A 72,089-nucleotide genomic window follows, 5' to 3' on the forward strand; every position below is an offset into this window, starting at 1 on the left:
TACGTTGATATGGCCATAAAGAATTGACGGCTGACCTACTTTTGTAAGTGTATTTCGGCTATCATCCCGAAAACGCACAACGACTTTTTTTTTTTTTTTTTATGAACTATTTGTTTCATATCTAGCTTAGGCAATTATTGTGAACATTTGGTCCCTATAAGAGCATTTATTTTTTAGACTTTTAGTTGATTTGTACTTGTCACAATTAGGGATAGCACCCGCGGGTCGTGGATGCGGATCCATTGGATCCATCACCCGTACCCGCGGATTTTTTTTAAGAGACATCCAATTGAACCCTTGTTCGTTGAAACAATTTGACTATATTTTTACTCCCCATTATTAAACGGGCCATTTTGATGCACACTCTTAAAAAATAATTTGTTTTTTAAGTTTTATTATTCAACCTCCTTTTTTCAACGGTCACGTTTTTAACAAAACATTTGACAAGTTTGGAAAAAAGTTTTTTATTGATTATCATCAAAAGTTTTCTATTGTCACTCTACTGGATGGAATTATGGCATACAACCAAAATTGCAACCCAACACTACATAAGAACAAAAAGGTTGTTTTTAATTAACATATGTATATGTGTTAAACTCGGAATAATAATAACTTATTTTAGAAAATTAACATAAGACCAAGGCCGGCTAAGGCTATGGGCGAAGCGGGCGACGGCCCTGGGCATCATGCGGTTAGGGGCATCATTTCGAAAAAATTTATTAATACTCATAGTTTAAATCTCCTAAAGATATATGTTTGTATAACTGTTGGGGGCATTTTATAATCATTTCGCCCGGGGCATGCAAAAATTTTGACCAAAGTTTGACCGGCCCTGCATAAGACATGTTGAAACATTTTTGTCTCATTTAGCTCATCAAGTCTAATACTTATCATTGATAGATTTTATCACGTCTAGGAGTTGTTTACTTTTTTCTTGTATTAAGTCCTACTTTCATTTACCTTTGTTTGGAAAAAAGTTTTTTTTTTTACTTTGCTTTCCCCCTTTCTGTAAAACTCATTTAAACACTTTCTTTGTTTTTTTTTTTTTAAAAAAAAACTTCCTTTTTTTTACGTTACCCGTAAATTATAAATATATAAAAAAAACTTTTTGTTTAAATTTTTTTTCTAGTTTTTAAAAAGGCCACTTGACCAATTTTTTAATTCTTTCACAACACCTGATATCGTGATCGTGACCTTTCACCAAAGCAAGAGATATTCTTGATAAACTAAACACGGACTCGTGTTTGAAATTGTCGGCCACAAAAAAATTCATTTGATAAAAGTATATATATATTTTTTTTAGTTATAGAAGGAGACCACTTCATTTTCAATACTTCATTTTTTGACAAAAAACTATTCCATTTTACCATCCCCTTTTTTTTTTCTTACTTTAACTTTTAAGATATACTTTTAATAAAAATACAAACTACTTTTTCTTATTTTAATTTTTAAGATTTACTTTTAATAAAAATACAAACTACTTTTTGTATTTTAACTTTTAAGATTTACTTTTAATAAAAGTACAAACTACTTTTTCTTATTTTAACTTTTAAGATTTACTTTTAATAAAAATACAAACTATTTTTTTATTTTAACTTTTAAAATTATAAATTTAAGAATAAACATTAGTATGCATGAAATAAATAATGATTAATTGCATAAGTAATCATAAATGTTAGATAACATATAAAGACCCCGTCGTATTCGTATTGATCGGAATTAATCTCGACCCATGGTACCGTGTTGTCAAATGACGTGTTGCGTACATAAAGTACCGTGTTGTCAAATGACGTGTTGCGTACAATCATGAGGTCTTATTAACATAAATATAAATGTTAGTGAAGTTAATAAGAGTTAGATTACAGAAAATATAATTCAGGTGGTATAACCGACCATATATAACTTAAATAACATAAATATAAATGTTAGTGAAGTTAGTAAAAGTTAGATTACAGAAATATAATTCAGGTGGTATAACCGACCATATATAACTTAAATAACATAAATATAAATGTTAGTGAAGTTAGTAAAAGTTAGATTACAGAAATATAATTCAGGTGGTATAACCGACCATATATAACTTAAATAACATAAATATAAATGTTAGTGAAGTTAGTAAAAGTTAGATTACAGAAATATAATTCAGGTGGTATAACCGACCATATATAACTTAAATAACATAAATATAAATGTTAGTAGTCCAAAATTTGATATATTCGAGTCTGAAAATTATTAATAATTTCATACCTTGATTAGTGATTCGTGATCGTTTGAGATATCTTTTAATTACACTAAGCTTTTCGTGCTGATAACGTGTTATAATTCAGTAGGCTTATAACTACCTTTAATGGTTATAAGAACAAAGAGAGAAGAAGAGAGAAGAAGGAGAGAAGAAATATTGATATTGATATTTCAAGAGAAATGGTGCACCTTAAATGGCTACCATACATGTCTATTTATAGTATAAAATATTACTATGCAAGAAATATACTAATAATAAAATTAACATCCAATCTAAATATTTTATAACAATATATATATATATATATATATATATATATATATATATATATATATATATATATATATATATATATATATATATATGAGTCATTTGGTTAATTATTCTGTCCTTTCAAGACTTTTTGTGTTTGACTAATAACTCGGTCACTTGTTTGTTTGTAGAAATTTGAGCAACAATGCCATTAGGGGTAGCTTTCCAGCGTATCTCCCTGTTACTATCATAAATATGTAAGTTTTTTTACTCCGTATATTATTGTTAAGCTGGTTTAAATTTAAATCAATCAATTTTAATATCACTGGAAGGAATTACTGATAATCATCTTTCCATAAAAGTAGTATTAGTAAAAGTTAGAATTGTTGTTGTAGCGATTCTTCTATTTGTAATCCAATAACCAACTTAAATGAGTTCTGTTATCTCTTTATGATTTCATTTCTATGATCGATGATCATAGACGACCCTTTTATCAAAAAAAAAAAAAAAAAAAAAAAAAAAGGCCCAATTACATAATGATTAATATTGGTGTTACGAATCCCATTCTAATTCTAATTCTAATTCTAATTCTAAAGACAAAATTGCTGAAATGGTCCCTGTGGTTTGTACCAAAATGCTGGTTTCATCCCTATACTTTTTTTTGATGGATATGGTCCCAGTGGTTTGTCAATGTTGCTGATTTAGTCCCTATTTCTGACGGCCGTCAAAAAAAGTCGTTAACTCCGGTCATGTGCCAGACATGTGAGGGTATTTTCGTCTGTTTCTTTCCTTCATTGACAAATTGCTGAAATCGTCCCTGTGGTTTGTAACAAAATTGCTAAAATCATCCCCGTGGTTTGTAAAAAAATTGCTGAAATCTTTGTCCCCAAAATTATTGTCTGCTCACCTTCATCTTTATCTCTAAAAATATGAACAAACCCTAATTTTTTCATTTTCTTCAAACACTATAATTAATATGATAAAATCAAACTCACCAAAATTTAAACACAATCCACTATGCTTAACAAGTAAAATCCATATCATTGAACATAAAATGTCTAGATCCTGTACCAAAATGTCCAAATCCAGATTCATCACCACGTTAAAATATCTAAAATATCAAAAATGACAAAATTACAAACCCCTTTATTAAACAAATCATCAACACACCATCACTTCGTCGTGTCGGATCTATTTCTTCCGATATCCTCCTCCGGTACTACGACCACCGCAATTAATTTCGATCTTCCATGTTACGAAATCGTATTGAAGAATCACTTAATCGATTTGAGAACTTGAATCGATTGGAGAACTTGAATTGATTGAAGAACCACTGAAGAACCACTTAATTTAATATACACCTATTTGATGGAGTTCGTGAGTATCTGTACATAAACATGATTTTAAATTGACAAACACATATTTGAATTTATTCTGTATACATCTTAAACTTGTTCTTATTTCTTTATTCTAATGTTAGAGTTTATTGAAGTAATCGCTAGACTTTATTACTTTTGAGATTATGTCTAGTTTGAGGTTGATTTGGTTTATGATATTGATTTTAATAGTTTTGAAGAAAATGAAAAGACTATGATTTGTTCACCTTTAATCAACGATTTCTGATGAAATTATGGCGGTTACAACCACCATTTCTGTCGTCACTTTCAACTCCACAAGAAGTAACCAGATCCGAGTACCATAATTCGAGATTTTGTTTCGAAGAACCAGATTCGAGGGTTCGATTTCAAGATATAGCGTTTGATTTCAGGATTTTGGTTCGATTTCAAGATATAGGGTTTAATTTCAGGATCTGGGTTCGATTTAGAGATATCTAGATGGGTTTGATTCATATGTATTTAATCGATATATGTATATGTATTGGTAGTATTTGTGTTTGAATCAAGTTTATATGTTGTTAAGCATAGTAGGTTTGGTTTTAATTTTAGTGGGTTTGATTTTACCATGTTAATTAAAGTGTTTGAAGAAAATGAAAAAAATTAGGGTTTGTTCATATTTTTTGGGGATAAAGATGAAGGTGAGGAAGACAATAATTTTGGGGACAAAGATTTCAGCAATTTTTTTACAAACCACGGGGACCATTTCAGCAATTTTGTTACAAACCACAGGGACGATTTCAGCAATTTGTCAATGAAGGAAAGAAACAGACGAAAATACCCTCACATGTCTGGCACATGACCGGAGTTAACGGCTTTTTTTGACGGCCGTCAGAAATAGGGACTAAATCAGCAACATTGACAAACCACTGGGACCATATCCATCAAAAAAAAGTATAGGGACGAAACCAGCATTTTGGTACAAATCACAGGGACCATTTCAGCAATTTTGTCAATTCTAAATATAATAATTAATATGGGTGTTGATACTATTTGTTAATACTATGTTCAATTAAGCTTATTTTATAATACTTTTTCATTTTGCCTATGCAGAGATTTGTCCTTCAACTTCTTAAGTGGACAACTACCTTCATCCTTAGCAAGTTTGTCTTTTTTAAGGACCTTGTGAGTAATCGTATTATTAACGAAAAACAAACATTCATGTCAAGGTGGAAGGATCAAACGGGTATGGTAACATGCTGAAAAAAGGTTTAGGCTGGAAAAGGTCAAACTTTTCTTTGGTCAAAATGGGTCAGGTCTGGTTGATTGAGTTGAACCTGCTAACAGTTAAATGTCTATTTTCCTATGTGTGCGCGCATAATTAATATAATGTGTTAGCTAAATTTCCTAAACAAATTAATAATAATAATAATAATAATAATAATAATAATAATAATAATAATAATAATAATAATAATAATAAACCCTCTAGGAGGTTATACGCATAAAATGTACTATTGGTGATTTCAAATCCATTTGATCATTCAGTGATTTCAAATCCATTTCAAATCCATTTGAGGTAAAAAGCATGACCCATATCCATCCAGTGATAAGTGAATGGGCAGTAAATTTGTCACAATTACCTTTTCTTTTCATTATATATATATATATATATATATATATATATATATATATATATATATATATCTTGTTAATATAACATGTCTATGGCCCAGTCATTTACAGAACAATCAACTCTCGGGGACTCTTTATGTTCTACAAGATCTTCGGTTACAGGACCTGTAAGTTTTATAATAACCGTGGCTATGAACTTAAGATGCTAATTAATTTAGAGTAAATAGAAATTTACTAACCTTATTTTGGGATGTCTGTGTATTTCATCTTTTTGGCAAAATCATGTAAAACCTTTAAAAAAAAATCAAACGTTTATCTAGTTTATTCACTTGTACATTGATTATAACAATTGGCACCTATTGCATTATTGAAGGATATCTTTTTACGCGTGTAATTATATAAACGTAGCGTAACTTTACCTTTGACCCTCTTATTTATTTATTTACTCAATCCTTGTAGGAATGTTGCGAATAACCAGTTCATTGCACCTATACCTAACAAGTTACTAGCAATTCCCAATTTCAGGTGCATAATTCTTCACCTAGCTTGTAGATTTTAGCTCACCTGAATAAACTAGCTAGTATCAATTGATTCCGAGACTCATTCATATAAATGAGTTGATTCTGGTTGTGCTTTATCTGTAACTATTTAATATGTTTATCTTTAAAGGAAACATGTCATACGCGTCGAAATTTGCCCGAATGTATATTCATGTATAAAACCTCAAATTGGTTGTTTTCTTTTCGTTATTAGTAATTAGTTTTGGATTATTAATTAATGAAATTAGACTTACTTGAAAAATCAAGGATTTTCGGTGGACTCGTAGCCAAGCCCGCCCTTTCTAGCTACCACTTACAACTACACTTATGTCTGCTAACTCTTTTTATAGTATTTTAATTATTCTATTGTTTTATTTATTTCTTAGATATGAGGGAAATTCCATTCCGGTTTCATTCGCTCCTCCACCACGTGAAGCATTTCCAAAGAAATTTCGGACAAATAACACGATGTTTTGGTTGATTATGGTAGCCGTAGTTATTATCTTAGTTATGTTATGTGTTCTTCAATTTCATTGTAGAAAGGTGGCAGGGTGAATTGAGATTCCGAGACAAACACTTTTGATTTGGTATATTTGATTTATGTGGTGTCACCTGAACCTAAGTTTCTTTCCCTATCCACTTTGTATTCTTGTTGAAGTGATCTGTAATATGTTATTAATTTGGTCGTTAATGGTCTATGGTGAAAAACAATTTTGTAATACTATATAATTAATGTTGACTTGTAGTTTGATCATGAATGTCCGCTGTAACTATGAATCCACCGATTCAAATTCAGAAAAAGTTGACATATATATGGTATAAAAAGAGAACGATTAAGAATTTGGATAACTTGCAGTTTGGATGCGTAATGCATTTGTAGTTGGTATTATAGTTGCGGCATTAGTGGGTCCACTATTTACCAAAAATGATGTTGATTAAGCGTGGATTGGTAACTTAGAACAAAATAAATAAATAAATAAAACGAACAATATGTGGTTAACAATGGTTTATTGCTTTTTCTCCCTAGAATTACCATCACAGTAATAAAACTAGAGGCATACCTCTACATAAATTTATACCGAAATGTATTAACGTGTTGTCAGTGATCTTCTTCAACCTCTATAAGATCATCAATAATTAACTAGGTAGTGTCCATGTCAATTCAGCGATGGAGCTTGAACACTAATAATGAGGGGGCCAAAAAATCCAATCAAAACATGTTGTTTCAATATGAATAAAGGGATACATTCGATTTGTTTAACTAATTATTTTAGCTCACTAAAATACTCCTAAACTACTAAATTTTGAATCAAATATGCAGGTAGTGTTTAACAAATAATATATAATGTATATAGTAGTATATACAAATAATACAAAAGTGTAAGAATTGATGAAATAATATTAAATTCAATGAATAAACTGTATGTTAGACGTTTAAACTTCAGTTTGGTGGGGTCAAGATTTGAGCTTAACAAAATTAGTCCTTAAAATCGTAGAAATTGCTAGTAACGACAAAGCTTTTTGGGGGGACCATGGCACCCTCCTGCCCTTATTATCCTCCGTCACTGCATGTCATGCACATGCTCTTTAAACCAACAATACCGTTTCCGTGTAGCTTTTGGACTCAAATACCGAAAGCTATGAGAGAGCAACGACGAATAGCATACTAGAAAACTCAGAAACCCTAACACAGTTATAAACCTCAACATTATTTTCTTCGGTGTACATTGTTGGAAAATAAATATAGTCGAACGGAGATTGATGATGAAAGGGTTACAAAGTTTCAAGTTAATGACATTTCTTGGAACTCTGACCTTTCAATTTACATAACTTATAAAATTAGATGTTAAATTATTATGATTGATTTCACATTTCCTCCTCCATGACACTATATAATAGACAAGGTTTTCTGTTAGTTGAGGGTCAAATAGATGCCCCTCAAGCACAAAAGAAACACACGTACTAAGAGTTATGGGTAAGATATTAGAATATGCCTTTATTATTTGTACATTGTTATTTATAAGAAAACGGGTATGAAAAAAAAAAAAAAAAAAGAAAACGGGTATGAAAACAAATAATCTGGAATGGTTCCTGAATCGTGAAACACTTTTCTAATTAAGTATTTTGCTCCCCACAAGTCTTGAGTTTACACGAAATTCTAATTGTGATAAGACAAAAGCGATTTTGTTTCCAGACAAACAGAGATCAAAATCACGTATGAGAGAATCTGCCTGTTTCAGTGTGTTTGAATGAATGCAGGAAAAACTGTAAAAACTGAATAAGTAATCAGTATGACAGTTCTATTGAAGAGACACAACTCTTCAATTTAAGTGGAAAAAACTGTTGGAAGGGGCGCATCACCCTTGACTCCTGCAATTTTCACAACAGTTAGTAGTCAACTCTTACGGGTGTGTACTTCACACTCTTCGAACCCGTTGTTAAGTTTAACTAGCCAACTCTCGCATTCACTTCCAATACAGTAAAATCACCAACAAGTCCCCCCAGTGTAATCCCTGATTTACTAAAATAATTAAACAAACATGACAAACTAATGCATAAATAAAAATGTTTCAAAAATTGAATTTTCACTTACTATATTATTCAAAAGAATTCGAGAATTTTGGTGTTTCGGAAATTGAACCTTTCAACCCATTTGAAAACGAACAAATAATATACACATCAATTTCTTACATATCCCTATTACAAACTTGACACTATTACAAGCCATGTGTCCCAATCCTTTGGTGAACACATCGGCAGCCTAAGTCCAAAGCTCCTTGAAGCGTCAAAACTTCATGCTCACATAGGTAGTTCTTTTACATTTTGCACCTGCATATGCAATTTTTTAAAAGAACTATTAAGAAGAATAACTTCAACCTAACTCCACTTGCAAGTCTAAACACATACCTTGGGATCAGAAGATTTATGTGTTTCAAACTTCAAAAAGTACGTTTTCCTCATTGAATCCAGCTCATAGCGTTGTACTAGAGAGGAATTGAGTGTCTCATTTTGGAAGATTTATTCGGACTTCAATCCCACTCCAAAATTCGTTCAAGAGTATTAAAGATTGTTTTGCATTCAACCAACCAAATCCATACACCAAAATGCATGATTCACTGGATTCCACTAAATACACCAACAATTTCTTCTAGCTACGATATAGGGCAGCCGTATCAATATGCTAAAGTGTGTTTGCTATATGGACCCATGTTGTGTAACTTTTTTTTTTTTTTTTTTTTTTTTTAACTATGAGACTATTGTTTTATTCACTCAAAGTGTTCATCTTCTAGGATATACAACTAATGCAGAAACTTTTTTTTTTTTTTTTTTTTTTTTTTTTTTTTTTGGTGAAATAGTATTTTTAGGAATTAATTTACAATACTAGAAATTTCGAAATTGGTTTTACAAAATTAGTATAACCGGAGTTTCAAACGCCGGTTTGCTACGTATCACTCCAAGCCGGCTTTTCAAACATTGGCTTGTGTCACTCAAAGTCATCTGGACAAAGTAGACACAAACTATCCGGACAAAGTGGACACAAGCCGCGTTCGAAAAGTCGGCTTGGAGTGATAATACTTCGAGTGATAATTATGTAGCAAATCGGCATTTGAAACTCCGGTTATACTAGTTTTGTAAAACCAATTTCGAACGTAAAACCAATTTCGAGCTAAAGTGATACGTCGGTAAACATGAAGAAATATATAAACATTATTTAATTGGTTCTTTCTAACGAGGCCACGAGGGTGTCGTTAACATGCTTAATAGTGTTATATATAGCAGTTATGTATTAACATTTAGATCATTTAAATAATAGTTATCAAATTGTACAATACTTAATTCATGTAAGAAATAGCTTTTTTGCTTTTCATTGAATTTTTTATTATTATTAATTGTACTTATTATTATTGTTGTTGGTGTAGTATGTGTGTCATTAATGTGATTCTTGTTCATTTTATCCACAAAGTCATTAACTAAACCACATATAATGTAACAGAGTTTAGAAAACAGCCTTACACTATTAAATTAGAAGAAGCATCATATTATTACTCTCAGCTATATATAGTTAGAAACCAAAAACATAGTAGAGCGGATACAAAATTGGTACCTAGTTAGCTACTAGTAGCCTCATGCCCTCATGGATCTTATATATAATCTTGATCAAATGATCATGTCTCAATGTTTGCACCTACGTTACATACTAAAATTATGTTGTTTCAGGTATTATAATCAATCAAACCCATAAAGCTCCAGCCTTGATGAGCATGGGCTTCAAGCCCATTTTGAGTTGAAGACTCATAATCTCATTAGCTCCGCCAACCAATTCACCACCAACGAAGACAGCAGGAACCGTACTACACCCGAGCCCACACAACGCCAGCTCTATTTCTCGACCTCTCGATATCTCATCGAGCTCGTAAACCGTAGGGTTGACACCAAAGTCATTAAAAAGAGACTTAATTGTGTGAGACAAAATGCAAGAACTCTTACTGAAGATGACCACAGGCCTCTCAGAAACCATTCTCTTCACTCTATCCATAATTTGCACACTAAAATATGAAAATAGATATGTTTTAAAGATTGTAGTGAATGTATTAGTTTGTTTTATGAAATGTGGATGAGGATGGGGAGTTATATATATGGTTTGAGAAGATAATATGTGGAGAAAATAGAATGTTTTTTTTTTGTGAGATTTGCATGCATAATTGATAATAATACATAGGCAAAAGTAGAGAATATGTTCATGACAAAAGCATATATACATATTGGATATGTAGGGCTTCATATTCTATACTTCAAGTATCTTATTCCAAATTTTAAATTGACTTTTCATTAAATAAAGGGTTATAGTATTGTACGTAGTATATTTTTTTCAAACTATCCAAACTATATTTTCCATATAGTTATTTATAACTTACTATGTTAGTTGCTCAATTATTAAAGAAACTCATTGAATATATACTAGTTCACTTTTCAAAAGAAATATATACTAGTTCACTGAAGTACTATCTAATACTACCTCCGTCTCATTCCAATAGGGCAGTATTCCATTTTGGGCTGTCCCATTCTGATAGTCCACTTCCATAAATAGAAAGGAAAGAAAATATTTCATTGGTGGATCTGGAGAGAGAAGAAATTTCATTGGTGGAGAAATGAAGTTAGTGGAATTTTCTAAAACTGCGTGTTTTTTGTCTGTGGACTATTGGAATGAGATGGAGGGAGTAAGATTTAAATGTTTACATTGGTAATCATATTCATGTTGGAAAAACTGATGAAAAAGTGTGATTTTCACCAACTTTAAACAAAAATAATTATATAGTCGAGTGACATATAAGAGAACACTTTGTTCACTACAACATGCGCAACCCTCAATTTTTGTAGAAAGTCAACTCACACACACGTACAACACAAATTTTTTCACGTGTATATACACATACTATTCAACCCTGAACTTGAACCCATAACCATGATACCGCTACACCAATAACACTTTGATGTGCAACGCTCAATAATGTTTTGGTAGTTTTAATGGAATTGTGAGTTAAATACCAACTGTTTTAACTGCCTTAACGAATCTAGATATAATATCATATTTTGGCATCATTTTGACACAAGAAAGCATAAAGTTAATCTTGGTATTACTAAAAAAATTGCCAATAAAGATTATGTAATACCATGTAGTCAATGGTTCATATATATTGTTGTGAAAGTGATTTCACACAATTCAAGAAGATTATCCTCAATCCAATTTTCATTAACATTCGGGGGATATCGCAAATCGTATGTAGTCCCTACAATTTAAAAAATACTCCGTATATCTATATCTATACTATATATAATAATAAAAATAAAAATAGGTCACCTACAATTCTAACTTTTAATCCTAGCCCTCCATTCATAATATCCCACTAAATCTACACCTTCAAAAAGGTTATGTCACATGTACGACTTTATAATCTTCAAGTTTAGTAGTAATGAGACTGACGGACGAAAAATAAAAAATAGAGGTTCTTTAAAATTCAATTCATTCACGTTCAACAACGGAAAAAACCCTAATTTTCTCTTTAAAAAAACAAATGACTAAAATCAAAAATCAAGGTTACATGTTCCTTTACCTTAAACGAATATTCATACCGTAATAGCTTCTAAACCGGAAGCAATTTGTGTTTATTAAGTCGAAATTTCAAATACAATTTTGTGGGTCAACAAATTGAATTTGGGTTAATCAATATATCCCTCGACCATTTTGGAGAAGATGATGCATACGCATTGTAGTATTCATGCTTCACAACCAGAAAAAGCTGCAATCGACGATTGAAGTCGTCTAATTTAAGATCTGAACACTAACTATTCAACAAGCGGGTTTGATTTTTAGCCATTTTTTCACTTATTATAAGGTTTTGAAATTTTAATAATGTTTTAGGGTTTCGATTATTGGTGTTTATGTACACTGGGTAAAAGTGGGTTTCGTATTGATAGATTATCAGTGTTTATTGTATAAAACGAGTGTCATATTGATTAATTGTTGGTGTTCATATAAACTGGGCAAGTGATCCTCAACTTCTCTGATTTAAATATTGATCGATGAAATCGAGGAACACTGTTAAAAAATCAAAAAACACAACTGAACGCAAGTATATTAATTTAATTTCTTATTACTATGTTATTTTTTATTTTTTATTATTATATTATATACATAAATACATAATATTGATTGATTTATAAAATAATAATAAGTGATGTATAACATTATCTTTGGTGTATATGTAAGAGTTGATTTATGCAGCACTAAGAAGTCATTTAATAGAATGTTAAATTTATATCCAGCTGTACTAACTATTGGCTATTTGAGTGTTTATACAGTTCAAATAATCAAGCCCATTGATAGAGTTGTGATGACAATGAAGAAAGTGAAATTTGCTACTCTGACAATGCAAAATCCAAGCAAGAATTAGTAGTAGTGCCTAAATCCTCGACTTAAAACTTCTTAATTGAGCTTGTATCTTTTCGTTTGAGGTTAGAAGAAGCTAAGTTAACTGATGACCATAGATACAGTTATAAAGTTATGAGTAACTTAACGTCACCTCTTTGCAGGTAAACATGCCTAGCGTACAGGGAAACATTAATTTGCTAGCGTAGAGGTAACATTAATTTGCTAGCGTACAAATTAATGAAGAACATGTTTGTAGTTTATCTAAATTGGATGAAAAAATGAAGAACTTTGTTGGGGAGGGTGATTTAGAGCATATTTAAAAATCTTTTGAGGAGAAAGTTGGACATCTTACTTGGAATGCAATAATGGATAGGTCCACCTGAGGTAAGTTCAATTTGTGTATTTATTTGTATATCTATATATCTATATTATGGCATCTGAAATCAGCAATGTATGATAGGTCTGATAGGTCAGAGATTGTATGGTATGTTATGAGAAGTGGTATGTGATTAATGAATATTGGACTTCCGCAATATAGGTCTCGGACTGTTTATGAAGATATGACTCCTGAAATTATGAGGGATTTCTTTTGGGTTGATGAATTTAGGTCGAAATGGGATGATATGCTCTGAGAATCCGAAATGCTAAATGGGTTAATTAGATTAGTTTTGTTGTTTCTTTGAGTTCACTAATGATGACGTGGATGGAAATATCGTTATGGTTACTGTAAAACGGATGCATTAAATGCTCTATCGTCACTTTCATCTTAGTTGGATAAGTTCTCAATCGTGTTTGTATAGAATGCTCAAGATTTAATTTGCTTTTGACAGGGTGTGCAATACCCCTCTGTGTCACGCCGCGCTAAATCAATACGTGTTGACTTGTACTCTTCTAGCTGGTCGATTCGTGCAGGTAATATTCAACTTAGGTGATCTTTTATTCAACCATTATACTAAAATTGTTGCATTTAACTAACAAAAATCACATAATCAGTTATAAAACACAAATGCAAAAGAACGACTTATCCATTTATTAACATAGTCTAATTTTCATGTGATTAGTTATAACCAATTGAATCAAGAAAATGAGAAGGGCAACCGAGTGCATGTGAAGTGTTTTTATTTCATCACGAGGAAATGGGTATTCCATGGGAACTTGCAAACCTTCGTGTTCGTCAAGGCATGTGGGGAGCAGTAAAGAAAATAGGCCCTGGTCTTCGTTGGTATAAAGAAATGTGGGCATCAGGAGCACCTTTTACTCATTGTGATTACATGGCTCATATCAACAAAAAATTAAGTACCGAACTAATTATAATACTTGGGGAACAGATCAAACGATTCACTGGAGATTGAAACTTGTGAACAATTAGTTGATGACGGGAAACCTTTGGGGAAGAATTTTCCGAAGAATTTGGTGGTATGAGGAGCGATTGCGCTTGCTTGCTCCATCGACTAAGAGCTTTTGACAAAAGATGTTATATTTGGAGTTGCAAGAAGATTTGCTAAAACTGGAAGGAGGTTGTGAATGGTTTGGTAGTGTGCTTATTATAATCTTCTCACTTCAAATATAGTTATAATTTTGATTTCATTTATATTTTGTGAAATTCATGTTGTAGCTTATGATCAAGATGAGAGTATAATATTGTCCATGTATGTTTACTTTCAAATATTGTTTTCATGCTCCTGAAATAACAGAAAGCTTCCATTTTCTTGATTTAGTTGCAATCTTTTTCATATTTGTTTGATGATCTATACAACACGATAATTTGATACTTAATTTCTCTCTTAAAAAAGCATCGCGAATTCGCGAATCTTAAGCTAGTATATATATATATATATATATATATATATATATATATATATATATATATATATATATATATATATATATATATATATATATATATATATGAGAAAAAATCTGTCTTCTTCTTTTTCACTCCTCATCATAACATAATACTCCGTATGACTTTTTGTCGATAAATGAGTTCTAGCAGTATTGACTTTTGACCAAATTCAGTCAAAGTTCGTACTTCATTAACCCGAGTATGTTTCTATTGCGTTAGTTTGTTTGATTATTCACCGATACTCGCTCTGTCCCAGTCTTTCATCTTACACCCATATATTAAGCCAACATCTTCCATTGGTTTTATCATTCTGGTTCCTAATATGTTCCACAGGATTAGTCTCTAAATATTGATAGTATTATGGTAACAATTATCATTTATCACATTCAATATGAGGATTTTGTGATTAGTTAAGGGGCGAAAATCAAAATTAATGAAAAGGCATTGATAGTCTCATTTAGTAGTATATATCAAAACATTCTCAACAAGCGATTATTGTTGTTAACTCAACTTGACATGGTTCACTGACCAACATATATGCGACTATATAAAGCGCATTTATTACAAGCGGATTCATCACACATTGCTCACACCCATAAAGCTCCGGCATTTTTAAGCATTGGTTGTAAAGACCGTTGAAGATGCAAGCTAATAATCTCGTTAGCTCCACCAACAAACTTACCTCCTATGAACACAGCCGGGACTATAGGATTTCGTCCAAGCCTTAAAAGTGCTTGTTCGATTTCCTTACCTTTTGAGATCTCATCTAGCTCATAGACGGCCGGATTTACTCCAAATTCTAAAAGTAGTGATTTAATCGTGTGAGACATTGAACACGAACTTCTACTGAATATCACGACTGGTCTCTCGGACACCATTCTTGTCACCATATCCATTTTTAACAGTAAATGTAGTTTGTTTTAATGTTTTTTAGAAAATGGTGTGTGTAAATATAAAACTATTGGTTTTGATATGTAATTGAACAATTCTTATGTCCATTTATATAGGGCTCAGGGAATATCTTTTTTTTAGTGGATTTGTAAAGAATAAGGATATGAAAATGAAGTTATGTGGAGAACTATGTTCTTGATAGCACCATTTGTCTCTTATCATTATCAACTATGTTCACGTGAAGATGATAATATGAAATTTGATTATATTCTATTTATCTATTCCAATTCGTTATAAGTTGGTAATAAAGCATTTCACGGGTTCATCATCATAAATGTCGTCGAATAAGAATTAAGACGTACACTAATTTAATCAGAATTAGATACGAACTCATGTTTGTTGTGGTGAGCCATTTTAAGTAAAAGTAGAGCATTAGTGTCATCGTTATGTCAAATTAGTACGGTTTATAATTTTATAATGTTCGTTTCATTGTTACACAACACGTACTAGGTACTACTCACATCGTTTTCGAATAAAGATAGCTAAGCTTACGTCTCCTAAACTTTGATGTCTTTAAATTTTAAACATGTACGTAGCTTTTAATCGTCTGTAATGGAATTTAATATGCCAATTTACTAGATGGAGATATATATGTATCGATACTGAAGATGTCACGTCATATGAATTTAAAACGATATAGAACAGAACATCCTGTATATGTTCTTACAAGGTTGTGTTCCTGATCGACCAGATATAGAGATTTAGCATTGCTGTTTTAGTTTCAATTAGTCTGACTTTTTTGATAACAGATGCAGGATTAAAAGATGCATAAGGTGATGTCACTGAACATTAAAAGGACGATAACTTTGTATAAATGAATTAGATGTTACATATATAGGTGGGGTGGTCCTTTTGGGGCATGTGAAGAATCGAAAAGAAGAGTGAATTTTTTTTTTTTTTTGTGCATTTTCTAAAGCGGTTTTGATGTGACACTATTTCATTCCCTCTTATCTATCACGATTCCAGGTGATGTTAAGAAATCGCGTAAGATCAACGTTGGTTTTCCACATCATTTGTCCTTTTGCATCTTATTCCAACTTACGTGTGACGTATTATTATTTTTTTTAACAGCGATTGGGATCACCCGAGAGGGACTAAACCACCCGTTGCGATCATCTCCCGTTTCGACTATGCCGATGCAGCTATAATAACCCCGCCCCAATCGCTTCCCAAGTAAAACCCCCCTCCCCTTTACCCCCCAAACGATATGGGAAAGGTGTCATGGGTGGATACTTCATGGCAGAGATGAAATTGTGTTTCTAATATGTAGCCAACGGGGGTCGAACTCCTGACCTCTCCTAAAGGAGGCAGGCCACCAACCGTTGAACCACATCACAACTTCCGTGTGACGTATTATTGATACCCCGTATTTGTTATTATCGAGTATATTATGGACCCAAAATATCTATTTTCTGTACATTCACCATAAGTTACGAATATGATTTTAAGCGCGTGAACAACCACTGTTCCAACATGTCAAAAATTTTAATTAGGCCTCGGAAATGTACGTGATTGGCGCTATAGCGTTTCTAAATGATCAATCGTACAATCCTAAAAATCCATGTAGTCTTATCCTTACCCCCATTTCAGGAATCAAATAAGATTTTTTGGAAAAATGGGTTGAAATGTCAAGTTATACATCGATAAGGTTTTTGGCATCAGATTCAATATATGTGGTCACAGTGAATCTACTTAAGTTCCTAGTGTGGCGAATGTCAAATAGACACGTTAACAAAACAGATTGTGCGCTTGTACATTGTGCAGCGTAACTATTAAAAATGAAATGCTCGTATCGAAAATTAAACATATAATATAAATCTTAGGAGTAATTTGAAAGATACATTCACTGCAGATTGGTTGCAGAGGATCCAACATCAATAGTGCGACAATTACTGACAAAACTGTAATGAAACATTTAGTTTGGTTAATGAAATTACACAAGTATTATCTTCAATGTTTAAGTATTCATGAAAAATGTGAAATATGTGTTTTGGAATCAGTAAAAAATGTGTGTATATTTTATTTGGTAGTATAGGAAAAATGAAATTCTTAATTTGGTAACAAGATAATTTCGTCTAATTTTTTTTTTTTTTTTTTTTTGCTAAAATATCGATAACATTAATGTGAGAAGAAAAGGGAAAGTACTTAAGTGTGATTTGGTATGGAGTTGGAAAGGATTTGGCTTGATTTGGTCAATATGAGTTAACTGCCATTAGTTAGAGGACTAACGGTGTGAAGGATTTAGGACCTGTGGTGTAGCAAATCTAACCTTTTTTTTTTTTTTTTTTTTTTAACAAATCTAACCTAAACCTAACTATTACAAAAGATTACAACACACATAATTTTACATATCTAACATCAACCATACACCTGTTACACCAAAGAAGAATCATATAAGTAAGGCCTCGTTTGCTCGCAGAATCCAATGAGATTTTGACGAATTTAGAATTAAATTTAGACATGCGTCATGTTTAAATTCAATTTCAATTTCGCCAGAATCCCATTGGATTCCGTGAGCCAAATGGGGCCTGAGAGTTAGCTGCAAGTGTTTATCTTTTGTGTGGTCTTCTAAGATAATTATGTTAGATAATATGTTAGGTCCAAGTCCAATATGTATCATGAGCTTAGGGTCCATTATGGTTATGATGGTTAGGGTTCTATGTACTTTATAAATAGTGTCCAATGTTATCAATAATATTCACGAGTTTCATTCTTCAACATGGTATCAGAGGGGTCTGATCCCGAGACCCAGTCGGCCAACTCGTGCCGCCTCTAAACCACCCCGTCAACAATCACCACCTTCCTTCTATGTTTGTTCAGTTAATAATCATCCTTCCCGCAGACTCACTTTTCTTTGAACCTTAACGTTGTTTTCGTAATTGTAGATCGTAGTTTAATTTTTTTTTTTTTTTTCCTAAAAAAAATACAACCAAGAGCCTCGCTTGTTCTTCTACAACTTTTGAGTTTTGACCAATAGTTTACCAAGTTTTGCCATGATCTCAACCACCGCCACCGAAAGTCTTATACAGCCGCTATTCATATTTCATCACCATCTCTCACTTTTTCTTTTTCTTTTTTTTTGTTCTGAAAAAAATGCAAATTCAGCAATCCCGAAACTTTTCTACTTCGTAACTTATTCAAGCTGAGTTATTGTAAAAAAATAATATTAAATAATAATAACAATAAACTCGGTCTCTCTGCCCTCTGGTTACGGTCCGGTTTCCTCCTCTGACTGCGTGTGTGCTAACCACTAACCGTGAAGCTAACGTGCCGTTCAAAAAAAAAAAAAAAAAAAAAAAAAAAAAAAAAAAACTCACTTTGTTAGCCTTCCAAGTTTTCGTTGATTCTTCCTAATCAATTCAATGTTCTATTATTAATATTTATTTTAATTTTATTTTATTTTATTTCCTTTTCTTTATTTTGTTTCCTTCTTTTTTCGTAATCAATTTAATTTCATAATCAAATTAATTTATTTTGTTTCCTTTTCTTTATCCCACATTCATATTTTCTATTTGCACGAAAGCAATTTGCCTTTTAAACCTATGATAATAGGTTGACGGCAACTGTATAAGCAACTCTTTCTCTCAATTGCAACCCTAATCAATCGGCGTGTGGCTGAGCCGCCTAGCTTGACTAGGTTTCAAACCCCCAAAAAAAGAGGAATAGAAAAAAAAAAAAAAAAAAAAAAAAACTATCTTGTTTTGCAGCGATGAAGAAGATTATATCAGTGATAAAAGTTATAAGACCAAGTTCTGCTCAATCCTTAGGCTTATAAGACCAAGTTCTGCTCAATCCTTAGGCTAAAGCAAGCCACGGTGTAAGAAAAAAAAACGCTACAGAAAACGAAACGCAGTCAAGCAATGCAACCAAATCAGCGAATATCATTCTAGTCGGTGCAACAAACAAAGAAAAAAATTGTCACTTTTGTTTATTTGTTAGTTTTTTTTTTAACTCCAGTCCAAACTTTTACGATTTTACCGTTCGGACTGCGGGAGAGTGTTAGATAATATGTTAGGTCCAAGTCCAATATGTATCATGAACTTAGGGTCTATTATGGTTATGATGGTTAGGGTTCTATGTACTTTATAAATAGTGTCCAATGTTATCAATAATATTCACGGGTTTCATTCTTCAACAAATTACACATGTTATGCCTAATTAATTACAACAAAATCGAGCTGTGTTGTCGGGTGTTATTCTCGAACGACTATATAGTTATTATGCTTTACCAAGATGGAATTGAGAGTGAACGTCGTAATCCTGTTTAACCAAATTCAATGAATTCTGATCAACAATATACGAAGATCTTCACAATAGATCTCATTCATACAATATTTTGACATACAACGATTGCTTCCATCATCGTATTCTGTAGTCATTATACCACTTGCTCACGAATAAAGCTACAGTATATTACACTGCTCATTTGTTTGGTAACCATGACAACGATGACTTTTCTCAATGTATCTCCCTTTTAACTTAAATTAGCATCTATAAATTTGTTTTTTTTTCTCGTGAGTCTACTACAACTTTCTGTCCTCATATGTTACTTTGAGAAACTTCGTTCACATTACACAAATAGGAAGCTGATTCTGCAATTTAAATGTCGAATAACAAAAATATGAAAGGTTGCTTTCCTACAAGAACATATATGTGGGTTCGAAGAAAGCTGAATATATGTCATACGTACCCTTAGTATCTGATTCATGGCATGACATAATAAAGTTGATGACTCCTTAATTCTGTTAAATATGAAACTGAACGTCAGCTCGCTGGCTTTGATACATACAATTGTCATTCGAAATTTACAAATACATATGAAGGAGTCATAACTGGATGACTTAATGCTAAAGTGAGCAACTTCATAAAATTTTATATTGCAAAGAACTACAAAGAGGTAATATAGTGGTTCCAAGCATACTGTGGATATGGGCGGATCAGGCTTAGAGCAGCCGGGGTCAGGCCATCAGCTGCCCGTATGATCGAAATTTTACTGAAATATATTATGTATTTATATGCGAGTTTGATGTAATTAAATGTAAATTTGCTAACGATTACGTTTAAAAAACATAATAACATAATAGCCCTGTCTTAAGCTATTATGTTGTTTATTACAATTTTTTTAACATTTTGAGGATGTTTTATGCAATTTTTTATATTCAAACATTTTTAGCAAAAATTTTCTGGTCAGAAAGAAATCCTGGATCTTGCCACTTAGTGTAGACTAAATTAATTTTAGTAATTCATTACAAGATCATTGATCATAATCCATCATAACGTCATCTGGCCATTTATTTCTTGCGAATCAATATTATTCCTAGTTGGATAAGTCCAATTAACTTTGCTTATTACATGTACCCTTTGTGAGAACACGTACGAAATGTATAAAGCATACATTAGATAATTTATGGGACCACGAAATATTATATTCGTTACATATGTACGTTTTTTTTTTTGAAAAGTAAAAAGAATTATTATTATTACCCGGAGTATAACAATACTGTTAGCAGATATTTGTCATGGGCCTGCGTGCCTTGTATGTTTGTTATGGGCCTGCGTGTCATGCTAGGTCTTGTATGATACTCTATTTATAATTGGCAAATGTACTGGAGAATCAATCAATAAACAATGCAAATAATATTCGCGATTAACATGCAAGGCATGTTAAAATACAATGCAAATTTAGAATAATATGGAATTAGTAAATGTATATGGGTAAAATATCTAGATATTAATATGTATAAGAAAATATCTAGATATTAGAATATGAGAGAAAAATCTAAAAATTGAAATGTAAAAGAAAAATCTAGATATTTGTAGGTTGTAGAAATATCTAGATATTTATTTATCCATGGAAATATCTAGGTTCTAGAATGTTCCATGGAGTAGTATAAATATGGGAGGAGATTTCATTTGTGTTGTGTGAAGTTGTGAGAGTGAAGTGAAGTAGAGAAGTGAAGAAGAGTTAAAAGAAGTTGTGAAGAAGTAAAGAAGAGTGTGAGTTGAGTTCATAATATTGTAATTGTTTCTTTGTATTAATAAAAGTGTTCTTTGTTAAGTTTCCCGGTTAAGCCTTAGTTTGTGTTTAAGTTCTTAGTGCACTTGAGTTGTTCTCATTATATGGTCGGCTCTGCCGCCTAAGTTATATATGGTCGGTTATACCGCCTGAATCATATATATGGTCGACATTGTCGCCTCACTATTATTGTGCACTAAGGATTCATAAAATTAAAGGCTAACCAACGTCAAAGTGTTGGTGTAGTGAGTGTAGTATAATCTAGGTCCTCAATAGTGGGTGTGTTGAGCTCGTCGAAGCTTCCAACAATTGGTATCAGAGCGGGTCGTTCGGGACCATTTCTAGTGGAGGAAATCGGTAAACGTTGGACGTTTACATCGGCTTGTTTTCACCAAGGCTCTAAGGAAGATTCTGTCGGAGCACAGTTAGGAACTGTGAAAGCTCATCGGTCAGGGACCAAGCTTATTGGACGTTGGACGTCATGATGGCAGATCTTGCAAGTACGAGCAGTGGAATCAAGAGTCTCAATAACCACAACTATGGTTATTGGCGGACTTGCATAGAATCCTACCTACAAGGACAGGATTTATGGGAAATAGTTGCTGGCAGTGACACAACGCCTCCACCGAAAGAAAATGCTGAAGCCTTGAGAAAATGGAACATCAAGGCCGGGAAGGCTTTATTTATATTGAAGACTACAATCGAGGAGGATCTATTGGAGCACATCCGTGACGAGAAAACACCAAAGGCAGCTTGGGAAACTTTTGAAAAATTATTTTCAAAGAAGAATGAAGCACGCCTCCAGCTCTTGGAAAATGAGCTCGCGGGTATCTCACAAGGAAGTCTGTCTATTTCTCAGTATTTCACCAAGGTGAAATCAATTTGCCGTGAGATATCTCAACTTGCTCCTGAAGAGAAAGTGAGTGATGCAAGGATGAAGAGAATTATCATCCACGGCTTAAGATCAGAGTATAATGGATTTATAGCCGCTGTGAGAGGATGGCCTACTCAACCATCATTAATAGAGCTGGAGAATCTATTGGCAAATCAAGAGGCATTAGCCAAGCAGATGAATGAAGTAACCGTAAAAGACGTAGAAGATGCACTCTTCACCAATAAAAAGAAAGCAACATCTCGAAGACAAGAGGCGATGAAAGAAAGTAAGACATATGGGTGGAAGGGTCACCCAAAATCAAAAGGCAACGCTTCAGGGGGAGCTCAACAAGGAAGAAGAGATCATCGCCAACAATACGGGGAAAATGATAAGAGAAAGAATGGTGAATGCTTCAATTGTGGCAAGAAGGGTCATTTTGCTCGAGAATGTAGATTCCCCAGAAGGCGAACTTTCGAAGGAAATGTGGCCGCCGCAAGAGATGAGAAGAAAGATGTCACATTCGAAGCAACCATTAATGAGGAAACATGGGATGCAGAAGCTGGACTCTCTGTTGAAGCTGACATAGATGATCAAGCTCTTACAACAACTTTAAAGTCAAAAATAAACTACAAAGATGATTGGATCATCGATTCTGGGTGCTCAAATCATATGACCAACGATGGGACAAAGCTACAAGAAATGGAGGATTACAAAGGAAAGAGAGTCGTGTTGACAGCCGACAATTCAAGGTTATCTATTTCTCACATTGGAAAGACAATAATTCCAAATGAAGGAGGCTCTCATAAGCTCCAACTCGAGAAGGTGTATCTTGTCCCTGGCCTAAAGAAGAATTTACTGTCAGTACCACAATTAACAGCAGAAGGGAACTATGTGCTTTTTGGACCAGAAGATGTGTCCGTATTCAAGAGAGTGAAGGTGGTTGGCAATCCAATTATGCAAGGAAGAAGAATAGAGTCGGTCTATGTACTATCTGCTGAAACAGCATATGTGGATAAGACTCGAAAGAATGAGACGGCTGATATTTGGCATGAACGTCTTGGGCATGTGGGCTACAACAAGTTAAAGGAGATGATGGTAAAACGCATAGTAAATGGGCTTCCTCAAATTGATATCCGAACAGATACAATATGTGCTGGATGTCAATTTGGCAAAGCTCACCAATTGCCATTCAAGGAGTCAGCGCATCAGTCCAAGACACCACTAGAGCTCATACACTCAGATATTTTCGGCCCAGTGAAACAAACATCACTTGGAGGTATGAAATATATGGTGACATTCATTGATGACTTCTCAAGATATGTGTGGGTTTACTTCATGAAAGAGAAGTCGGAGACTTTTCTGAAGTTTAAAGAGTTCAAGAACAAGGTAGAAAGTGAGCTCAATACTAAGATTCGATGCTTACGCACAGATAACGGAGGAGAATATTTATCAACCGAGTTCAATATCTATCTTAAGAAGCACAAGATCAGAAGGCAATTAACTTGCCCTAATACTCCACAACAGAATGGAGTGGCAGAACGTAAGAATCGTCATCTTGCTGAAACCTGTCGAAGTATGCTTCATGGTAAGAATGTACCAGGAAAATTTTGGGCCGAATGTATGAGGACGGCTTCATACGTGATTAACAGACTCCCACAAACAAAGTTGGGATATATTTCACCATATGAAAGATTATGGAAGATCAAGCCAACCGTCAACCATCTCAAGGTTTTTGGATATGTATGCTACGTCTTCGTACCAGATCAACTACGAATCAAATTTGATAAGAAGGCAATTCGATGCATTTTTGTAGGTTATGATGAATCAAGAAAAGGATGGAGATGTTGTGATCCAAATACTGGAAAGTGTTATACTTCAAGAAATGTGGTATTTGATTAAGCTTCTTCATGGTGGTCACCTCAAAAGATAGAGCTTCCAGAATCTCACGGATTAGAAGAAGTTCCAAAAGAGAAAGAAGAACATAAAGAGCACATATCGGATCCAATTAAAGAAGGAGATGGATCGTACTCTAAGGAAACGAGTCCATGGAAAACTGGGGTACATCAATCTACATCCGAAGAGGTTTGTCCAAGCCAAATGGATGCCGAGGAGCATGTGCAAGAATTACGGAGATCAACAAGGCCGAGGCAACCTAATCCGAGGTATGCCAATGCTGCTCATGTGGATGAATCAATACCTATTGAACCTTCCAGTTATGAAGAAGCAGCACAAAGTCAAGAATGGCAGAAAGCGATGGAAGAAGAAATTAATGCACTAAAAGAAAACCAGACATGGAGTTTAGTTCCAAAGCCAAAAGATGTAAAACCAATATCTTGTAAATGGGTTTACAAGGTGAAGACTCGATCAGATGGCTCCATTGAAAGGTATAAAGCTCGACTTGTTGTTAGAGGTTTTTCTCAACAATATGGGCTGGATTATGAAGAAACGTTTAGTCCAGTGGCGAAGATCACAACAATTCGAGCTCTACTAGCTTTAGCCGCTAGCAAATCTTGGAAGTTGTGGCAGATGGATGTCAAGAACGTTTTCTTACATGGAGAACTTGACAAAGAAATTTATATGGAGCAACCAAGAGGCTTTGAGAACAAGTCTCATCCTGACCATGTCTGCAAATTAAAGAAAGCACTATACGGCTTGAAGCAGGCTCCAAGAGCTTGGTACGAGAAGATTGGCGAGTTCTTAGTACAAAGTGGTTTCACAGTTGCTCCTTCAGATTCTAGTTTATTTGTGAAACAAGATCAAGGAAAACTAGCCATAGTGCTAGTATATATGGATGACTTAATCATCACGGGAGATCACTATGAGGAGATCCAAAGAACAAGAGAGAATCTGTCTATCAGATTTCATATGAAGGAGCTTGGAGAACTCAAACATTTTCTTGGACTCGAAATAGAGCAGAAAAGAGAAGGATTATTTCTGGGACAACAGAAATATGCGCGAGATCTTTTACAAAAGTACGGAATGCTTAATTGCAAACCTATCTCAACTCCGATGGATCCGAATACAAAACTACGAGCAGATGAAGGAAAAAGTCTTCAAGATGTTACCATGTATCGAAAGATGGTCGGAAGTCTTATTTATCTCACACTAAGCCGGCCAGATATATCTTATGCAGTTGGAGTGGTTAGTCGATACATGAGCAATCCGAAGAAGCCTCACCTTGATGTTGTACGACGCATCTTAAGGTATGTCAAAGGCACTATTAACTTTGGTATTTTATACAAGAAAACAAAAGAATGTCACGTAACTGGATATTGTGACGCCGATTATGCTGGAGACTATGATACACGACGGTCAACAACTGGATACATGTTTAGTCTTGGATCGGGAGTAATATCATGGTGCAGCAAGAGACAACCAACAGTATCCTTGTCAAGCACCGAAGCAGAATATCGATCGGCAGCATCAGCAACACAAGAAATTATGTGGTTGAAGCAACTAATGGAAGATCTTCATCAATCAACAGATTATCAAGTAAAGCTTTTCTGTGATAACCTATCAGCTATTCGTCTAGCAGAAAATCCAGTCTTTCATGCGAGAACAAAACATATAGAAGTGCACTATCACTATGTTCGCGAGAAGGTCCTTGAAGGAGAGATCAAGATGATGCCAACAAAGACAGATGAACAGGTTGCAGATATATTCACCAAGAGCCTAAGTAAACCGAAGTTTACAAAATTCAGAGAAGCACTTGGAATGGTCTGCAAGACATCGTTGGAAGAAAATTTGCATTGAGGGGGAGTGTTAAAATACAATGCAAATTTAGAATAATATGGAATTAGTAAATGTATATGGGTAAAATATCTAGATATTAATATGTATAAGAAAATATCTAGATATTAGAATATGAGAGAAAAATCTAAAAATTGAAATGTAAAAGAAAAATCTAGATATTTGTAGGTTGTAGAAATATCTAGATATTTATATATCCATGGAAATATCTAGGTTCTAGAATGTTCCATGGAGTAGTATAAATATGGGAGGAGATTTCATTTGTGTTGTGTGAAGTTGTGAGAGTGAAGTGAAGTAGAGAAGTGAAGAAGAGTTAAAAGAAGTTGTGAAGAAGTAAAGAAGAGTGTGAGTTGAGTTCATAATATTGTAATTGTTTCTTTGTATTAATAAAAGTGTTCTTTGTTAAGTTTCCCGGTTAAGCCTTAGTTTGTGTTTAAGTTCTTAGTGCACTTGAGTTGTTCTCATTATATGGTCGGCTCTGCCGCCTAAGTTATATATGGTCGGTTATACCGCCTGAATCATATATATGGTCGACATTGTCGCCTCACTATTATTGTGCACTAAGGATTCATAAAATTAAAGGCTAACCAACGTCAAAGTGTTGGTGTTGTGAGTGTAGTATAATCTAGGTCATCAATAGTGGGTGTGTTGAGCTCGTCGAAGCTTCCAACAAGGCACGCAGGCCCATGACAAATATCTGCTAACAAGTACAAGTCCCTACAACGTAACTATACAATGATATAGACAATATCGAACAATCGGAGAATAATTGGAGTTAACTCTATAATATATTAAAAATAATCAGGGGCGACGTCGACTTATCAACATTATAAGGGAACGAACTTGCAAGGGCAAGTAGGGAAGGAGGCGACAACCGTGCCGATCAAGTAGCGACAAAGTTACCAAACCACCAACCCTTTTAATCTACCCCTCATAAGCCAATTAGGGACAACGAACACACCCGATATGCACCCGATATGTTTGATGTCTAGTTAACCGATTCCCGTTACATATGTACGTATTTGGCTAGAAATGTTGGATTATATGGTCCTTGATCTTCAACACTGTTGGGTATTGGCTTATCGGTCTAAGGTGTCTGGTGTGAAATATTTTATTACGTAGTACCGTTGAATAAATACGACACATGAGATTAATATATATTGATTTGACACGGAGTATTAAAGAATTCATTAAAGATGATTGATTTGTGTAACATGAACAAAAAAGGCATTATACCCATGAATATTGTAAGGCTAAAAGCATAAACACTTTTTAAAACGATGGAAAAAATATATGTTCTATTTCCATATATCATATCTAGAAATGCATGAACTCTACCAAACTAGTAGTGCTAAACGGAAGACAGCAAAATCTCAAAAGGTGAATTTCGTTTTCATTAGTATGACAACCAGATATTGACTTTCATTAGAATTGAATTAAATAAAGAAAAATATAATAATATATATCCAATTTGATATTAATTGGAAAGTTAATTATACCGATAGCCTTGTAGTTTACATGAAATTACACCAGCAATCTTTTGAAATTTAGAGTGATCACCGTTCCATGTGGTTTTAAGTAAATTACATCATTAATCCATATCTTTCAAAAATTACATTTTTTTTTTCTTTTTTGAAAGGCAACATATTTACTTTTATTAATCAAGATCACAACATACAAGGCCTGCATATATACAAAGCCTCCAGCACACCTAGTACATTTTGATATATACAACTCAACACTATGATCCAAATGAATCAAATCGCACCATATAGAAAAAAGAAACAGTCTAATCCTGATGGTTGCTAAGATAGAACCAAAGTGTGATTAGCCAACTTAGTCGCTTAAAAACCTTTGAGGATTTACCAACCAACTTTGCCAATCAATATTAATCTTTTTGCACCTCTTCGCAACCCATTCATAACTTGTAATTTGAATCTCATTAAGAGCCACCGGAGGGTTTCAATTTTTGTTTTTGAAAACCTTTTGATTACGGTTTCTCCAAATGAGGTATCCGCATGTCCATCGAACCGCTTGCCAAATCCTCGCACCTAACTCCGTCATCGCACTTGTTTGAAAAATGTTGAACATCTCGCCAATGCTAAAACTAGTCGCAACATTCATGCCCCACCAATTAAATACTTTAGTCCAAATATCAAGGGTGTTTTTACAAAAGAGAATAGCGTGATCTACCGACTCAATGTCGCCATCACAAACGGGGCATCTGACCGAGTGGAGGTCGATACCCCGTTTGTCAAGCTCCATTAAAACGGGTAGCCTCTTCTTTTTCGTCCTCCAAACAAACACCTCTACCTTTTTCGGCACCAAGTTATTCCTTAATGTCTCTTCTCGATTGGTTCCAGCACTTAGTATTTTTTAATTCAGAGCGGTTGAAAGAATATTTGTTGCAAAAGTCCCATTATTACTCAGCGACCACTCCCATGAGTCTGTCTTTTTAGTCTCCATTCGAAATGATTGTAACATATTGCACAGATCAGTGAGTTCGCCTAAGGATCTTCCGGTAGGAGTTCTCGACTATTGACCCGTGATTTCGCACCTAGTTCCATTCCACCTTAATCTGTCACGAACACAGACATATGGTTCTGTTTCAAACCGAAATAACCTGCAAAAAATGTCTTTTAATGGTGCATCAGCTAGACAGCAATCGAACCAAAACTTTGTATTTGCACCGTTGCCTAGTTTCCTGCTGAAAGAATTAATGAAAGTAACTCCCAAATTTTCTATGACACTTCCAGAATTAATAATGGAAGACCAGCAAGTATTACGTGTATTCGCAAGAGAATGACCCCCATGATGCCCCCCCCCCCCCCCCCCCCCCCCCGAAGACCCATAAATGTTTTGGATGACCCTAACCCACAAAGTGTTGGGCTCGGTTTTAAACCTCCACCACCACTTGCCAATTAGGGTCAAATTTTTACTTTTAAGAGCTCCAAGATTTAGTCCACCCTCCTCGAAAGGAAGAAGAACATTATCCCATTTAACCCATGGTATTTTAGAATTATTTCCCGACCCGCCCCAAAAAAATGTACGCCTTACACACTCGAGTTTATTGATCACACATTGAGGGGCACGAAAGAGTGAGAAGAAATACAACGACAAGCTATTGAGCACCGATTTGACAAGAGTCAAGCGACCACCAAATGACATCGAACGAGCTCTCCAATCCGCAAGACGTTTTTCAAACTTTTGAATCACCGGTCTCCAACTTATTGCTTTATTCATTTTCGCACCGATCGGGAGCCCAAGGTAAGTGCATGGAAAGGATCCCACTTTACAACCAAAATTTTTTTCGCCATACTCTCGATTTCTTGAGATTCAACATTAATACCAAAAAGATGACTCTTGTTGTAATTAATCTTAAGACCCGACGTAAGTTCAAAGCACTTAAGAAGCATCATAAGATTATCAATATTTCCCCCACTCCATTTCCCGAAGAATATCGTATCATCCGCATATTGTAGATGAGAAATCGGGATTTTTTCACGACCTACTTCGACCCCATCGAAGAGATTGTTACACATCGCGGATTTAACTATTAGATTAAGTCCTTCCGCCGCTATGATGAAAAGGAAGGGTGACAATGGGTCGCCTTGACGAACCCCCCGCTCAAGTTTAAATTCACATGTAGGCGACCCGTTAACCAAAATTGAGATCGATGAGGATTTTAAGCACGAAAGGATTCATTTTCTCCACTTTGTTCCAAAACCTAAGAATTCCATCATTTCCATCAAGAAGTCCCAACACAAGCAATCAAAAGCTTTCTCGAAGTCCACTTTGAAGATGAGGCTTTTCGCACCTTTTTGCTTGATGTAGTCAAGCGTTTCATTAGCAATTAATGCACCATCAATTATGTTCCTACCCTTTCTGAAGGCGCTTTGCTCGAATCCCACCAATTTCGGTATGACTTTCTTAATTCGGTTTGAAAGTAATTTAGCAACTATTTTGTAATAGCTACCAATTAGACTAATCGGCCGGTAATCGTTCAAACAAGACGGGTCTGATTTTTTCGGCACCAAGGTAATAAATGAAGCATTACATCCCGCCGATATCTCACCATTTAGCCAGAAAGCTTGTATCGCAGCTACAAGATCAACTTTAATCGTGTTCCAATATTTTTTGAAAAAGCGAAAATTAAACCCATCAGGGCTCGGTGCTTTGTTATTCGCGCAATTTTTTACCGCACCCCAGATTTCCTCCTCAGAAAACGGTTCCTCCAGCCTGGCACATTCAGTTGGTGTTAAACAATTCTCGGATGCGCCAAATCTTACTGCCCAATTGACTTTCAGCCTGTTTCTGTCATTTGCACTGAATCTGCTTTTGAAGTGTTCTACCGTAGCAGCCTTGATCTCACAGGGGATTTCGTTCCAGACTCCATTTATGTTCAGCCCACGGATGTTACATTCGTTCAAAAATTACATTGATTGTTCCTAACTTACCTAAAAGGATATGTTTATAATACCTCCTAAAGTCCTAATGTAAACCAGATTGACTATAGTTGTAGTTTTCAAAAGATAAATACAATTGATGAAATCTCATGTAATTTACAGGTATAGTTAACTCTTAATTGGACAATTTTTCTTAATAATCAAGAATACATAGGTATAACCTATAGAACAGATCCTGTTCAAGTAAGGTCGTCTTAATTGGACAATTTTGCCCCCTTGAAAAAATATTTTTTATTTAAATTAAATTTAGTTTGTATATGATAAAACTAAATGATTTAGCGATGAATAGTCATAGTTTCAATGATTCAAATTCTCTTAATAAATTTGGTTCTGAATAAAAATAATTTGTTTGATAATCATATTTAATGAACAATATGAATGGACTAAAATCAATTAACTTATGTTAAGTGTTTCGGATATAATTTGAAGATGAAATTACAAAAAAAATTATGTGCTTAATAATTAGGAGAGCGTTTCAACTCTGATTGATTTAACACTAAATGTTAAACCCATTAAGCATCATATATCATTCAAAGGTCATAAATAAATATGCTAAATACTAAAAAGTTGAACATTCAACGCTTAATTATCCAATGAAAAGTAAACAAACACACCCTTAATTTCAAAAATTGTCCTAGCAAGAATTTTTTGCTCGACCCATTATTATGGAATAAAATAACATTATATGGGTTCGCTTCTTGAATAGACCATTAGAATTTTAAAGCAAATTGAAAAACATAAAACATACTTTAAGAACAGAATATAAAGCTGAACTCATAAACACTTGGACACATATCTATTTATATATGCTTCCGTATAAGTTAGATTCGCTATCGGCCAACTTTTTCATACATATTAATTACGGTTATCTTTTTCCGCGAAGCCCATCTATGGAATCTAATAGTACTAACTGTCACCAATCTAATACATTCTCTAATTTCCACATACATCCTCACACCCAATATATATATCTAAACATGCTCACACATATTTCACACAACCTAAACTCATATTATTTCACTAACACTTTTAACTAAGATATCAATTAATTACAAATGGATAGAGTGAATAAAATGGTTTGTGAAAGGCCAGTAGTAGTTTTCAGCAAGAGTTCTTGCATTTTGTCACACACAATAAAGTCTTTGTTTAATGATTTTGGTGTGAACCCAACGGTGTACGAGCTTGATGAGATATCAAGAGGCCGCGAAATTGAACAAGCTTTGTCTGGGCTTGGGTGCAGTACAGTCCCAGTTGTGTTCATTGGTGGTGAACTGGTTGGTGGAACTAATGAAATTATGAGTCTTCAGCTCAAAAGAGCTTTGAAGCCAATGCTTATCAGGGCTGGAGCTTTATGGGTTTGATTTTTGTTTATAAGTGCTACTATACAATAATGTACCATCATGTACCCAATAAAGCACATTATAAGTGCATATATATAGTTTAACTACTAGATTTAGGTTTCAATTTCATGTCCACCCTTCTATGTATCCTAAAGGTTTGTGACAAATTAATAAGCAGTAAGCCAATAAAGACATATTGCAACTTTAAAAACTAGATATCATGGTGTTTTGTAGAATCGATTTTAGCCCAACAACATGTCTCACATTTAAAAACCAATTGATGAAAAAGGTAGGTTCTCAAATGCTTAGACGCACACATTAGTTTCTTCTAATTTCAATTTCTGATATGAGACTTACGTTTGGACCCATTAATCGATTATCTCCAACAATCACCTCATTAATCGGTTTACTCATACTATTGATCTTGTGAATAACTTGTTGTCACTTTCTTGCTGACTTGCTTGCTGTTGATCTTGCTTACTGCCTATCTTATCGATCACGAATGTGAACAGTCTTGATTTTGATCACTCATGGTGATCACCTTGCTCTTGCAACTTGTTATTGCTTGCTTCTTCTTTTGACTATAATGAGCCCTACCATCTTGCATTCGGCTATGATTACCATTTGTAAGTAAGATTGTTTTTAGCCTAATAAGATGTCGTAAATATAAGTTGAGATTTTCATATTAGTCTAAAATCAATTGATGATAAAGATAGATTCGTATAAATCAGGATTAGGAAACGTTCATGATTATGTGACTTTTGATTCTAAGTTTGCACTATAAAATTGAAATCTGATTTCGGAAAAGTTCATGAGTTTTTTTATAAATAATTAATTTATATTATTTTTCATAAATATTACAATAATTAATATTTATTTATGTTAAAATAAAATAAAGTAAAATTTTAGGTTAAGTCAATTACATTTTATTTATGTTATATATATATATATATATATATATATATATATATATATATATATATATATGTAACAACCCAAACCAAACCACGACAATTCCCGTTAAATTTCACAACATAAAAAATTTTTTCTGGTGCAGTTCATTTGCGCGGCGCGCCAGGTGGGTGCGCGGCGCGCCAAACCACCTGGACAGCCCGCTGTCCCCGGAAGTCAATTTAACGAAAATGTTTGACTAGTTCCCGACATTTTTAGCCAAAACGCTTTTAACCATAAATTCATATATATAAAACTAGCACGTTTAATTAATAAAATTGAGTTTACGAAGTGGGTCCCACATTGACCCATTTTGCCACCTTAAGTACCGAAATACAACATTTGACCAAAAGACTTTTAATACAAACAAAGCCGAGCATGGCGATTGGGGATACACTACCCAATCCTAAACGATCCAAAAGCAAGTCACTAAAGCAACTATGCAAGTCTTCTAGTCCTCGCGCTTACCCGAGCCACCGTCCGCATCGTATCTATAAAAAGAGTCAACAACGAGAGGGTAAGCTAACGCTTAGTGAATGATAATATACTACATACATATATATGTATAAAATGAATACGCCACACAAAACAAATACCGCATACCGAAGCATCCAAGTATAAAGCGTCTACACTAAGCATACCGTACGATCTAAGCAACGAGCTAAAGATACAACACAAAAGATAGTCCATCAACGACAAAGTAAACATCGCCAAATAGCTACACCCGGAGGGTTAGCTACAACACAACAACACATTAATATATATATAACAATATAAACGAACAAGGTTAACCCCTTAACCTCAAACACACGAACATTGGCCGAACAACCCGAGCCTTGTGAATTCGCACAACCCGAAATTCACTTCTCAACCATAAGATGACCGAACAACCCGAGTCATCATGAATCCGCACTACCCGAGATTCATTACCTCCAATAAGGTGACCGAACAACCCGAGTCACCATGAATCCGCACTACCCGAGATTCATTTCACAATACTAAAACCCACGGTCACGGGATTATAAAATCCACCACACAACCATATCAACCCTTCGCCATTAGGGTTATAACAACCAAATCACAACCAAGTGTGATAACGTGCACACAAACGTGTACTTCGCCAAAGATGGTCAACCAAGACGCACAAACGTGCCAATTGGACTCATACACAAGTCCTTCAAATCCACCTATATGTGAAGTTAGCTCTATAACTGAGAATCACTTCACCCGACCCGCACCCATCCTACACATACATATGCATATAGGATATTATCACTCACCTTGAAGTCTTGAAGAAAGCTTCCAAGTAAATCCGCAACTTGCCAATGGAAGATACCTATTCCATTATCACAATTACAACAATACAATTAGGATGGATTTATAAACCACCCAATTCGACCCTTAGTGCAAATTCGACCCAAATGCACTTCCAAGTACAAACCGCGCCCAAAACTAATCAATAATCACTAACACGAGTGAGAATGGTCCTAATACATCCATTAAACCCGAACACAAGTGCCAAACACGTGTCATACCCATTTTGACACTTAAACCCTAATTTTGACCCATAAAGGTCAAAATCTCATCCTTTACAAGTTTTGACACCAAAACACATTTAACTTGGTTTAATACTTCAACTTAATCCATTTTAAGTTTACAAACCTCATTAAATCGCCAAATGGGTCATAATCACCACCAAACCCTAATTTGACCCAAAGTCACAACTAGTCAACCAAATTACCCTAAATGGGTTTCAACACTTCCATAATCACCTACTTAAGTGATTAAACTCAAATTAAAGTTCTAAACATGGCCAATTAGTTCGCCAACTCAAAATCCACCAACAATTAACAACAAACCCGATTACTAGCTTCACTAAACCCATTTCATCACATAAAAGGGTTTTACAACTAATTGACTCAAAACCCTAACTTGAATATCAAATTAAATAATTGAAATTCGGAGTTTGAGCTTACCAATACTATCACCGTGTAGCCGAGAACGAAAGGAACAACTTTAAAACCCGAGACTTTGAACGATTCGAGCTTCTTCTTCACCAAAACCTCCAATCTCTCTCTAAATATCTCTCTCTCTCTCTAGATATAAGTGTGTGAGTGAAAGAGGTGAAAATGAAGATAAGATTGCCCATGGATCATTTTTGTGGCTCAAAACCCGGCCACCAAGTGAAATACCCATTTTACCCTTTTTTAAAACACTTAAAAGAAAAAGGGGTCTGCCAGCTCGATTCTGCGCGGCGCGCACCAGGACCGCGCGGCGCGCAACATGCCTGTTCCAGCTTCTTTTGCTTTTTAACTAATACAAATAGCCAATGCAACCAGAACTCGAATGTTATAAGTACATAAATATGTAATATAAATATTTGGGTCTTACAACTCTCCCCCACTTAGACTCGATCACGTCCTCGTGATCCTCGTCACTTAACCCAACGGACCTCACCTCACGGTCCTCGACGTAAGTCCCAAACCGACTTTCCTAAGCAATTCTTTCCAACGAATCGCCTTCTACAACTTAATCGTCACCCGCGATTTCTCAAGTTCACAACCCGAGCACTAAACCATGCTCATTCCCCAACATCGAGGAAAACTCAACTAATCTCGTACCGGGATGTCAATCCCTTAGCATACTAATACCGAGTACAACTCTAAAAGCAACCAAGTCTCAACCTAAGGTCAACGACCCGAAACAATGAAGACCGAACCAAAAGAATCCTTACGGATACCACCAATCACGAATCATCCATTGTAGTGCGCAATACGACCCATACGCAACTACCGTAACAACACAATCCACGGTTAGAAACCGATAGTGCCCAAAGCGGCTATGGGAACACAAATCCCAAGGTGTACGAAATCGTCCATCGTCACACCCGTAACAAACATGTGAGCGAAACACGGCTATCGCATCACTAATCATACCACGTGGTCCTCACGACCCCACCATCGACGCATAAAACGACCGATAGTTCCCACAACATGGTCCTTACGACCCCACCATTGGTGTATCAAACAACCAATAGATTACAACTCAACATGGCCGAAACAACCCGAGCCAAAACACATATGGAGGATGGTCGAAACAACCCGAACCTTAGTGAATTCGCACAACCCGAAATCCACCAACCCAATCCATATATCTCACAACGAAATGACCGCACAACCCGAGTCATCGTGAATACGCGCAAACCGATATTCACTACCACCGCCACATAGTATAACCGAGGATGGCCGTACAACCCGAGCCTTAGTGAATCCGAACCACCCGACATTCACTACCTCAAACTATGAGCCCAACCAACAGGGACAATTGTACTACCCGAAATATTGTGAATACGAACAACCCGATATTCACGTCCCACAACACAACTCTCTTGATGAAGTCAGCGGACCCCGAAGGTCATGCTCCACCAATCTCAATACCGGATGAAGTCAGCGGACCCGAAGATCATGCTTCACCGATCTCAACACCACGCTCATGACGAAGTCAGCGGACCCTAAAGATCATGCTCCATCAATCACGTACTCCCATGATGAAGTCAGCGGACCCTAAAGATCATGCTCCATCACGTAACCATACTATAATGAAGTCAGCGGACCCGAAAGTCATGCTTCATTAATCCACAATACTACGATGAAGTCAGCGGACCCCGAAGGTCATGCTTCATCAACCACATACCATAATCGAGCAAGAACCACCTATATCAAACATAGGTACCGAACAAGAATTCTCCAAAAGAGAACCCGACACACACCTTCCTTAACCGAAGGATTTCACCTTGCTCACTAAACACGACCATTATCTCTCAACGAGGTTTACCACATTACCACCTCGGTGGTAATTCCAATCTAAACCATGTAACATCCCGCCTTTTTCCGTTTTCTTTTCCGTTATACTAATTTAAACTCCGTTACATGTCTATAACATCTCCCGTTAATACGCGTTTTAAAATTTCCGTTTAGGTATTTTCCGCACCCGACTACAAACTCGAGGGACTAAAATTGACACGGGGCAAACTAGTTGACTAGGTCACCTAGTCCACCCCAATCACCACCATTCAACCATCTCTCTCTCTCTCTCTTTCTCTCTAGCAAGAACACACCCAATTTCCAAATTCATTCAATCATCATCTAAATTCGATCTAGGAGGCTTACAACAAAATAAATTACATATTCGTGATCCTCTCTTCATCCTCTTCGTTTTGGTACCAACTTCATCTCGTTTGGGTAACATTTCTAAAACACTAGTTTTCTTTAAATTTGTGTTCTTGACTTAAAAGTATGTTAATTAGTGTCTATGGCTCATTGTGATGTCGTGTAAGTAAATTGTATGCTCGATTTGTTGTTTTTGGTGTAACTAGTTCATTATGAAAATTACTTGCTAAATCCTTGATTTTGGATGATCAAATGTTATTAGATTGTTAATGTGCATGTTTTAAAAGTGTTACTAGTATCATTAGCTTCATTTGGATGTAAAGATTGATCTAAGAAACCTCTTAAACTTGATTATGAAATTTGGTGATTTTTGGTTAGGGTTTCATGAACTAGGAATGGATTTTTGATGCATTAAATGACATGAAATGTTAATTGTAAGTGTTAGGTTGTGTTGTATGCTTAATTACCTTCGAAACGGCATATTGTTCATGTAATTTGGCTATCGAATCATTAAATGGCGTTTATGACTTGTATGCATTGAATGAGGAGCATTGATTGCGGTTTTTGGTTGTTGTAAATGAAAGTTTGATTGATAAAAAGTGCATAGTTGCGTTCCTTGTCAAAATACCTTTCCGGTGATATAAAATGCATGCCTTGAATGTTTGCGGTTTGTAAATTGTGTTGGGATGAGTTTTGATTCGTGCACTTAGGAGTTTACCAGGGCCTGGAAACACCTCAGGACGCCGTCCAGATACCCAGGACGACGTCCCACTCTTCTAACCTAGACGCCGTCTAGGAATTGGGGACGCCGTCCCACTCTTTTAATCGAGACGCCGTCTAGCCATTTGGGACGCCGTCCCATTTGGCTAAAACTGGCTGTTTGCTTTGGTCATTTGACATGAAAATGTTTGCTATGCTACGGACCTCCGATTAACATGAAACTTGGCCAACATGCTCATATATGATTATATAACTTAGAAAAATTGTCGGATATCCAACCCGACCCGTTGACTTTTCTGTTGACTTTGACCCGACCAAGTTGACTTTTAATCAAACTTAACCAAATAATTGTGCAATCGTTCTAACATGTTTTTATACTTGTACCTTGCATGAAACATGACAATTTGATTCACATGCTATTATGATCGAGTCTTAACGAGCCATAGGACTAATTGAACATCTTTGACCTATTGTGTTTACCGTTATTGATACAAACCTATTGTTTAGGTCAAGACTAGCATTGTTCTTTGCACACGTTTACTTGTCGAAGTACTTTACTACTCGTGCACTCAAGGTGAGATCATAGTCCCACTTTTACTCTTTTTGAACTTACATTTGGGATGAGAAAACATAAACATTTCTTTTACTAAGTGAACACAAGTACAGGAAAACAAACATTCTACATACGAGTTTAGAACAAAATCCTCAATTCGATTATCATTAGTTACACTTGCCGGGTGTAAGCGAGAACTTATGTTGTATGGATCCATATGGGTTTGACAAACCCTCATTCAAACGGTTCGCTACCGTTTACGAATGAAATATATTTTTGAGAAACAGTGTATGTTCTAGCACTAAGTGATGGGGTTCAATGGAAGGAAATGTTAAGCATTGATAATTGGGTGCTCGTGAAACAAACTTTTGGAATGTATTACTATTATGTCATTGATGCAAATCTTGTGGTTCACTTGTACTTACTTACTTAAACCTATGATTTCACCAACGTTTTCGTTGACAGATTTCTATGTTTTTCTCAGGTCCTTGAACGATACATGATACATGCTTCCGCTCATTATTTTGATACTTGCATTGGATGTCGAGTATATATGCATACATGGAGCGTCTTTTGACTACTTTTAAATTGTGTCGCATAAGTTTCATTTGTACATAAAAACTTTGTATCGTAACTTGTGGTGGAACTATTCTCGTAAACTTTGAACAATCTTTACATTTGAAATGAATGCGACATATCTTTTGGTCAAACGTTGTTTTAAAGACTTATGACCACGTAACGGGACCTAAGTAGACGGCGCCGTCAAACATGATTTGGTCGGGTCGCTACAAACCATAAGTACAATTTATCCGAAATCGTACTCTACCACAAATCGACCAAAACTAGGTCTCGACAAAGTGTCCGGATCTACCAAAAGCATCATCCGAAATATCACACTAAAACTTCCTCGTGCGGGAGTGCGACTCCCCCACTTGGAACCACGTTCCTATATCACAACTCGTACACCCGTACGATGCTACCAAAGGTAGACTTTACCAACAATTGGGTACACACGACCCATCACCACACCTTGCTCTAATCTTGAGCACGCGAAGGATTTCAATCAATCCTTAAACACTTCGAACGAAAAGTGTATCACGATTACACAAACCATACCCTCGCAATTATCCAATTGCTTTAGTTTGTCAAGTTTCACCTAGTCACTCATGTACCAAAGGGTTTCTCCCGGGACCCTAAGTACAATGTAACCACAACACAATCGGAGTCGACACCACGCTAGTAGGTATAAAAGAGGCACCTAATGTCGCGTTATAAAGACTCCATTACCAACACACATCGAGATTTTAAACACTCGATCTCAAAGGTTCCAATCACCCGGCGAACCTCATGGTTCATCACTTCAACACCAAAAGCGAACACGCGCTTAACAATCGAACACCAAAACCATTTCCGTGGCTTGTAGAAACATTTCCCAAATACTAAGGGATGCTTGGTTACACCAAGTCTTACGCCCTTCGTCCAACAACCCAACATGCAAATTACTATGCAATTAACATGTCCGAACATATATGCCACGTAAATAAATATTCAAAGACATATTTATTAAAACGAAACGTACCTCAACGTCTCCTTGCGGCATTCGCCGCCGCCAACTCGGGACAATCCGGCTTGCGATGTCCCTCTTTATGACAATAGTAGCACATTCCGTCATCACTCCTCGGCATTGTGCATCCCCACAACTTGTGACCCCTAACGCCACAATTAAAACATCTAGGCGCACGAGACTCCACCGCGCCCTTTACCACATTACTCGTACTCGCACTCGGACCCTTAGTCCTCTTACTCGGAGCACCATAAGAAACAACCCTTCTCTCAATTGAAGGTTCGCCCCTTTTTGATCGGGAATACGACTCGAAACCTCTAGCCACGGCGAATAATTCTGCAAACGATTTCGCGTAGCCCCGGCTAATCTTACCTTTCAAGTCATCATTCAAAGTTCGATAGAAATCCTCCATCAACAAACGATCATTCCCCAAATATTCCGGGCAAAAACGAGCCTTCGACATAAAAGTCGTCTTTAAAGTATTCAAGTCCATAGAACCCTGTTGCAAATTTCACAACTCACAACGCAATTCCGATAAATCGGCTGAAGTTCGGAACTCCTCGAAGAATTCCTCCTTAAATTCGTCCCATGATAACGCCATAAACGTCTCACCACCTACAAGATCAATCTTGCCATCCAACCAATCCTTCGACCTACCCCGCAACAAACTAGTAGCGAGTCTCGTCTTTTTCTCGGGAGGGCATTCCATAGTACGAAAACACCCTTCGACATCCGAAACCCAAGTCGTACTCACCAAAGGATCCGGCTTCCCATCATACATCGGGGGTCTAGTCCTCATGAAGCTCTTAAGACAACGCTCCATTTCACCCCTATTTTGGAATTCGGAATACTTCCCATCCATTTCTTCTCGAAACGCTCTCATTTGCTCCGCAACGGCGGCCGCAACTCTAGCGTTAAATTCCGTGTCATTCATCTCGGTCTCGTTTCGCGTCGTCATTCTAAAGAATGCAAAACGATTAGTCCACGCACGTATAAAACGACACGCACAACACCACCCCATCTTGCTAAACACTCGTCGTACATCACTTGTTAGACACGATTTGCACCCGTAATAAGGTCTGCAAGTTCTTATTACGCACGCACGCCGCATCGACTCGTTAGTACAACGACCGCCTCGCTCGATGCTATAAACAAACACAAACAAAATTCTACGCGATAGAAGCACACGCGAGAATTACCCCACAACACAAATAATATATTAATAATATCCGCATTACTAATATAAACGTTAGTCAACCTATAAACAAGGCACTAACTAAACCCGTTCCTGACCCGTAATCCTACAAGTCCCGCAACAAATTACGCGCACACAAAAGTCTAAGTCTAGGCACTTATCTCAAGTCACCTAAATCCCTTAGACCATGCTCTGATACCACTTGTAACAACCCAAACCAAACCACGACAATTCCCGTTAAATTTCACAACATAAAAAAAAATTTCTGGTGCAGTTCATTTGCGCGGCGCGCCAGGTGGGTGCGCGGCGCGCCAAACCACCTGGACAGCCCGCTGTCCCCGGAAGTCAATTTAACGAAAATGTTTGACTAGTTCCCGACATTTTTAGCCAAAACGCTTTTAACCATAAATTCATATATATAAAACTAGCACGTTTAATTAATAAAATTGAGTTTACGAAGTGGGTCCCACATTGACCCATTTTGCCACCTTAAGTACCGAAATACAACATTTGACCAAAAGACTTTTAATACAAACAAAGCCGAGCATGGCGATTGGGGATACACTACCCAATCCTAAACGATCCAAAAGCAAGTCACTAAAGCAACTATGCAAGTCTTCTAGTCCTCGCGCTTACCCGAGCCACCGTCCGCATCGTATCTATAAAAAGAGTCAACAACGAGAGGGTAAGCTAACGCTTAGTGAATGATAATATACTACATACATATATATGTATAAAATGAATACGCCACATAAAACAAATACCGCATACCGAAGCATCCAAGTATAAAGCGTCTACACTAAGCATACCGTACGATCTAAGCAACGAGCTAAAGATACAACACAAAAGATAGTCCATCAACGACAAAGTAAACATCGCCAAATAGCTACACCCGGAGGGTTAGCTACAACACAACAACACATTAATATATATATAACAATATAAACGAACAAGGTTAACCCCTTAACCTCAAACACACGAACATTGGCCGAACAACCCGAGCCTTGTGAATTCGCACAACCCGAAATTCACTTCTCAACCATAAGATGACCGAACAACCCGAGTCATCATGAATCCGCACTACCCGAGATTCATTACCTCCAATAAGGTGACCGAACAACCCGAGTCACCATGAATCCGCACTACCCGAGATTCATTTCACAATACTAAAACCCACGGTCACGGGATTATAAAATCCACCACACAACCATATCAACCCTTCGCCATTAGGGTTATAACAACCAAATCACAACCAAGTGTGATAACGTGCACACAAACGTGTACTTGGCCAAAGATGGTCAACCAAGACGCACAAACGTGCCAATTGGACTCATACACAAGTCCTTCAAATCCACCTATATGTGAAGTGAGCTCTATAACTGAGAATCACTTCACCCGACCCGCACCCATCCTACACATACATATGCATATAGGATATTATCACTCACCTTGAAGTCTTGAAGAAAGCTTCCAAGTAAATCCGCAACTTGCCAATGGAAGATACCTATTCCATTATCACAATTACAACAATACAATTAGGATGGATTTATAAACCACCCAATTCGACCCTTAGTGCAAATTCGACCCAAATGCACTTCCAAGTACAAACCGCGCCCAAAACTAATCAATAATCACTAACACGAGTGAGAATGGTCCTAATACATCCATTAAACCCGAACACAAGTGCCAAACACGTGTCATACCCATTTTGACACTTAAACCCTAATTTTGACCCATAAAGGTCAAAATCTCATCCTTTACAAGTTTTGACACCAAAACACATTTAACTTGGTTTAATACTTCAACTTAATCCATTTTAAGTTTACAAACCTCATTAAATCGCCAAATGGGTCATAATCACCACCAAACCCTAATTTGACCCAAAGTCACAACTAGTCAACCAAATTACCCTAAATGGGTTTCAACACTTCCATAATCACCTACTTAAGTGATTAAACTCAAATTAAAGTTCTAAACATGGCCAATTAGTTCGCCAACTCAAAATCCACCAACAATTAACAACAAACCCGATTACTAGCTTCACTAAACCCATTTCATCACATAAAAGGGTTTTACAACTAATTGACTCAAAACCCTAACTTGAATATCAAATTAAATAATTGAAATTCGGAGTTTGAGCTTACCAATACTATCACCGTGTAGCCGAGAACGAAAGGAACAACTTTAAAACCCGAGACTTTGAACGATTCGAGCTTCTTCTTCACCAAAACCTCCAATCTCTCTCTAAATATCTCTCTCTCTCTCTCTCTAGATATAAGTGTGTGAGTGAAAGAGGTGAAAATGAAGATAAGATTGCCCATGGATCAGTTTTGTGGCTCAAAACCCGGCCACCAAGTGAAATACCCATTTTACCCTTTTTTAAAACACTTAAAAGAAAAAGGGGTCTGCCAGCTCGATTCTGCGCGGCGCGCACCAGGACCGCGCGGCGCGCAACATGCCTGTTCCAGCTTCTTTTGCTTTTTAACTAATACAAATAGCCAATGCAACCAGAACTCGAATGTTATAAGTACATAAGTATGTAATATAAATATTTGGGTCTTACAATATATATATATATATATATATATATATATATATATATATTATGTTAATAGTGAACCGCAAGGTGATGGTGCATTGATGGTGAAATGACTTTTCATAAGGGAAATCAGGGATTTGACTCTCATGTGCTGCAAAACTATTTTCTTTATGGTCACTTACCATTTCATGGGCCTATGAAGTTTCGAAGGTTTATGCGTTTGAGCCTCACATGAGAGGGTTTTTTTTATCACATGTGATGCCCATATGGATTCGCCGTGGGGGTTTCTACCTGGAAGGCGATAGGATTGTTAATGCTTCGTCTAAGGAAATGATCGGGTAAGTAGGGTATTGACATCGCATTCGGACCTCCGTCAATACTCTTAACCGTCGTTCAAAAAAAGATTATATTAATAGTGAAAATTTTTTATATTTTTAAAATAATATTGTACTCCATACTAAATTTCTATTAGTAAATGGATTATGAATTTTAATAAGTTAATTGAACATTAAATTACGAAATGATTATAATGTGTGTGTGAGATATATATTAAGTTATATCTACAAAATATGGGAAACAATTGCAAGGTGTTGGTGCATTGATGGTGATCTAAAAGAGTTCAACTTTCATGTGCTGCAAAAAATATTTTCCTTGTGGTCACTCGCCCGTTTCAGGGCATCAAAAGTTTCAGATGTCTATACGTTTGAGCTTCTTCCGAGGGGGTTTTACCACACTCGATACCCGTATGAATTCATCGTGGGGTTTGAAGCGACCCGTCCTAATCCATCCGGACAAAGTCCCTATTGATCCATAACGATTCACAATAGTTGGTTACATCGCGAGGTACTTGACCTCTATATGATACATTTTACAAACATTGCATTCGTTTTTAAAAGACAATCTTTCATTTACATCGAATGTTGACGACATGCATACCATTTCATAATATATCCAACTATAATTGACTTAATAATAATCTTGATGAACTCAATGACTCGAATGCAACGTCTTTCGAAATATGCCATGAATGACTTCAAGTAATATCCTTAAAATGAGCTAATGCACAGCGGAAGATTTCTTTCATACCTGAGAATAAACATGCTTTAAAGTGTCAACCAAAAAGTTGGTGAGTTCATTAGTTTAACATAAATAATCATTTCCATCATTTTAATAGACCACAAGATTTTCATTTTCAGTTCTCATAAATAATATATGTCCCATGCATAGAGACAAAAATATCATTCATATGGATTGAACACCTGGTAACCGACATTCACAATATGCATATAAGAATATCCCCATCATTCCGGGATCCTCCTTCGGACATGATATAAATTTCGAAGTACTAAAGCATCCGGTACTTTGGATGGGGCTTGTTGGGCCCGATAGATCTATCTTTAGGATTCGCGTCAATTAGGGTGTCTGTTCCCTAATTCTTAGATTACCAGACTTAATAAAAAGGGGCATATTCGATTTCGATAATTCAACCATAGAATGTAGTTTCACGTACTTGTGTCAATTTTGTAAATCATTTATAAAACCTGCATGTATTCTCATCCCAAAAATATTAGATTTTAAAAGTGGGACTATAACTCACTTTCACAGATTTTTTTACTTCGTCGGGAAGTAAGACTTGGCCACTCGTTGATTCACGAACCTATAACAATATATACATATATATCAAAGTATGTTCAAAATATATTTACAACACTTTTAATATATTTTGATGTTTTAAGTTTATTAAGTCAGCTGTCCTCGTTAGTAACCTACAACTAGTTGTCCACAGTTAGATGTACAGAAATAAATCGATAAATATTATCTTGAATCAATCCACGACCCAGTGTATACGTATCTCAGTATTGATCACAACTCAAACTATATATATTTTGGAATCAACCTCAACCCTGTATAGCTAACTCCAACATTCACATATAGAGTGTCTATGGTTGTTCCGAAATATATATAGATGTGTCGACATGATAGGTCAAAACATTGTATACGTGTCTATGGTATCTCAAGATTACATAATATACAATACAAGTTGATTAAGTTATGGTTGGAATAGATTTGTTACCAATTTTCACGTAGCTAAAATGAGAAAAATTATCCAATCTTGTTTTACCCATAACTTCTTCATTTTAAATCCGTTTTGAGTGAATCAAATTGCTATGGTTTCATATTGAACTCTATTTTATGAATCTAAACAGAAAAAGTATAGGTTTATAGTCGGAAAAATAAGTTACAAGTCGTTTTTGTAAAGGTAGTCATTTCAGTCGAAAGAACGACGTCGAGATGACCATTTTAGAAAACATACTTCCACTTTGAGTTTAACCATAATTTTTGGATATAGTTTCATGTTCATAATAAAAATCATTTTCTCAGAATAACAACTTTTAAATCAAAGTTTATCATAGTTTTTAATTAACTAACCCAAAACAGCCCGCGGTGTTACTACGACGGCGTAAATTCGGTTTTACGGTGTTTTTCGTGTTTCCAGGTTTTAAATCATTAAGTTAGCATATCATATAGATATAGAATATGTGTTTAGTTGATTTTAAAAGTCAAGTTAGAAGGATTAACTTTTGTTTGCGAACAAGTTTAGAATTAACTAAACTATGTTCTAGTGATTACAAGTTTAAACCTTCGAATAAGAGAGCTTTATATGTATGAATCGAATGATGTTATGAACATCATTACTACCTTAAGTTCCTTGGATAAACCTACTGGAAAAGATAAAAATTGATCTAGCTTCAACGGATCCTTGGATGGCTCGAAGTTCTTGAAGCAGAATCATGACACGAAAACAAGTTCAAGTAAGATCATCACTTGAAATAAGATTGTTATAGTTATAGAAATTGAACCAAAGTTTGAATATGATTATTACCTTGTATTAGGATGATAACCTACTGTAAGAAACAAAGATTTCTTGAGGTTGGATGATCACCTTACAAGATTGGAAGTGAGCTAGCAAACTTGAAAGTATTCTTGATTTTATGTAACTAGAACTTGTAGAATATATGAAGAACACTTAGAACTTGAAGATAGAACTTGAGAGAGATCAATTAGATGAAGAAAATTGAAGAATGAAAGTGTTTGTAGGTGTTTTTGGTCGTTGGTGTATGGATTAGATATAAAGGATATGTAATTTTGTTTTCATGTAAATAAGTCATGAATGATTACTCATATTTTTGTAATTTTATGAGATATTTCATGCTAGTTGCCAAATGATGGTTCCCACATGTGTTAGGTGACTCACATGGGCTGCTAAGAGCTGATCATTGGAGTGTATATACCAATAGTACATACATCTAAAAGCTGTGTATTGTACGAGTACGAATACGGGTGCATACGAGTAGAATTGTTGATGAAACTGAACGAGGATGTAATTGTAAGCATTTTTGTTAAGTAGAAGTATTTTGATAAGTGTATTGAAGTCTTTCAAAAGTGTATAAATACATATTAAAACACTACATGTATATACATTTTAACTGAGTCGTTAAGTCATCGTTAGTCGTTACATGTAAGTGTTGTTTTGAAACCTTTAGGTTAACGATCTTGTTAAATGTTGTTAACCCAATGTTTATAATATCAAATGAGATTTTAAATTATTATATTATCATGATATTATCATGTATGAATATCTCTTAATATGATATATATACATTAAATGTCTTTACAACGATAATCGTTACATATATGTCTCGTTTAAAAATCATTAAGTTAGTAGTCTTGTTTTTACATATGTAGTTCATTGTTAATATACTTAATGATATATTTACTTATCATAGTATCATGTTAACTATATATATATATCTATATATATGTCATCATATAGTTTTTACAAGTTTTAACGTTCGTGAATCACCGGTCAACTTGGGTGGTCAATTGTCTATATGAAACATATTTCAATTAATCAAGTCTTAACAAGTTTGATTGCTTAACATGTTGGAAACATTTAATCATATAAATATCAATCTCAATTAATATATATAAACATGGAAAAGTTCGGGTCACTACAGGGTTCCACCTGTGTGTGTGTGTGCATGCGTACGTGATATATATCAAGTTACATCTACAAAATATGGGAAGCAACTGCAAGGTGTGTTGACCTAAAAGGGTTCAACTTTCATGTGTTGCAAAAAAATATTTTCCTTTTACTCAACCGCCCGTTTCATGGGTCTCGGATGTTTCGGATGTCTATGCGTTTGAGCTTCATACGAGGGGGCTTTACCACACTCGATACCCTTATGGATTCGTCGTGAGAGTTCCACCTGAGGGGCAGTAAGACTGTAATAATTAGTCCAAGGAAATGATCGGGCGGGTAGGTTCCAACATCACGTTCGGACCCCGCAAGTTACTCATAACCGCCATTCAATAAAATAAAAAAAATGGGGCGCGATCAAGAAGGAAGTAAATAATAATGGTAAAGGGAGAAGCAGTTAACATTTATTTGATGAATGTTGTCGATTTTGGATTTAATTAATATATTCAACATTTATTAAATTTAACTTCTTTTTAGCAGATAATTCTTAAATGTGCAAGTGAATATTACCACAAAAATTCAGTTTTCCAGAGTGTTACCAGTTTTGGATATAGTATTCAACAATTAGTGCTATAAGCCAAAAAAAAAAGAAAATTAATCAAGGAAGGTTAACATTCAGAGTCGTTTTGATCAACATTTATTAAAATTCACTTTTTCTACGTTTTCATCGATTATGATATAATAATACAATATACATCATATATGAATGTTATCGCTTCTTGCCTTATTCCCTCTAAATCATGCCTCTACAAAATATATTATCTCATGTGGAAATAAAAACTTATTTTTCAATATAAACGGCTTTAAAATATTTAAATAGTATGATTAAAACTCGCACACGACACAGACCATCAAAATATACTATCTTTAAACCAAATAATTTATATCATGTACTCCGTAATTCTTATATAGAATACAAGAATAAAAGTGAAAGGGAGGTAATGAATTGACTTTTTTCTAACTAGAAATGAACTGGAAGTGCGAGATGCAAGCTGTTTAACGCAATCCAAAAATCTCTCCGGGTGGGTCATAAATACTCTGATCCGGAAAAATCTCTTCAAAATCTTGCTTAACTTTGTTTCTTAATAGAGGATGTGGCAAAAGGCCTTTTAGTAGGATTCTGAATGGTAACTCGTCTGGTGGATCTGGAGACTGTTTCATGTCTTCATAGATGTTCATAGCATCATCAGGTGATCCAAATCTTAAAAATCCTCGAATTACTTCGGTGTATGTTTGAGAATCAGGGAACAAATTATCATTTTTCATGCTGTCCCACAGCTTCATTGCCTCGTCCATCTTTTTGGATTTTGATAATGAGATAATCAAGTCTTTGTATAGATATACGTCGGGCGTGTACCAGTCTTGCTTTTGAATCACCCAAAACATCTGAAAATTCCATAACATAGGCGTAAGATAAAAAGTAGATGTCAAGTTTACATGGTACTATATCATATCAGATGAATACCATCTTACATTTCCAGACATTATAAGCTTGGTTCATGTGATTGAAAGTTCGTAGACGTGACAAAATGGGCAGGATTGGCAGGTTGGGTAACGGGTTGTTTTAGACAAACCAAGTTGATGTTAAAAAAAAAAAAGGTACTGGTAGAAATGGGTTGCTTTTAGCAGAGGTCAAAACGGGTATGGTCGGATTTGGCCAAAAATATGTACTGTTCATTTTAATGTGCTATACATGCTTTGCAGAACCAAGTTATTACAACAAAAAACTAATGTTGTAAACTAATTTTATAACAAGAAGAATGTATGGCATAAAAATACACTTGAGATGGACATTCAGCTCCTAAGTCACCCATTTGACTCATTAAAGATAAGGAATGACCCAAATAAACCCATTCATTGAGTATGTGGGTCGAAATTGCCTTGTTTGCAAAGCCTTAAAAGTAACAATCACTCAAACATAACTGAATTTAAATTACGGAGTATTAACTAAAACAGAACCTCCTATTAAGATTTACAAAGGTTATAACTTTAAATGGCATATAGGTGTCCGTACATGACAGAAAGCCTAGTTATGGATAAGAGAGTGGCGATCGAGGGACGGATTCCCCAAAAGCCACTAAAGCATATCTCATAGACACAATGAACCCTAGAAATGGTTATATATCATAGAGTCCTACACAAAAGAGTTTAATCATGCCTAAAAAGTACTTTAACTGCTGAAAGATTACATATCAGAAACTTAACTCATAACACAACAAATGAGTGTGTCTAAACATCATTATTTATTCAGGATCGGGAAATCACCAAAAACAAGGTGAATGAATCACATGAAGACTAATTGCATAAAAACCCAAAATCTTAATCGAAAATGGTATACAAATGGTGAAAGATGATGAGAGCGACTTATTACACTCCCATAACAGGCTTATACTATAAAAACTCTATACACGCAACGGAAATAATAGATGTTATTGTTATAAGACAATGATGACTCGATACCTATGCTATTATTATCAGAACAGAGCACATTCCCAGATCACTCCAAAACGCTAAGCCAACTTCCTCAAGTTAGTAAAATGAGTTCATTACCAAATATAAAATACCTAACCGAATGATTATGTACGCCAACACTACAACTGACCATCACGATCCCACCTGAAACTAATAAACCAAATGGGAATAACCTCATCATCCTAGCTTATTTATTTTCTGAGAATGTGTCGTTCAGAACTACCGGTTAAATTTAATACCTTAGCTAATAAAACTACTGCATTGGTTGCCAAACCGTATCCCCTTGGCAAAAAAGTATAAAACTAAAAATAAGAATTATACAGAAAGTGTAAAAGAACTAACAAGACAAGTAGTTGGATGATGAAATTAACTTATTAAAAAGGGAACGAGTTAAAACCTTGACAGCTAAGTCCACTTCTTCTTGGCGCTCAAGCTCATTGAGAGCAGCAACCATATCCATCTTTAAGAGCCTCGAGACATGAGTTTTAATAAACTTGTCTAGTTTCTCTTCATCGTCTTTGACTCTCTTTAACCCTAAAATAACAAAAAGAGCTTCTTTACCAAGCAGTTTCTTTCCCCTCCAAAGAGAACCTCTGGGCCTACCATCATGGTAAAGTCGAGGCGTCAGATATCTATACGACTGTTGTTGACGATAACAGACATCTTCAGTACTTCGATTCGTGTGACTGAATGCTAATTGTCTTGTAAATGAATATAAATTAGAAGAAATGTAGGCTTTCGATATAGGTATTTTCGATATGTTACAGTCGAACAGTAAGGATATTGATGGTTGTAGCTTTGATCTTAATCTACCCCCAATAGCTGCCATCACACAAAAACCTAATTGCCAATAGACAAACTACCGTCAAGTAATTAAGAAAAAAATTAGTCAAATTGATTAACAAATAAAGACCATGGAGCAGTGAGCAAATGTTCATCAATATATAACTAAGCAACGTGAAACAATATATTGAAAACATTATAAAGAAACATTGATCATTAAATAGAGATGATGCCTTACTTTTTACTGAACAGAATCTCAGTTCAACGTGATATTTGGCTAGGGTTTGGACGATTTGAAAGTGATTTTAACAATTTATGCGCCAATTTTGTTATTTAAACCCTAAACGTTTCCGTGTTCTTCGATTCTGGTCTACGAAACGACGATAAACGAAATCATGACTTTAATTTCAGTTCCTCTATCAAAAAACTTCTTCGGTCAGATGATCAATCGCGTTTTAGGGTTTTTGAGGAGTGAGGTTTTACACTTTTACGTATTTTCGAATTTCTGTAAAATCATTTACTCCAAAGTAGAGCAAGTAAATTAAATTCCTTAAAAAACAAATCTGCACATTGGTTAGGGTAGAGGGCAAGTTAATTGGGTCGAAGATGCTTCCGGAAAAAAAAGAGGGTACGAGGTCTAGGGCAAAGAAGGGTAAGGGAGTGGTGATCCCGAAGGCCACTGTAGATGGTTAGTATCGTTTCCGTTTTATTTTTTCGAGTTTTGGTTTGTTCTATTTCTTTGTGTAATGTGTAGGTGTATTTGTGTTTGTATGGTTCGATTAGTGAGTTCGTGTTGTCGAGAGTTTAGATAGTAGTTGTGTTGTTTAGGCCTCGTTGTCTTTGTTTGTATTCGTGTAATCGTGTTTCGAGTCTTCATTGTTTTGATGAAGCTCTCGAGTTTTATAAAGTTTCAGTTTTTAGCCAAAAAAAAAATAAAAAATATATGTTATCTTTTTTTTCTCCAAAAATAACGAATACATAAATAAAACAGAGAAAGATATTTTCGAAAAGAAAACGCCTTCAAACAACAATAGTACAAGAACGAAACATCCTATCTTGTCTTCTATTCTTTATCTTCTATTCTAATAATATAATACTCCGTGATAAAAACAAACATTTTAAAGTGAAAACGTATGTACGCTCGCAGATGTTGTAAGAAATACTCCTTAGCATGATTGCAAACGGTGTCCGTTGCGGCGTTTTGGTAACTAGCTGTCATGACTCCGTCTCGGGGTCTAATAAGTCAGTCAACGATCAAACGTCGGGAAAAGTCATGTTAACGCTGGTCAAAAGCCGAAATTTAAATGTTATCAAAAGTTGGTCAAATCAATCATAAATTTACGTAGTTTGGTGTTATTTTTTTGTATTATATTAAAGGTAATAATGATTATTGGTACAAACTTGTCACTGAAAGCTTTTTTGACTTTAAAGTATGTGTACATATATATTTAAAATTCAACGTCCATCTCGACCCCGTCTCGACCTTTTAAGGTCCCGGCCGTTTTGACCCGTCTCACGTCTTTTTCAACCTTGTTCCTTGGTTAGGTTTGCAAAATAAACAAAACCTTAACTGCTCTTGTCACACCCCCAAATAGGGCCTGGGGTATTTGTGACTAATTATATCAAATCACAGTTGTATAAACGAGAAACGACTCTATATGAGACGTTTTATTGAGTTTTGCAGCGGAAGATAAATAGATTACATTGTATTTAGAGCATTAAATGTCTTTAATTGATATGATATGTAATGAAGACTCCAAGCATAGCAAGCAATCATCATCAAAGCAGCAGATATACATCGGAAGCAATATTTAAGTACTTGAGAATAAACATGCTTTAAAAAGTCAACACGAGATTGAGTGAGTTCATAGGTTTATCATAATTCAATAGTTCAATATAGCATTAGACCACAAGATTTCTGCTAAAAGTTGATTGATACCAAATATATCAATCGAAAGAGTTGCTGTTTGTAATATCGCGACTAAACAAAGTTACCCCGTGACACTTGTTATTCATGTTGTTGAATCATTATTATGTAGTCAAAGACCAACGGTCAACTGACTAGAGACGTCACTCTCAGTAGCGCTACTCACAATAACTAAGTTTGCATCTTATACCTCAGCAATTAACGATATTACGGTGGGGATTTAGCATGCCAAAGCACGTATATAGCATAAAAGTTTGAGTACTTGTGTCTAAACGTAAAACAGTTATAAAAGTTGCGCATGTATTCTCAGCCCAAAAATATATATAAAAAGGGAGCAGATGAACTCACGATACAATACGATACGATAGTTTGTAGTAAATATGTGTATGATGGCACTGAACAAGTGCAGAGTTGTGTTGACCTCGGATTCACGAACCTATATCAAGTATATATATTAACACATATACTCGTAATCGAATAAGTTTATATATATTATTTCAATTGTTATATATTTCTATATATATACTTTATATATATATATATATATATATATATATATATATATATATATATATATATATATATATATATATATATATATTCTATATATAAGTATTTGTTTGATAAATGATTTTAATAATGATAATGAATAAAGAGTTGTATTATTTTGTAATAATAATAATAATAATAATAATAATAATATTCATAATGATAATGGTAATAATAATAATAATAATAATAATAATAATAATAATAATAATAATAATAATAATAATAATAATAATAATAATAATAATAATAATAATAATAATAATAATATAGTGTTAATGATAGCAAAAATAATAATTTTTGTAAAAATGATAATAATGATAATACTTTTTAATAATAATAATAATACTAATAAAGATAATCATATTAGTAATAATAATAATGATAATATTTTTTAATAATAGCAATAGTAATAATCATACTAATAATAATAGTGATAATATTAATAATAGTATTTATGATAATATTAGTAATCTTAATATTTAGGAAATGATACTAATACTAATATTTATAAAAATAATAATAAGTTGTTTTGTTTTCATAATAATAATAATAATAATAATAATAATAATAATACTAAAGTGGTAACTAATACTTTTGTTAGTAATACTAATAGTAATAACTATAATCTTAATAATGATAATAATATTTAAAATGATAAATTAATAATAATACAAGAATAATACTACCAATAATAATACTATTAGATAATACTAATAATAAAAATGATAATATCATAAATTATGTTAATGTTAATAATAATTAATAATGATAATTAATAATAATAATAATAATAATAATAATAACAATAACAATAATAATAATAATAATAATAATAATAATAATAATAATAATAATAATAATAATAATAAATGAGTAACTACCTTATAAGCTTTCATAAAAAAAATATGCCCGGGACGGGACTCGAACCCGCGACCTCACACTAGCCCGCTAACACCCAAGACCACTCCTTTATTTCTGTTTTTCATGAATATATCATGACTCAATTTTATTTAACACATTCTTTTCTATTTTCATTTTCTTCTCCTTCTTCTCTAAAACAATCGATCAGGAACCAAGGGTGTATTATTTAATTTAGTGATTTAACATAATAATAACAAATCAATATTAAATTTAAATGTTATATTAATTAAAAAAAATAGATATCATAACAGCTATACAAGCATTTCAATACACATGAAATGTGTTATGAATAATAGTGAGCTTATTTAAACCTTGAGCGTTTATGCCACAATATTAGAGTAGACAAAATAGATAAGAGTTCATAAAAATCACGGTCATGAAATTTGATAGAGATCGTCATTGTTTACAACAAGAATGATGAATATGAGTTGAAAAATAGAGTTTTATCAATATTGGGTAATATGGATGAAATGATTCGATTACAGAAAGAGTATAAATGAAGCTATCACAAAAGATTGAAATGAGGAAATTAAATGTTCGCCTTAACTTTTGATATGATTAAAGTTGATTTCCGGAATTTAAGGGATTTAAAGAAATCTTCGTAATCTATAAGATTTGATTCTCACGTAATTAAGAAATTTGAGATTTTCTTTGATTAAATGCGGTGAATTGCCTCGATTGTTGTGTCTGAAATTTCGTTATAAATTAGCTTCTTCCATTTTATTATCTTCACCACTTCTATACTTTCTTCCTCAATTCATACTTCCAAAAGATTTGTTAATATGCTCAATCTCGTATTGACACTTGTTATTATATTGACCATATATGCAGTCATTCTTCTTTTTCATTTACCACCAGATGAATCTGTCTACTTCTACTATGCTCTTGGTTTTATAGTGTTTTTAGTTCTCCCGTGTCTTTATATTGCTATACTCATTGATATACACGGTTTGTAATTTCGGTATCGTTATCGGGCTTTATATTTTCCCTTATATGTCGGAGCTCTTTCTTTTTTATTCTCCTCTCGATTCTAAGTAAAGCGAGTAATGGTCCAGAATTTGTAGGTATGAAGTTTCGAATGGACTTACTGTTCTACGCGTAATATTACGATTTGATTTGGTAAATTACCAGAATTACTGCGGATAGAACTATCAAGAATATATTTTCTTGACATGTTCAGAGATTAAATAGAATGTAAGAGTTGTGTAACATGGCAAATGATGATTATAAAGTCTATAAATCATCATCTTTCATTAAAAAGTTAGCATGACTTACTGTAATATAATCACGTTGGCCTGACGTCATTATATTATACTAACTCATGATTCAATTCCCAACACTACTTCAAATCATTCATAATTTAAACTTGAATTTTACATAATATAGAAACTAAAACAGTTTCCTTTATTATGTAATACAGATAGCACAAAGAGATAAGTATTCTCGGACAAGAATAGTTATGAAGATATCTTCAGAAATATCGAGGATATATATACTGAAAGATATGATGATATCTTAGAATTTCTAAGATCGAATGAGAAAAATTCTTCTGTAAGGATTTAGAATGCGTAAGGAGATTATATGTCTTCTGTAATTTCCACCAGAAATCGAATCATCTGGAATCCTTGAGTATAGGTTTAGTCCTTGTGATTTGTCCATAGCCTCCTTCATAGTTTACTCAATCCGTTTTTCAGTTCCAAATCTGAGCTTGTACCATTCTTTATTATCAAACTTTTGGTCCTTAAGACCTTCTACAATTTTGCCGTTTCCTCTGCATTTAATGCAGCCATATTTGAATCATCGGTTATCAATCCGAGATGGTTTCAAGAAATTTCGTTTTTAGATGATTAAACGCTGATTGTAATCGTCAACGGATCTAATGATTAACGAATAGGCGTTGTTGATTTCAAAATGAATGATAATTTCGGTGGTTTGATGTGATAATTCATTGCAGAATACGAATGAATATAATTCATGAATGTAGTGATCTTTAGGAAGATAACACCTGCTAAAGCTTTACTTGTCAAAATCAGAATATATAATTGAATTTGTATGCAGATGGTTGTTCTTTAGTGAACGGATACATATGTCTTGTGGATGTATAGTTACTGATTTATTGAATTAGAATTTGTAGAGTGTATGGTGTAATATATTAATGTGAAATCTAAATATTTCTTGGGTATTACCTACCCGTTAAAATATTTTCACAATTAACATTTCTGTGACATCAGAAATATTATAAAATGGAGTTTATGGTGTTGAAGCAGTGATTAACGATTGCTAAGTCATTAACGAAGGATGTACATCATAGCATATTAGTGATATGAATTAACCAAGTAGTACATACTAGTTAAGATTCACACGTAATAGCTTAGTACGAAAAGATATGTTATTGTTCTAAATCATATACATATATATATATATATATAAAATATACATGTATAATTCTTCAGGGAGAATGAGTCAATACATCTTAACTCATTATTACTAATATTCCTCGGTATCTATGGGCGTATGATGTTGATGTTTGAGGTACTGAGTGTGATGTTGAGGCGTGGGATGCAGATATTGTTGTTGGTGAAACTGATGTTGTTGGTGGTGATGCTGATGGTACTGGGGGTGATGGTTATGCTGCTGATGCTTGTAGATATCGCACTGTATTCTCCAGTGCCACCACTCGAGCGCGAAGCTCGTTGACTTCTTCTACTATTCCGGGATGATTGGCGGTTGGAACAAGGGGATGAATAAAATCTAGAATCTTCGATATTATATACTCGTGTCGGGATACCCTGGAAAGAAGAGAGAAAATGGTGTTTCGGACTGGTTCGCCGGTAAGTGCTTCAGGTTCTTCGCCAAGAGGTAAATTCGGTTGGTGGAAGGGATCACCTTCTTCTTGCCTCCATTGATTGAGTCGGCTACGAACCCATCCCAAATTCATCCAGAAAAGATGATGGCTGATTGGTTCGTTTGTTCCGGCTATGCTCCCATTGGAGCTCGAGGAGTTCGAGGAATCCATATTATGTGTTTGGAATAGGGTTTGATATGAAATGAGTGTTGGATACTGATTGATATATTCGTCTCCTTGAATACGTATATATAGCAAAAAGATTTCCGTAATTTACGGAGGAATTTTAGGAAAAGTGTTAGACAAAGTCTATTGGGATAGATATGATAAGATATGATGTGTCCTCCATTTATGTAATAATGGCGGTATGACGTGTTGAGATTATAAATAATAAGTATGTAATCAGATAAACTTTCGATTAAAGACTTTCAATTCGTAATGGCCTATTAAGGTCTAGGGGCTTGAGCTATAGGATCCTTTAAATCGGTAATCCAAACCCTTCCATTCTAGATTTTCGTAGACGCCACTCGTCAAGAAAATTCAATGATAAAAAATAACGAGAAAGCAAAGATTTTGAAAGTAATGAATATGAATAGTAGAGATTTCACGAATCATGGTTAACATTTCATGTAATACATATGTAATACACAAAACTATGATAGATGACAAAGGAATGTCAAGAATTTTAGAAATCATGGTGTCGCATTTAAATATGGTGGCGGAATTGGATAGTACTTAAGAGAGTGAGCAGAGTTCTTAGATTGACTTGGCATTCTAAGAAAGATTAAAGAATTTAATAAGTAAAGTTTCTAAGCTATAGTGTAGCACTTAATAATTAAAGGCAACAATTAAATGCACTATGGTCAAGGAAAGTTGTAGTCCTACATTGCTAAGGTACCTAATTGTATAAGGCACACATAAAATGCAATCCTGGTTCTCTACAACAAACTGCTCTGATACCATTTCTGTCACACCCCCAAATAGGGCCTGAGGTATTTATGACTAATTATATCAAATCACAGTTGTATAAACGAGAACGACTCTATATGAGACGTTTTATTGAGTTTTGCAGCGGAAGATAAATAGATTACATTGTATTTAGAGCATTAAATGTCTTTAATTGATATGATATGTAATGAAGACTCCAAGCATAGCAAACAATCATCATCAAAGCAGCAGATATACAGCGGAAGCAATATTTAAGTACCTGAGAATAAACATGCTTTAAAAAGTCAACATGAAGTTGAGTGAGTTCATAGGTTTATCATAATTCAATAGTTCAATATAGCATTAGACTACAAGATTTCAGTTTAAAGTTGATTGATACCAAATATATCAATCGAAAGAGTTGCTGTTTGTAATATCGCGACTAAACAAAGTTACCCCGTGACACTTGTTATTCATGTCATTGAATCATTATTATGTAGTCAAAGACCAACGGTCAACTGACTAGATACGTCACTCTCAGTAGCGCTACTCACAATAACTAAGTTTGCATCTTATACCTCAGCAATTAACGATATTACGGTGGGGATTTAGCATGCCAAAGCACGTATATAGCATAAAAGTTTGAGTACTTGTGTCTAAACGTAAAACAGTTATAAAAGTTGCGCATTTATTCTCAGCCCAAAAATATATATAAAAAGGGAGCAGATGAACTCACGATACGATACGATAGTTTGTAGTACATATGTGTATGATGGTACTGAACAAGTGCAGAGTTGTGTTGACCTCGGATTCACGAACCTATATCAAGTATATATATTAACACATATACTCGTAATCGAATAAGTTTATATATATTATTTCAATTGTTATATATTTCTATATATATATATATATATATATATATATATATATATATATATATATATATATATATACTTTTATATATATATTCTATATATAAGTATTTGTTTAATAAATGATTTTAATAATAATAATGAATAAAGAGTTGTATTATTTTGTAATAATAATAATAATAATATTCATAATGATAATGGTAATATTCATAATGATACTAGTAATAAAAATAATAATAATAATAATAATAATAATAATAATAATAATAATAATAATAATAATAACAATAATAATAATAATAATAATAACAATAATAATAATAATAATAATAATAATAATAATAATAATAATAATAATAATAATAATAATAATAATAATAATAATATAGTGTTAATGATAGCAAAAATAATAATTTTTGTAAAAATAATAATAATGATAATACTTTTAAATAATAATAATACTAATAAAGATAATCATATTAGTAATAATAATAATGATAATATTTTTTAATAATAGCAATAGTAATAATCAAACTAATAATAATAGTGATAATATTAATACTAGTATTTATGATAATAATAGTAATCTTAATATTTAGGAAATGATACTAATACTAATATTTATGAAAATAATAATAAGTTGTTTTGTTTTCATAATAATAATAATAATAATACTAAAGTGGTAACTAATACTTTTATTAGTAATACTAATAGTAATAACTATAATCTTAATAATGATAATAATATTTAAAATGATAAATTAATAATAATACAAGAATTATACTACCAATAATAATACTATAATACTATTAGATAATACTAATAATATGATAATATTTTTTAATAATAGCAACAGTAATAATCATACTAATAATAATAGTGATAATATTAATACTAGTATTTATGATAATAATTGTAATCTTAATATTTAGGAAATGATACTAATACTAATATTTATGAAAATAATAATAAGTTGTTTTGTTTTCATAATAATAATAATAATAATAATAATAATAATAATAATAATAATAATAATAATAATAATAATAATAATAATACTAAAGTGGTAACTAATACTTTTATTAGTAATACTAATAGTAATAACTATAATCTTAATAATGATAATAATATTTAAAATGATAAATTAATAATAATACAAGAATAATACTACCAATAATAATACTATAATACTATTAGATAATACTAATAATAAAAATGATAATATCATAAATCATGTTAATGATAATAATAATAATTAATAATGATAATTAATAATAACAACAACAACAACAACAACAATAATAATAATAATAATAATAATAATAATAATAATAATAATAATAATAATAATAATAATAATAATAATAATAATAATAATAATAATAATAATAAATAAATGAGTAACTACCTTATAAGCTTTCATAAAAAAAATATGCCCAGGACGGGACTCGAACCCGCAACCTCACGCTAGCCCGCTAATACCCAAGACCACTCCTCTATTTCTGTTTTTCATGAATATATCACAACTCAATTTTATTTAACACATTCTTTTCTGTTTTCATTTTCTTCTCCTTCTTCTCTAAAACAATCGATCAGGAACCAGGGGTGTATTATTTAATTCAGTGATTTAACATAATAATAACAAATCAATATTAAATATAAATGTTATATTAATTAAAAAAAATAGATATCATAACAGCTTGTGCTGTTCGATGCAGACAAATGATAATGCTAAAAACGAACATATATTTCATAGCATTATCCCTCAAGAAAGATAAACTTTTGGTTGCAATTGTTCTATTTACAAGTGATATTCGTTTAAATAATAAAAGGTGAAGACAAAAGGCAGATTCGATGAATTGAAGACGCAAATGACCAAAATGCCAAAAAGAACAAAGTACAATCAAAGAGGTTCAAATTATTGATGAGAAACGCCTAAAAATGACAAGAGTACAAGCCATGAAACGTAAAGTATAAGATATTAAATCGTACGAAAAGGCGTTCGAAAATCCAGAACCGAGACATGAACCAACTTTCAATGCACGACGCAACGGACCTAAAATTACAAGTCAACTATGCACATAAATATAATATAATATAATATATAATTAATTATGTAAATTATATATATATATATTATATTTATATATTATAAAAATAAACGTCGGCAGCCTAGGATCCAATTTGTGTGAGCTGGAATGCGAACCTCCGCACTCGCGGAGCTGTGAAACACAAAAGCTCCGCACTCGCGGAGCTGCACAGTAAAATGTGGGCCTATAAAAGCCATCGAATTCTGCACGAAAAAACACACCTTTTTCTAATCTATCTCTCAATCTCTACGATATATATATATATATATATGTATATATATAATTTATAATTTTAATTTAATAATAATAAGGGTATGTTAGCGAATGTTGTAAGGGTGTAAGTCAAAATTCTGTCCGCGTAACGCTACGCTATTATTAATCATTGTAAGTTATGTTCAACCTTTTTAAATTAATGTCTCGTAACTAAGTTATTATTATGCTTATTCAAATCAAAGTAATCGTGATGTTGGGCTAAATATTAAGATGAGGTTATTGAATTTTGTACCATAATTCGGGTTTGGACAAAAGACCGACACTTGTGGACATTGGACTATGACTATTGATAGATGGGAGGTATTGTCTAATTGAGCGACAACTCATTGGAATCTGTCGAACCTATCTTCAAATTAGTTAATCTAATTATTATTAAAATGATTACGAATGTCCTATTTAGTGACGTTTATACGACATCCTTTACAATCATTTAATTAATTATTCGGGTTGGGTAATTGATTATTCAAACTGATCAATTGGATAAATTAATATTCATATCTCATTAAAACAAGAGTGGATTACATACAACGATAATTGGTGTAATTGTTAAGAAAGTATTAAAATCTTGGATTGCACGCAGTCGATAACCTGGTGTGTTCATTAAACTAAGTATTAAAACCTTGTTATAATTCGAATCCCCTATTAGTTGGAATATTTGACTTCGGGTATAAGATTAATTTGACGAGGACACTCGCACTTTATATTTATGACCGATGGACCGTTGTGGACAAAAACCATATGGACATATCGAATAAATCAGGACAAAGGACAATTAACCCATGATAATAAATTAAAATCAACACGTCGAACATCATGATTACGGAAGTTTAAATAAGCATAATACTTTTATTTCATATTTCATTGTACCTTTATTTACCGTCATTTTATTACTAGCAATTTTATATATCGCATTTTATTTATCGTTATTTATTTTACGCACTTTAATTATTGTCATTTATCTTTACACCTAAAAATATAAAATCGACAAACCGGTCATTAAACGGTAAAACCCCCTTTTTATAATAATAATAATAATAATACTACATATATATAATTATATATATTTATATAAATATAGTTGTATAAAAATATAGTACGTTTTCAATTAGCTCCCTGTGGAACGAACCGGACTTACTAAAAACTACACTACTCTACGATTACGTACACTACCTATAAGTGTTGTAGCAAGGTTTAAGTATATCCATTCTTTAAATAAATAAATAACTTGTTTAAAATTGTATCGTATTTAATAGTATTTTCGTAGTAAAACTATTTCGTACCCCTCTGCTTTCACATCAAATTTTTGGCGCCACTGCCGGGGACGCCGAAGCAAAACGCTATATTTTTGTAAACTATATTTTTGTAAAAATATATTATTTCGTAAAAATATTTTGTATTTATAATAAGTGTTAAAAACATTAAAAAGAAAAAAAATAATATATATATCTATTTAAGTGTTCAAGTAAAAAAATATATATATATTTTTATATAATTTATATAAAGTATAAAAGAATTTTTTTTAGTTCTTAAAAACATAAGTTTACTTTAATAAATATTACTTATATTAATTTTGTAAAGATTATAAAGTAAAAAAAAAACTGGACCTGCGTAATTTGGGCCTGCAGTTCGTTTGAATCTGCATCCTCCGCACTCGCGGAGTTTTTGGGCAGCAGACCTCCGCACTCGCGGAGCTGCCTGACACGCCTGAACCTCAGACTGCATTAATTACGTTTTAGGGTTTAATTTAATTATTATTTTTATTAATTAGTCTAATTAGGGTTTATATTTAATATTAATTAGTCATAGTTTAATTAAAGTTGTATTTTAAGTTTTAAGTGTTAATTAGTTTTATAAATACTTTTATACAATAATAAAAATAATATTTTTATAAAAATTGTATTTTCATAACTTTAAGTATTATTTCTATATTTCGTATCTTTTTAATCGTTTATTAGTAATATTTATATTTTTCGCTCGTAATTAGTTTAAGTTATAGTTTTTGTCGTAATTATTTTTATACTTTTAGATTTTTAGGATTTGACCGTAAAATCCCTTAAGTACTTTTTCTTTAGACTAAAATTTAGGCGCTTTAGAATTTTACGATGTCGCTTATCGTTTTAGTATTTAAAAAAATTTAGTGCCTAATTAAGATATTGCCGTTTTGGATATAGAATTTCTTTTAAGTTTTAATACCTTTAGACGCAACTTTTAATATTTAATTTTTAGAATTTTAAGTTTCGACGCGCTACTTTCTTATTTTATTTTTCAATTTTTTATTTTTCGACGTTTTTCGACGCTACTCTTTTTCTTTCTTATTTCTCACCGCTCTAGTTTTTAGGACTTAGAATTTTCTCTATTTCTTCTCTAATAATTCAAAACGAAAAATTATTTTAAGCGGTTAAATTGATAGACATCTAAATTTTTTGCTTCGTAGTAATAGTTGGATTTGTTAGTGGCTGAGTTGTGAGCTTCCGATTTAAAGGGTTCTGGCTCCCTGCTACATCTTTTGGCTATTCGAAACGTGGGCAAAAGCAGAAAAGTCTATTAATTTGATAACTTATATAATTTTTCTATCTTTTTATAACTAATAGGATATTCTGTGAATACACCGATCAAAACGTTCACCACCTTTCATACGTTCACCACCTGTAACTCGATCAAGACATCTAGCCAATATTGTCGCCGTTGATTTTTCTTTAGAATCGTCATCAAGTCGACCAAGTAATCCAACTCAAATTTCCGATAATCCATTTTTTGAACCCGACTTCACAATTGAGAACCCGGAGGATATTCAGGGACAATTCAGAGATCCTGAACCACTAATATTTCCTCCGGAACCACAAATCATACGACCAGATATTGTCGAGGAAGAAACCATTAAATCAGAATCCTCTAGTGATTCAGATTCAACAAATTCAATCATGGGAAATCAAGAACCTCTAAGTATGGAAGACCGAATGAGAGCTACACGCACGGGCCAAGGTCACGCCATTATTAAGCCAGATGTTAATGCACCAGATTATGAAATCAAAGGACAAATCCTACACATGGTAACTAACCAATGCCAATTTAGTAGTACGCCAAAAGAAGATCCAAACGAACATCTTCGTACCTTTAATAGGAAATGTACACTATTCAAAATCCGAGAAGTTGAGGATGAACAGATATATCTCATGTTATTTCCCTGAACTATAAAGGGAGAAGCCAAAGAGTGGTTAGAATCGTTACCTGAAGGGGCGATTGATACATGGGATGTTTTAGTTGAAAATTTTCTTAAACAATTCTTTCCGGCATCTAAAGCTGTGAGACTTCAAGGAGAAATAGTTACGTTCACACAAAAGCCAAATGAAACTCTATATGAGGCGTGGACAAGATTTGGAAAGTTGTTGAGAGGATGTCCACAACATGGTTTAGACACTTATCAAATAGTTCAAATATTCGACCAAGGTGTCAACGTTGCTACACGAAAAGACATCGACACAGCAGCTGGTGGTTCCATTATGAAGAAAACCGCAATCGAAGCTCACAAAATCATTGATAACACAGCTTCCCACTCGCATGAGTGGCACCAGGAAAAAGATATTTTTCGTTCATCTAAAGCGGCTAGAGCCGATTCTAGCCATGACTTTGATTCCATTTTCACAAAAATAGATGCTTTCGAAAGACGAATGGAAAAGATGACTAAAGATATTCACGCAATACGAATCAGTTATGAGCAATGCAGTGGACCACACTTAACGAAAGATTGTCACATTGAGCAAACAATGGAACAACGTGAGAATGTTTTCTACATGAACCAAAAGCCGGGAAATAATTATCAAAATAATTATCAACCGCCAAGGCCAAACTTCAATCGAAATCAAAACATTCTTTACAATCCAAATGGACCCAACAATAACTCGTACAACCAACAAGGTCCAAATAACCAACCAACTCAAAACAATATTTTCAATCAACAAAGACCTTGCTTGTATAAACCACCACAACAAACCAAAGAGAAAAAGCCAAATCTGGAAGAAATGATGGCAAAGCTAATGGAATCTCAAACACAATTCATTACATCTCAAACCCAAACGAATGAGAGGTTTGATCAGTCATTAAGAACTCAACAAGCTTCCATTTTGAATCTAGAAAAACACGTAGGTACTCTTGCTAGCTTGATGAGTGAGAGGAACAAGGAAAGCTACCGAGTAATACTGAAGTAAATCCTCGAAATGAGAATGTTAATATGGTGTCAATAAATTCTGAAAAACCATCATCAGAAGATGGGAAGGTTTTAGATGTGAGTAACAATGAAGAAGTTACGCCGCCACCACCACCCGAGTATGTAAAGCCAGTGGTGGCACCATACAGACCACCCATCCCGTTTTCAAGAAAAGGAGTTGAGTATGAGCAAGTAATAGGTAATAAAGTTTGTGATACCTCTGGAAAGAAGAAGAAGAATAAGAAAGTGCAAGAAATAAAAACCGTAAAAGTAAACCCGGTAAAGACAGATCCACCAAAACCTCTACCAAGGTTGGGTGATCCGGGTGAATTTATTGTTCCTTGTCTACTTAGTGATTGTGTCATGTATGATGCACTAGCAGATTTAGGTGCGAGTGTGAGTGTTATGCCTCTTTCATTATATAAGAGATTAGGAGTAGGTGAGTTAAGTCCAACGAAAATGAGTGTTCGACTCTTTGATCAAACCATTAGGCACCCAGTTGGAATTGCTGACAACCTACCCGTTCAAGTGGGTAATTTAACGTTTCTAGTTGAATTTGTTGTTATTGACATAGAAGAGGACTCAAACATTCCTTTAATTTTAGGTCGACCATTCTTAGCGTCCACCGAGGCGTTTATTGATGTAAGAAAGGGTAGAATGACACTTAGTGATGGTGAAAAATCGATCACCTTTGTGAGTCGAAAGTCTAAATCTCCACCAACCAAAACCGTTGAACCAGTAAAAACGATCGATGAGAAGCACATTGTTTTACCAACTTCAACGGTAGTGCTTAACAATAATAAAATGCCTAAGTGTGGGGAAGATGAAGTAACACCTAATGATGACTTGATAACAAAGAACCCCGTTGTTGATGCAAAATTAAATGACCCCGTTATTAACAGTTCAATGAAGAAACTTATTAAACAGATTCGCTGTAGTGACCCGAACTTTTCCATGTTTATATATATTAAATGAAATTTCTATTTACATGATTAAGTGTTTCCAACATGTTAAGCAATCAAACTTGTTAAGACTTGATTAATTGAAATAGGTTTCATATAGACAATTGACCACCCAAGTTGACCGGTGATTCACGAACGTTAAAACTTGTAAAAACTATATGATGACATATATATGGTTATATATATAGTTAACATGATATTATGATAAGTAAACATATCATTAAGTATATTAACAATGAACTACATATGTAAAAACAAGACTACTAACTTAATGATTTTGAAACGAGACATATATGTAACGATTATCGTTGTAACGACATTTAATGTATATATATCATATTAAGAGATATTCGTACATCATAATATCATGATAATATAATAATTTAAAATCTCTTTTGATATTATAAACATTGGGTTAACAACATTTAACAAGATCATTAACCTAAAGGTTTCAAAACAACACTTACATGTAACGACTAACGATGACTTAACGACTCAGTTAAAATGTATATACATGTAGTGTTTTAATATGTATTCATACACTTTTGAAAGACTTCAAGAAATTTATCAAAATACTTCTACTTAACAAAAATGTTTACAATTACATCCTCGTTCAGTTTCATCAACAATTCTACTCGTATGCACCCGTATTCGTACTCGTACAATACACAGCTTTTAGATGTATGTACTATTGGTATATACACTCCAATGATCAGCTCTTAGCAGCCCATGTGAGTCACCTAACACATGTAGGAACCATCATTTGGCAACTAGCATGAAATATCTCATAAAATTACAAAAATATGAGTAATCATTCATGACTTATTTACATGAAAACAAAATTACATATCCTTTATATCTAATCCATACACCAACGACCAAAAACACCTACAAATACTTTCATTCTTCAATTTTCTTCATATAATTGATCTCTTTCAAGTTCTATCTTCAAGTTCTAAGTGTTCTTCATAAATTCCAAAAGTTCTAGTTTCATAAAATCAAGAATACTTCCAAGATTGCAAGTTTACTTCCAAGTTTTCTAAATCCATTCCAAGTAATCATCCAAGATCAAGAAACCTTTGTTACTTACATTAGGTTATCTTTCTAATACAAGGTAATAATCATATTCAAACTTTAATTCAATTTCTATAACTATAACAATCTTATTTCGAGTGGAAATCTTACTTGAAATTGTTTTCGTGTCATGATTCTGCTTCAAGAACTTTCAAGCCATCCAAGGATCCTTTGAAGCTAGATCCATTTTTCTCATTTCCAGTAGGTTTATCCAAGGAACTTGAGGTAGTAATGATGTTCATAACATCATTCGATTCATACATAAAAAGCTGTCTTATTCAACGTTATAAACTTGTAATCACTAGAACATAGTTTAGTTATTTCTAAACTTGTTCGAAAATAAAGTTAATCCTTCTAACTAGACTTTTAAAATCAACTAAACACATGTTCTATATCTATATGATATGCTAACTTAATGATTTAAAACCCAGAAACACGATAAACACCATAAAACTGGATATACGCCGTCGTAGTAAAACCGGGGGCTGTTTTGGTTGGGATAATTAAAAGCTAAGAAGAACTTTGATTTAAAAGCTATACTTCTGGAAAAATGATTTTTCTTATGAACATGAAACTATATTCAAAAATCATGGTTAAACTCAAGGTGAAAGTATGTTTTTCAAAATGGTCATCAAGATGTCGTTCTTTCGACGGAAATGACTACCTCTTTTAAAAACGACTTGTAACTTGTATTTGTGACTATAAACTTATACTTTTTCTGTTTAGATTCATAAAGTTAAGTTCAATACGAAACCGTGGCCACTGGAATCACTCAAAACGGATTAGAAACGAAGAAATGGCGAGTAAAACAAGATTGATAAAAACTACTCGTTTTACCTACGTGAAAGTTAGTAATAAATCTATTCCAACCATAACCTAATCAACTTATATTGTATATTATGTAATCTTGAGATACCATAGACACGTATACAATGTTTCAACCTATCATGTCGACCCATCTATATATATATTGTGAAACAACCATAGACACTCTATATGTGAATGTTGGAGTTAGCTATACAGGGTTGAGGTTGATTCCAAAATATATATATATATAGTTTGAGTTGTGATCAATACTGAGATACGTATACACTGGGTCGTGGATTGATTCAAGATAATATATATCGATTTATTTCTGTACATCTAATTGTGGACAACTAGTTGTAGGTTACTAACGAGGACAGCTGACTTAATAAACTTAAAACATCAAAATGTATTAAAAGTTTGTAAATATATTTTGAACATACTTTGATATATATGTACATATTTGTTATAGGTTCGTGAATCGACCAGTGGCCAAGTCTTACTTCCCGACGAAGTAAAAAAAATCTGTGAAAGAGTGTTATAGTCCCACATTTAAAATCTAATATTTTTGGGATGAGAATACATGCAGGTTTTATAAATGATTTACAAAATTGACACAAGTACGTGAAACTACATTCTATGGTTGAATTATCGAAATCGAATATGCCCCTTTTTATTAAGTTTGGTAATCTAAGAATTAGGGAACAGACACCCTAATTGACGCGAATCCTAAAGATAGATCTATTGGGCCTAACAAACCCCATCCAAAGTACCGGATGCTTTAATACTTCGAAATTTATATCATATCCGAAGGGTGTCCCGGAATGATGGGGATATTCTTAAATATGCATCTTGTTAATGTCGGTTACCAGGTGTTCACCATATGAATGATTTTTATCTCTATGTATGGGATGTGTATTGAAATATGAAATCTTGTGGTCTATTATTATGATTTGATAATATATAGGTTAAACCTATAACTCACCAACATTTTTGTTGACGTTTTAAGCATGTTTATTCTCAGGTGATTATTAAGAGCTTTCGCTGTCGCATACTTAAATAAGGACGAGATTTGGAGTCCATGCTTGTATGATATTGTGTAAAAACTGCATTCAAGAAACTTATTTCGTTGTAACATATTTGTATTGTAAACCATTATGTAATGGTCGCGTGTAAACAGGATATTTTAGATTATCATTATTTGATAATATACGTAAAGCTTTTTAAACCTTTATTGATGAAATAAAGATTATGGTTTGTTTTAAAATGAATGCAGTCTTTGAAAAACGTCTCATATAGAGGTCAAAACCTCGCAACGAAATCAATTAATATGGAACGTTTTTAATCAATAAGAACGGGACATTTCATTCGCGATGCTAGAACCAAGGGGAAATTTAAGTTATGTAACCGGTTAGTATCTAATCTATCGCCCAAAGAAAAGGTGAAACTAGTTGAATTTGTGGATATTACACAAGAATCCGACCAATGGCTTAAAGCAAAAGTCACAGATATGCAAGTTGATTATGGTCCAAGAGAAATTGACGATGAAGTTAATCACAATTTCGACACCACAGCTACCTAAGTGTGGGGAGATTCAAATGTTCTAAAAAGAAAATGTTATCTAGAGTTAGTTGTTCTGTTCTCGTGTAGTTCCGAGAATGGAATCCGATTGGTCTTTTCCACTAGCAGACATTAAAGAACTAGTTTTCTCCCCCCATTCTGAATTTTTGTTTTGTAGGTTTTGTATGAAATTAATATGCATTTTTAAATTTAAGTTTTGTGTGATTTTAAAAACAAAATTTACTTTATTTCATTAAATTTAAATAAATGATTTCTAAAATTCATCGTAAGTTGAAGACTAGGTCATGGAATCGAAATTGCTTTACCCGAGGGCGGGGCGAAAAATTTTGTTATCATTATTTTTAATTTTATTGATCTAAAATATACCAAAAAAAATTAAAAACCCCAAAAATCTTTGCTTTTAAAACAATCGCTTTAACGACAAATTTTAAATTTTGTCGAGGGACGGACTAGGTAAACATACCGAAACTACCTAAAGTAAAAGGAAACAAAATTTTAAAAAAAATTATTCATTTAAATTGTTTTAATAAATAAAGGTTTTAATATATATATATATATATATATATATATATATATATATATATATATATATATATATATATATATATATTATATTATATATGTTTGTAGTTTATCTCATTTACAAAACAGGGTAAAAACAACGTATTTTCAAAGACTGACATTAAAGTTCAGCAAAAGCTACTAATTTTGACGATAAGACGCAAAACATATGTGAAATTACAACAAAAGGAGTGAACGATGAGGCGCGCCATCTATCATTCGACGAGCTTAGTAATTACAAACTGAGTATTTTTAATCACTTTTCTACACTAATCACCCTCATGAATTTATAATTATAGTCTGATTTCATGCAAATGAGGGCATTGCATGATCTCAAGTGTGGGGAAGGGTTATAAATTCTCTTGGGTTTACACTTAGTTTAATTGCCAAATTTTATGAAAATTTGAAAAAAAATTCAACTAAATGAATTCAAAATCATGTTTATACATATTTATGAATGATAAAACTAGGTATTAATGCCGAAATTATTGTTACCTTGGAGAGAACATAAATGGAGAAACAACCCAAAACGTTAGAATTCATTTAAAATGGAATAGATGAGAATAAAAAGGCAAAGAAAAAAAAAAAAAAAAAAAGCTAAGTGTGGGAAGAATTTACCAATTTCTTTAAAACACATATCACATATTTGGTACAGATTATTGCAGGTACTTTTGCTTTGGACTAAATTAATCAGTTTTACCCAATTTACTGTAATATATTTGAAAGAAAGATGGATCTACACGATGAATCAATTCCATCATTAAAAGGAAGTAAAGTCTTCCAAAAAAGACACGCGCTTCTTGATTTAGGTCAGGAAGTTGTCGTCCAGACCAGCTGTAGGTTGACGAAAAATCTAGAAAAGTCATCTCGAAAATCAGCTGGAAATCCACGAACCTTAGCATCAAACAGGGTCGCCATGTGGTCAGACTTATCCTAACCATGAGAGGATCTGTCTCGTAAAATGAGGAGGGCGCCGTGCAAATTAGCTTGATAAGACTAATGAATCAGACCCCCAGGAAAGGATAATCTCCTTAAAGATTAAATATCAGCTTTTAAGCCTGATATTACTCAATCCTTGAGATTGACCTTAAAGATTGAGAATTACAAACTCATGGAATTCAATGATATCTAAACTCGAGCTTGAACGAGAAAATATTTTGATCAAATTAAAACCGATTTGTTTTCTGAAAACCCTATTTTCAATGCGTTCATTACCATTGAACGTAAAATCCTAGGAATTCACCTGGAATTCATTAGGTCACCTGAACCAAATCGGGTGTTAACCGTAAGAACGGTGGTTGCATAGCATGGTCAAAGACAGGACCTTGT

General features: G+C 33.7%; 4 protein-coding genes and 1 long non-coding RNA gene across 6 annotated transcripts; 2 read left to right on the plus strand and 3 right to left on the minus strand.

The window, feature by feature from the left end:
• Positions 1 to 10,139: 10,139 nt before the first annotated feature.
• On the minus strand, positions 10,140 to 10,641 carry LOC139860446 (monothiol glutaredoxin-S4-like). Its single transcript, XM_071849204.1, has one exon. It carries the CDS (start codon positions 10,537 to 10,539, stop codon positions 10,234 to 10,236), a length of 306 nt encoding a protein of 101 aa, XP_071705305.1. The 5' UTR covers positions 10,540 to 10,641; the 3' UTR covers positions 10,140 to 10,233.
• Positions 10,642 to 13,711: 3,070 nt separating this feature from the next.
• Positions 13,712 to 14,640, plus strand: LOC139860454 (uncharacterized). The gene is made up of 2 exons (XR_011763209.1): positions 13,712 to 13,845; positions 13,995 to 14,640. It is a non-coding gene; the product is annotated as an uncharacterized lncRNA (long non-coding RNA).
• Positions 14,641 to 15,257: 617 nt separating this feature from the next.
• LOC139860456 (monothiol glutaredoxin-S2-like) lies at positions 15,258 to 15,728 on the minus strand. The gene has a single exon (XM_071849213.1). It carries the CDS (start codon positions 15,673 to 15,675, stop codon positions 15,367 to 15,369), a length of 309 nt encoding a protein of 102 aa, XP_071705314.1. The 5' UTR covers positions 15,676 to 15,728; the 3' UTR covers positions 15,258 to 15,366.
• Positions 15,729 to 31,818: 16,090 nt separating this feature from the next.
• LOC139860465 (monothiol glutaredoxin-S4-like) lies at positions 31,819 to 32,390 on the plus strand. Its single transcript, XM_071849221.1, has one exon. The coding sequence runs from the start codon at positions 31,892 to 31,894 to the stop codon at positions 32,195 to 32,197; it is 306 nt and encodes a 101-aa protein (XP_071705322.1). The 5' UTR covers positions 31,819 to 31,891; the 3' UTR covers positions 32,198 to 32,390.
• A 15,563-nt stretch (positions 32,391 to 47,953) lies between these two features.
• LOC139860473 (protein THYLAKOID ASSEMBLY 8-like, chloroplastic) lies at positions 47,954 to 51,210 on the minus strand. 2 transcript variants are annotated; one of them, XM_071849231.1, is made up of 3 exons: positions 50,779 to 51,210; positions 48,861 to 49,295; positions 47,954 to 48,138 (listed from the first exon to the last, which is right to left on the minus strand). In XM_071849231.1, the coding sequence occupies exons 1-2, from the start codon at positions 51,208 to 51,210 to the stop codon at positions 48,906 to 48,908; spliced, it is 822 nt and encodes a 273-aa protein (XP_071705332.1). In that variant the 3' UTR covers positions 47,954 to 48,138; positions 48,861 to 48,905. The 2 variants fall into 2 exon arrangements, with proteins under 2 accessions (XP_071705332.1, XP_071705327.1); XM_071849226.1 differs by lacking the exon at positions 47,954 to 48,138 and having other exon boundaries at positions 48,756 to 49,295.
• Positions 51,211 to 72,089: the final 20,879 nt, after the last annotated feature.

The sequence above is a fragment of the Rutidosis leptorrhynchoides genome, chromosome 1 (assembly GCF_046630445.1).
Source record: "Rutidosis leptorrhynchoides isolate AG116_Rl617_1_P2 chromosome 1, CSIRO_AGI_Rlap_v1, whole genome shotgun sequence".
Classification (NCBI taxonomy): Eukaryota; Viridiplantae; Streptophyta; class Magnoliopsida; order Asterales; family Asteraceae; genus Rutidosis; species Rutidosis leptorrhynchoides.

What these genes read in the sequence shown, in the direction of transcription:
- LOC139860473 (XM_071849231.1), bottom strand. Translation starts at nt 51,210, where the DNA reads ATGGCAGCTATTGGGGGTAGATTAAGATCAAAGCTACAACCATCAATA. An exon ending in AAGTGGACTTAGCTGTCAAG is followed by an intron (nt 49,296 to 50,778) that starts GTTTTAACTCGT and finishes TGGAATTTTCAG; the next exon opens with ATGTTTTGGGTGATTCAAAA.
- LOC139860446 (XM_071849204.1), bottom strand. Translation starts at nt 10,539, where the DNA reads ATGGATAGAGTGAAGAGAATGGTTTCTGAGAGGCCTGTGGTCATCTTC.
- LOC139860456 (XM_071849213.1), bottom strand. Translation starts at nt 15,675, where the DNA reads ATGGATATGGTGACAAGAATGGTGTCCGAGAGACCAGTCGTGATATTC.
- LOC139860465 (XM_071849221.1), top strand. Translation starts at nt 31,892, where the DNA reads ATGGATAGAGTGAATAAAATGGTTTGTGAAAGGCCAGTAGTAGTTTTC.